Genomic DNA, 71,888 nt, shown 5'->3' with positions numbered 1-71,888 from the left:
ATGAGAGAAGGAAGAACAGAATACGTAGATTGAGAGAGAGAGAGAGAGAGAGAGAGAGAGAGAGGCACAAAGAATATGTCTATATTCATAAAAGGGCAACCGTTACAACAATGAACAACCAACCTTTACAAAAGGTTACAAGGTCACTTTATATAGTGACTCACTTAGGGCAACTGCCCTTTATGTTATTTACAGAAATAGCCCGAACTTGGGCTCTCTAAGAGGATAGTGTGAATACGTCCATTATACATTTGTATTCGACATGTGTGTGTGTCAACAGATGAGAGAGAGAGAGAGAGAGAGAGAGAGAGAGAGAGAGCTTAAGACAGAGATAATCAAACTATATATTACATAAGACTTCCAACACTCACTAAGTTACAATGAGTTGGTTTATATACCAACTAAGCTAGGGCAAGCGCCCTTTCTGCTATTTACAAAACTAGCCTAGTATGTCCATGGGCTAGTGTGAACCTATTCCTATGGGAAGTTGAGTTCGATTCTCAACAGCCTTAAATAGGATTTTGTACTTTGAACTTAAGTGGGATACATTCTAGATCCCTCACTACCAAGTTCATTTAATATAGGACTTTCACCCTTGTACCTATATTCTCTCCTCACATGTGCACCCTTGCACATGAGATGTATATATACCTCATTATAGGCATTTTTGTAACTTGATGCTTTTTAATATAAGTAAGAGTTCTTTAAGCTACACTTTTGTTAATCATTCCCCAATTTTCTCTTATTGTTCATAAGTGTATTTCCTCTCTATCTCTCATTCAACTTCCTCTTTCACACACACACACACACACATCACATAGTCTTCCGTTGCTTAATCACATACGTGATTAACTACTCACATAATTAGACACTAATTAACCCATAGTTACCTAATTAATAATAAATGGCTACAACCAAAAGTGCCTAGATTCGTAAGTTAATCTCTCGATTTACAAAATTCGATGTACCTACAATCATAGAGAGCATTTCAAATTGATTATACAGGTTTATGACACCCTCAACAATGTTCCGAGAGTAGTTTCTTTTGGGCGCACTCTCGAAGACCAAGGTGAAGTCTAGTTTTGGATCCTCCTAGAAGAAGCATTAAACAATTTTGAGTACATGCAATATGAGTTTCTAACCAACTTCCCCAACCTAATGTGAACCTTCCACCCTATCTACATAAATAGGTAATCTAGGGTTTGGAGGGGGAATTGTACAATTCGTGTATTATACAATTGTAATTGTGAATATAAGATTACACTTCGTTGCCACTTTTGATGTTTGTTTTGACCAATGTTTCTCTTGTCTCTATTTTGTTTTGATTTGTCCATCTATCTAGTTTTTAATATATGGCTAAAGGCCCTTTTATTCCCATCAAGTATTATTGTAATGTCATTGCATTACCATACACATGTTGTTGTACATGAGATTGAACTCCAATAATAAGAGGATCAATTTGGCACAATAAAGTAGTCCACATTGTGAATGAAGGTCATATGTCAAGGAACATCAAAGCCTTAAAATAGCAAGCCATATGATTTTAACAAGTGTCATAACAATCCTAACAAATTTCGCGTTACATTAAGACATTTTATTTTTTACCATTGTGTACATATGCCTTAATAATCCACCCTCCATGTTTAGGATTGGAAGTTATAGGTATCTCGCTCAAGTTAATTGTGAACAAAGGAAGCATCAAAACCTTGAGGGATGAAGGGATTTCTAGTATCCAACATCCAAACATACCTAACATGCCTAGGAATGAGGACCCAAAAGCATCATATTATACCAACCTTCCTAATTGAGAGAGGAAATCCTAGGAGGTTTCATGATGCAATTTCCACCATTTGTACAATAGATCTAGTTAAAATATAATATGCAATGTTTATATTCGATTCTTCTTAACAAAAGGAAACGTAGAGATAGTCTTATAAGTTATTTGGATAATTACCATCAATATATCACTCAGTAGTTGGGAACCAATGGTTCCTTGTAATGATGTAACTTAATCATTACCATGTTACAATGTTGTCCCCATCTTGCGATCATTATAAGAACTAAAACTAAATTTAAGTATTATGAAATTAATAGTAAAAATTGCTTTGATAACTCAATATGAATTTATATAAATTGGTAGATGTTGGATACCGATTTTGTGTTTGAACAAGAAACCTATGTTCAAATGTTCATATTAAAAATATGTGAATATACGTTGTTTCACTTTTCGAGAGGGATTAATTAGTTCACACTCTTCTATATGTATACATATATTTACACACTAGTTGTTCTTTGGGGGATGGGTTTTGGGGCTACTATAATCCGCATTGAAATTAACATTACTTGATATGCCATTATCGTGTGCAATCCTCCACTTATATTGACGAGTTTGATAGAGGTTTGTATTTCTATCCTTGTGGCTAATATTTAGAACCTTTCGACCTTGTTCTGTTGCCTTTTCTAGCATGTTTTTCTGGCTTCTCAATATCCTCTGATGCCCTTGTGCATGATCAGTATATTCACTATTGATGATCAGAAACCTCCGCAATAGTCTTTTAAGAAGTTTGCCAGTTCCATTATTTGCACACGATAGAGATTTGAGAAAGTAATTGTGAGGATTAAGGAGAAATGATCCTCCTTGTTTACGTTGAAGAGTTATACTTGAATATTGAGCCTAAGGTAATAGAAAAAAAAAGAAGTTAGTATCATTAGAGCACCACAAGAATGATAATATTCCCTTGTAATACATGAAACTTAAACGAAGAAAGGTCTTTGGTGACAAACTTAGGTTACATCTAGTTTTCTAGAAGATGTGTAAAAGTTGCTTTCTCCTCATGTTAAACGAGTTCATTAACTCGTGCATCTTATTCTTGTTGCTATAGACATACCTTGTCATCGACATTGGACTCTTGTGTTATGTCTTCAGAAGTAATGTAACTTGATGTCCTCATGATGCCTATGAATGAAATATTGAGAAATCATAAGTACAATTGCCAATTATTTTAATATCCAATAGCTCTAGATAACTATTTTTTTATTTATCAAAAATTAGATGGAATTTCTTGAACAACCATCTAAAATCTAATTAGAATCGTTTGTTATATTTTGTAGTTGAAACTTGTTTCTTTTTGGATTATGTAATCATAATGGTTCTAATTGTCAAAGCATGAAAATATGAAAGATGACAATGTGGAGAAACAATATGCATAAGTTATAACTTATAACCATGGATGTATGAGAATATCATAGATAAGTTGGGTTTGACCAATATTCAGTGCATTAATGTCATATACATATAGATCTACTCAGGTTTATTATATAATATAGTATCATGTAAATTATGCACCTTATATAACCAAATGTCTAGACATAGATATTAATGCATTGTCATTGATTTACATGTATCATTGTGCCTCTCTTTCATTAAAATATACAAGGGAGTCACTTGAGTAACTTGGAGCATGTCTGTGAACAAAATGGCCCTAGCATCATAGGCTTTGTAGGTATAAGTTTGTGGCACATACAATAAATTAATAAAGTTAATATTGAGATATGTTTGTTTTAAAAACATCTATAGTATTTCAAGTAGCCTGAAAGAAACACAACGCACGCATCATCGGATAGGTTTACAAGTTATGAAATTGTCAAATTATCACGAAGCTAAAATTATAACTTTCCTTTGTGCTTAACTTTGTGGGATGGGTGTAATATTGCTAATAAATGTTAAGTAAAGGAAAAGGGGAATTGGGGGGGGGGGGGGGGGGGGGGGAGAGATTTTATAGTAACCTATAGACATCATGCATACTAAATTGTGGTGTACATCAATAGACATTTCGTTTGTATACAATGTAATGTACACAATATTATCAAAATTGGTTCATTATCAATCTCTTAAGGTTAATACCTTCTTCATTCCGATACAATTTTGCATTAGTACTCTTGACCATTGGAAGAATCTCAAATACCAAAATGCTTAGGTTAATGTAATATAGAAATAGGAACATTAATGGATAAGGACGAGCAGGGTTAAGATTCATGGCTAATATATAGTTGAAAACGGATATTAATGCCTAAGAGAAAACCTATGATTAAATATAAGACACTTATATTAAGATACAAGATATAAAGAAGTTAGAATCCAAATTAACCAGGAATTATTGGAAGAAGATTGAAAGATGAGTTTGTTATAGTAAGTGTGTTTTTGTCTGTCTTAGAGAGAGACTATATTCAAGTAACTGCGGAAAGCTTAAGAAAGAAGGCAAATATAGGTGCCACTACACTTTGGGATAATGAGTCTAGAGAAAGGAGTTATCAAGCTATATGTAGAAAAAGATGACTAGCTTGATTATAGATAGATGAATAGATTGATTGATCGATTGATTGATAGATGGCTTATCAATGGAGACACACACACACCCAGAGAGAGAGAGAATGTGTGTATTTATGTGTTACATATATATTACCAATGAACCATAGTGACATCTTAGCAAGCAAGCAAAAGCGCGTACCTTTTAAAACTTCCCTCAAACCCTCATTAATTTTTCCAATGATTCCTTAAGGAGAATTTCTTTAGTCAAACTCTAATCTTCAAAAAACTCAAAAAGGTGAATTTGGTTGATCCCATGACCAACAACCCTCCACACAAATCCCACCTCCATGTATTTCTTTTGTCTTTGCCATATGTTCACACCCTAGCTCCTCCATGTGTCTCCAATTATTCACATCGTAGGCCCCATGTGTCCCCATGTATTCACACAAACCCCAACCTTGTGTGCCACCTTATCTTTATCTCCATTTGTATTCAAACCATGGTCCCCGTGTCCCCACTTGTATTCACAACATAGCCCCATTTGTGTCTATCTCTATTTGTATCACACCTTGCCCCCACCCCCGGCATAGACACATCACAAGACAATTCCTTCCTTGATCAATTATTCAACATCCTTTTGACATTCTTACTTGCATCACTTTTTAATTGTCATGCCCTTTTTTGGGCTAACTTGAAGAGTCAAGGTTGCATACCTTACAAAACATGTCACTTCTTACATCATTACTTTCTTTCAATGAAAGCTGAGGATGTTTGTACCCACAATCTAGATTCAATTACCAATGCTCATAACAACAAGAGAGTCAAGTAGCTAGCAATAGTATTGTTTTTTATATGATTTGTGCATGTTCTTATCTAGTTAAAACTCTGCGTATTTAATTCAACAAACTATCCAAATAGATCACCTTAAAATAACTTGACATTCTCTTAATCATGGATGCTCAAGTTTGGCCTCTTAGACATCAAGTAACCTTGTGTTAGTACTTTTTTATGATGCCGAAACATAGCCATGTACATATTATACAATTCTCTTACCATTTTAATCTATAACTTGCAATGCTCTTTCATGCATCCTTATCACACATGTCAATCTATCACGTCTATATTATACATCTCATGATGCAACGCATGTGACCAACAATTACAAAATATTTACTTTGTTATACAAGTTTTGTTTTATCATAGTACCCTAAAAAACTCAGAACTTCTCAATTTTCTTTCAAGTTGGGATTGCTAGAGTTCAGCTCAATTCTCAAATTTAGGGTTTGGAATATATAAATGTATAACTATGTATGTATGTATGTATGTATGTATGTATGTATGTATGTATGTATGTATGTATGTATGTATGTATGTATGTATGTATGTATGTATGTATGTATGTATGTATGTATGTATGTATGTATGCATGCATGCATGCATATGATTTCTTTCCTTCTTTATGCCATTATACATATTGAGTATCCATTACATTGATTTATAGATGCTTCCTCGTTGGGGTATCTTGATCCTTCAGTAAAACTTGGGAAATAATATATTCTATTTCCTTTCAATGTGTAGATCACAACAAGCAACAATTTAATCAATATTTTGTTTCAATATTATGTGAAGCCATCACTTTCTATCCTTAGGGCCCAAAAGAGATTCATTTTCTATATGAAGTTTGCCACTTAATGGTTTTGTATCTATGGTGACTTATTTGTGTGATTGATAAGCTAGTAACATGTTGAACTATCCATGCAGACACAAATGGTTACTATGTGTGCTCATTACTAACCATAAGTTAGCACCTACATGTCTTTTGAAGCTATGTAGAAAGCATAATGACATGGATACATGTATCCATGTTAGGTGAAGCAATATCACTCCATGTGCAATTATTCAATATCATACAGTTATTTATAGACTCAAGGCACACTAAAAAGGTAATATGTTCATGGGAATGAGCCTTACAAGCCTCTACTTTATATGCTAGAGACTATTGTCATCCTCATAAACTTGAGGCTCAAAGCAAAGAAAGAAAGTAATTTTTTCATGAGAATGAGCCTATAAACTCAACTATTTGTGCTAGAGACCATTGTCACACTCATAGGTTTTTGTTTAAAGTAATCATATAGGTTGACACATTCTTCGTATAAGCTTATTTGCCTACATTTTGTAATGTTTCTTTTTTCTAACATCGATGTTTGAAGTTCGAAACAAATTTAATTATCATAAAATTGGTGTACATGAAGGCATAGATTACATGTATTTAGTGGTCGAACTATGTTTCTTTTTAACACTAATGTTTGACGGTCTAAACAAATTTAATTATCATAAAATTGGTGTACATGAAGGCATAGATTACATGTATTTAGTGGTCGAACTATGTTTCTTTTTAACACTAATGTTTGACGGTCTAAACAAATTTAATTATCATAAAATTAGTGTATATGAAGACATACATTACATATACATATGTAGTGGTTGAACTGAGAAAAGATGTCATTCATGATTCAACAACTATCTTGAATAAACATGTGACGACACATGATAACAATGGTGTATCTTTCCACTATCAACAATTCCACGTCCAAGCCTACAGCTTGATAGCACTAGTATGTATGTATAACTACCAAAAAGGTTTTGGACCAAACTAGCATTTGTAAATAGTGATAGTAGTTGTACTACTTAGAGGTACTTGAATATGCATACTACATCAAATGTTCTCCTATTTATTTTGTAACAATTGAATTATTGTTTTGATGAAAAGAGAAGTACCACCTACCCTGCAAAAGGAAAGTACTACATGACCTAGGTATGTGCTCAATCTACAAGTCTAGCAATTTATAAACTCTCTAATATTGCACAATGTTGCATATGTAATATAGTGACCAAATCAATCCAATGGTTTTGGAAACTTGGAAGGGTACCTACTACCTATGGTGCAAGGTACTAGAGACCTATGGAAATTTTAATGACAACACGATAGGCTTGAGAATTAAATATGAGAATGGTAATCATAAGCATCTCTTTTGTACTTTGGAATTGATTTCGGTCTCATAAACTAGGCATGGAAATTCGTAGAAATAATGAGTGAAAATTTACCAACCCCAAACCTATGTTTGTAATCCCTTACCCCTCAACTATCTCCCATGGGGGGTGCACAAGTGTGACCAATAGTTGGAGCTCTCTAGGAGGCCAACCTCATGCATCCAGGTTCTAGATATGTAAATATAGTAAAACGAATTATAATATAATAGATTGGTATATTTGCTTGGATCTGTGAGTGTATATGCACACATGTTTTGCATCTTTACAAGTACGGTATATAAAGGTAACCATTGAATTGTGTGTGTACATGTTGTAGGGTGAATGTATCTTGGCGGAATTTTCAAAAGCGTGCTTTCAATCTTCTTCAAAAAGTAAAACCTAGGAGATATATGCTCCAATTGTTATTCTCTATACTAATAGGCACCACTAAAGCTCAATATGCATATAAGATCTAACGTTTCATCATGATAAAGGTTTATAGGATTTTAATTACATTGTTTACATGTATGATTTCTCTAATTGCTTCATCCTGTATAATATCGTTACTTATCCATTTGCATCATCTTTACAATCGTTTTAAGGGTTTTCTTGGATTGCTAATGCTGCACAATTTCTCTAGTGGCCATTAGTGAATTATGGAGAAGCAATAAAAAAGATTCATTGTGTTGTGAAGATTAATTTATCCTAGGATACTAGTCCATATAAGCAATTTACGATAATAAAAAGGTTATTACTCATATTTTTTGAACAAAGTAATTATTGTGAAGATACTTCTCAAGTTTAATTTCTTATAATATTACATGTGCAAAATGAAGTAAGTTTTTCTCTCAATCAATGTACAAGTAGGACCATCATGACAAGACATGGAGATCCAACATCTCCAATGTACTATTTCAACAGAGGACATGGTGTGATCTAACAACCCTAATGTTGATTTTGACAAGCGACAGACATTGGTGTCTTCGATTATAACATCCTCGAAGAGATAGTCATGGGGCTCTCCCATAGATTTGTCTATAATTAAATAGAAAGGGGCAAGACAAGTTTAGCCTTCTCCATACACATCTACATTTACTTTTATCAACTTTTAGACTTTTGTCCAAAATTGTAGAATGAAATTCTAATACAGACATTTGCACTTTGAGTTCTAGTTTGTTAATATTTATTCTTTCGACGTCCTTGTTAACTTTATCAACTTTTAGATCTTTGCCCACCTGATCAGAAAATGAAAATTTAATGTCAATACTTCTTCGACTTGGTTTGCACCTTGAGTTCTAGTTCATTACTACTTATTCGTTCAATGTACTTGATGAACCAAGTGTTTTTACCCTGCTACAAAGTAGTAAGTACTTCATGGTTACATTTTTTAGGATTCTTTGAGTTTTGTGATTTAGTCCTTGAGCCTTGAGTTCTAGCTCATTAATACTTATTCTTTCAATATACTTGATCAACCAAGTGTTTTTTCCCTGCTACAACGCAGTAAGTACTTCATGGTTATATTTTCCAAGATTCTTTGAGTTTTGTGATTTAGTCCTTGAATTTCAGAACATTTTAACGTGTAGAACTCATTTAGAGTATACAACACATCCATGCGATATTGGAAATCAAAATGTTCAAATCACACGTGTCAAGTAAATAAAACTTCTTTCCATAAGTAGCCCAACATCGACTCCAAATTAATTCTTGAGTCCCATCTATGATGATGGGTGATTGTCCTGAGCTTTGTACGTTTGTCATGTTCTCAATTAATTTAGAGTCTATGTTACATGTATGTCTATGACTCTATACTAATACTAATTACTAATAGTTACAATATAATTGCATACAAGAGATATCTCCTCGTTGGAAACTTACAATGAATAATCGAAACACCTAAATTTCCAATCTAGCTTCAACATATACATATGTACACGTACACACAATATGGTTTCTCACCCCATCCAACATCATTCTAAATCTCTATAACATAAACATAATCAAAATAGTTGTCAAAGTGCAACCAATAGGTGGAATTTACTTTCACCACCATTGTTGACTTTAAAACATTTTGGGAATTACAATAAATTTGACTTTTACAAATTAGACCTTGAACCATAACTCTCGAAGTACACAAGATAGATCTTTATGTATGTGTGTGTACGTTACGACATAAAACTCCTTTACGATAAACAATTGCCCCATTGATGTATGATCTACTCCCCCATTGTTTTTTCAATCATGTATTTAAAAGTAAGAAAGCAAAGGTGGGGACTCCCTCAATTTAGTCTCAAGTTTGCACGTATGTTCACTTTATTAACATGTTCTCGAAGTTCTGACAAAAATCATAGTAAATTTATGTAATACAAATTTAATATCCAAGAGAATTTGCGATGAATAATCTAACCCCTAATCTAGCTTGGATGCTTGTGCGCATGCGTTCACAATGTGGTTTATTTTATGTCCCATTGCTACTCTCGTGGACCAATTCCGTTTGATCTAAAATAAACCAAAACTAATGACCATTATGGGTGTGACCGACACCATAGGCATTCACACACCCAACACGAGCAATTTTCATACCACACGCTTCTTTGCTAGTAGTAGGAACATGTATAAAATTTATGAAAATGGTATGATAAACAATTAACAAGTCAATATCGATTTTCAATCGAGTTGTCAGCTCGAAAGTGTTGAACCAATTAAGATATTTATCAAAAGTATATGTCGTGACAAAGTCATGATTCATTTTCATCAATTTTGTAGGCATCAAAGTATCAAAGCCAACCAAGATATTGTCATCAAACGTAGACTTGCATCCTTCATCAAGCATTCAAGTATATGCATACACGCTCAAGAAAAGTTGTTATATGTGTGATAGAATTCTAATTGATAGAAATCATATGTCATGGATAAATTGTTAATCACAAGCCTTGAGTGTCATATTGCAAGTTCTGCTACCAAATTGTTGTACATCCAAATCAATCATGTTACTACAAACACTAGAAATAGTCTAGCTACACAAGTGAAATGGATAGATTTCCATATAAGAACCAACCAAGTAATTAAACGAAGATTATTTCGTACATATATCCTAACATTTTTTCTGCTAAAGTTCTCACAACTTATATGGCTTTGCTACATAGCGATCCTTCTAAACATTCGACGAGAATAATGACCACATTTTACAAGTTTGACATAAGTCATGCATGGCTAGGGTCAACATTGGTGGTGAATGTGGTAGAGTGAGGAAGACATGGTTAACCAAGATCTGCCATTGCTCAGTTAGGAGCAATAACATCAACAAGTGAACATCAAAGTGAAACTCTTACCATTAATGTTGGAGAGTAAGACCTTCATTAGATTGACACAAGATGGGAAGGCAAATAGTTTCCTTTATCACAAGGATATTAAAGATGGATGTTAAGCTAGCATAGAAATGAATCCATGATAGCATGTGAAGTGTAATGGCTTCCTTCCAAGACTAACCACTCACATAAGAAATCTTTCACTCTCCCTTGAAAAGTTTTAAGCATTATTAGTTCAAGGGGAAGAGATGTAGATGAGACACATCATTGCATTTGTATGTGTGCGCATGTACACTAGGGAGTGGATCAAGGGGAAGAGATGTAGATGAGACACATCATTGCATTTATATGTGTGTGCATGTACACTAGGGAGTGGAACCACGGGATCATGGACCAAGAGAGATGGCATGTTACATCGTGATGAATACAATGACAACGATGATGGTAAAGATGGAGATATGGATGGGGATAATGATAATGATTATCACGATCATGATCATGATAGAGATGATAAGGACAATGATTTGAGCCTTCCATAGTTCTTTTCTCTCTCTTAAAGGATTAGTGCTAAGTTGTTCACTCTAAGCCTTGCACCAATCTTTTATATTACCTTAATTTCCTTGATTAATGGACGTGTGCTTGTTCTTAAGTATATGTCTTGCTTAGTTAACTTGTTTACATTTTATTAACTTAATCACTAACTTAGTGGAGCGGGGTTCATCTTGAGCGTTTAATTGAATTGTAGTCGCTTAGAAGTGATTGAGAACCTACCTATGTCACTAATGAGAGGGTTGAAAAGTGTTAGATCTCGCACATTACCTCATTGTGAAAGTACAACTCTAACCAAGATTCATATATGTGTTCTCAAAGCTACTCAATGTGACTTGGAAAATCTAATTTGGCACCATTTCTAAAGAGAAGGTTGTCACTCAAAGCTTTTTATAACCTCTCACGGGAACAACTTAGTCATCATATAGTAATGAATAGCAAGAAAGAGAAGACTAAAGATTACTCAACAACACTAGCGAGAGGTTAAATTGTAGAGTTTCTATTCGTCAAACTCTAGTTTATTTCCAAACCAATGTTCATCTATGACTTTTGTTTGATCATTTATTTTTTACATGGCTATTAAATGCTAATCACCTTTTAATTCATTTAGATTTTGCATTTTTGCCATTGTCTGTCTTACCTATCTTTTGTTTTTGTTTTTGTTTTTTATTTAGTTTTTGTTTTCAATTACACTAATCACAATATTTATGAGAGCAATCATGAAAAATATTGCAAATACAAGTGATTTAAGGAATCTACCATATTCTTTACAATCTCTTATTGATGGTGGTCAAAAGTACAACAATCATGCAATTGATCCCCATGATTATTGCGAAGTATTTGAGGGTCAATCACATAGGATCAAACTCACTAATGAATTCATGAAGGAGTGGAATCTCATCATAGAACTAATCCACAATAGGAAACCCAAAGTGATCTATGCAATGTACAAAATAGAGTATGCTTCCGGATTCATGTGCAATCTACACCATTGGATCAATGTATACCTATAAAAGTGCAAATTGTAGGTGTGCTATTTCTAACCTTATTAATATATTCTAATTTGGTGTACCCCATTCAAACCTTGGACATGGAGAAATTATGCCAAGGTGTGGTTTTTAAATACTTCAAAGTTCATACAAGGAAACACATGATTGGGTCGAAAAGTTCAAACAAATGATTTAGACCTATGAACTATCTCTAATGTAACAAGAGTAGTGGTTTGTAGGCTAACCCTTTATGACCAAGTGAGGAAATATTGTCACACATCCTCAAAGAAAATTTTAACAATTTTAACTTTGTAAAGGAGGGTCTGTTAATGAATGTTTTCTACAAGGAATCAAATGGAACCCTATTGACCTATTTTCTCATTCAATAAGTAGGCAAGGGAGATGATGGATATTTTCATAGGAGGTGATTTGTTGATCAAATGGTACATAACTTCTCATTATTGAGAAGTGTAAGTCATTCACACAAGCATGTGACCAAACTACGGGTATGGAAGTTTTTTTTTGCCCACCATAGTTCTCACATCTCAAAGAAGATGATGATTGGTAGCACCTCTTCTTGAAGCACAATCAAGGAACGTTAAGAAACGTATAGGATTCATCGTGTTTGACAATGTTTGATGTTCAACTTGTCAAGGACCCCACATATCACTGAGTATCCTTAGCTTCACCAGAGGCAAATGGAATATTGTAAGTGGTGTCATGCTTTTGTCATGCATTACCTAGATAATTGTTGGATGGCTCCTATAGGGCGCTTTGGCCAAGCTAACTAGGCAATTATCCAAAGTCCCCACCATGTACGTTTAGGAAACTTCTTCAACTTTCCAATCCCCTTTAATCAACACAAGAATGAGTTCACCAACTTGCCTCATATTGGAGGGGAGGGGGGTGATCCTACACCTGGGGGGTGATCCTACACCTTACCAATTAAAAAAAGTCCAAGATGTGAGGTAATGGGGAATCAAAGGATGAGGTGCCCTTTCATTACATCCACAATTATTAACGTCAATACAATAGAAAACATAACCATGCACCTTGCTAGGAATGACAACACAATCAATGGTGATACATGCACTTTCGATGGTGAATAGGATGTATTCTGTAGCCATTTAGTGTTATAATGACAATGGCATGAAGAAGGTGTGAGTTGTTCCATAGTCACATCCAAGCTTAGTCAAGAGTAAAGATGACCTTGCCCTTAAAACATATTACATCTATGTTGTAAGGATGCTTGAAAGCACAACCAAATAGTCGCAAGGAAAAAAGTAAATGAAAAGAGGAAGAACCAATCACAAGCACCGAAGACATTGACGTTCTTGAGCACTTTATACCATACAAATAACATCCACACAATGTTACATACCTCCACCCCACCCACATGGCCACGAATAACATTTGATTGTCCTACACAGGTCAAAGAAATCAGAAAAAAATATAGACACATTAATTACGCTCCTTTGAGAGTTCAAGGAACTATTCTCTTAGAATTATGTAGACACGAACGGTATGTTGCTAGAAGTAGTAATGTATATTATCCCTATTTGTGTTTATGTTAAACCGATCAGACACCTAATGTTTGAAGCCTCTCTACACACCACAAGTTAGAGATAAGATGAAGATGTTCAATGTTGGCATAGTTTACCGAGATGTGTGTACATTTTCAAAGAATAAATGATGCTACAATTTGTGACAACTACCTAGTGCCATACATCAAACAGTTTCTTGAACTATATTCTACAAGGAATCCTAGAGTTTTATAAACAATTTCTAGTTTTTTGTCCAAAAGAACCAATGCAAGAAACATTCCATCATTGAATTCACTATTTGATCACAAGTAAATGATTTTTGGACTCAAAGGTGCATTAAGTACATAACAAGAAGGGGCAAACACAAATTCACTTTATATCTAAATAATAGAGTAGATTTATCCGTAGATTATTTATACTCAACTCTATTTGGGTACAACATCTCATCCTCCTACATATCATTATTTCAAAAGGGTAAGGAGTATCAACTATTTTTGAACCCACTACAATGACCATCTTTGGGTTAAGAATGGGTTGATACTTGGGTGTTTCATGTCTGAAGTGAAACATGGCTAAGGACAAACTCATTTTCGAAAACACTACAATATCATTGATCGCCTTGTCAATCTTCGACCATTAATGGAAATTATTCTTTTGAAAGGTTTGCATATCATTGATTTGCATAGTATAGGAAAGCTTTTGATATAGTGTCCCGTGAACATCTTTAGAAACAAATTGAAGAAGTGAAGATACTTGATGAATATATTCTTGCAAAGTCTCAAAATTGTGAGAGGGTGATATGCAATGTGTTTGGGAGATGGAATTTCATATCTTTTCACTAGCACCATTCAGATTAAACAAGGAGGCCACTTCCACCCACTCTCTTTGATTTATGCATTGATGAATTGGAATAAATGGTCAACGAGTTTTAAAACATTAAGGCAATGAAGAAGTTACCATTACGAATGTAGTTACTATCTTTGTTATATGCAAATGATGTGGTGCTTTTTGCAAGTACTGTAGAAGATGTGTAACAGCTTTAGAATATATTGGAATCATTTTGTATGCATAGTAATTTGAGTGACAACATTTCCAATACATGGTTACACTCATTAATAATCAAAATAAGGATTAACCATGCATTATATCACAATAATGGGCCACGTCAAATTGTAGAGTTTCAAATATCTTGGGGTTGAGATTGCCTCTAATCATAGATGGAATAAGTGTGCGACTACCACTTAGAAGCAGGAAAAAGGGCGAACTATGCATTGGAGAACATATGCAATTATGGAGAAATTAAATGTTGGATTCTTCAAAAATACCTCTTTGACACATTTATAACATCAGTGCTTCTTTGTGAGAGTTGACATATAGCATCCCTAAATCTACCAGGAAAGAGTTTTAAAATGTCAAAAAATGTTTTCTTATGAAGTTTCTTGAAGTCAAACAACAAAAGTCATACATCCTACTTCTTGAAATTGCATTGCTTACCATTTGGGTCATGGGCCATGGAAATGGTGATTAAGTACATGCTTAACTTTTGTTTTTAAAGTTACACACGTGGTCATACCTCCATAATCATTATTTGGCAATACTATTGCAAAGGCATATAATCAGCTTTCACATTATTCCTACTTTGTGGTCAGGTACGATTGTCGTCATTTACCCAAAACCTATTTTACAACTATATTATTAGTTGCAATGTCCAATATATAGCATCCCTATTCGTACCTTGACTCCTTCATAGGTATAGGTGGTTCGTTCACTATGATAATTATAATGTCCATCAAACAAACAAGAACCACTAATGAGGAACAAATCCAAGGGTTCATGGTGTATATCAGATCTATTAGTGATTCATTAATATGTATGTCAAGAAGCATGCGCATCTCTATCAATAACATCCCATTTATTGCAATCATCAACAATACAAGGAATGGATTCCCTTTAATACAAACATTGGCACCTTTTGAAGTCAACCCACAAGAAATAGCTAGCCCAATTTGAGATATTTCGTGATAATCCTACAAAACAAAGCTAGAATTATTATTAGGACAATGTTTTACTCAATCTTCAGGCTTTTGAATTGAGCATATTCTACATTATTCTTTCATTTACTAACTTTTGGAGTTACCATGAAGAAAGACCATAACAATCCAAATAAAGCCCACCATCAAGCCAATTGAATTCCTAACTGCCCATTAAGAAGAAATAGTGCATCATAATATGGCAGAACATTCACAAACAAAAAATGAATCAAAAATAAATGTTTTCACCAAAGTCAATGATTTCACTAACGCGTGTAGAAATAATAGATCTTTAATTTATAATCACGTACAGAAGTATATTGTGTTCCCTTGCATATAACAGGGACAGAACCAAAAATACCTTACAATTCTAAACAAAAGAAGTTATGTACATAGATAGTGATTGTCCCACCTTTACATTCGCAGTTCCCTTGAATTCAAAGGGAACTTCCTGATGATTTACACTTTGCTAAATCTATCAAGCCATCAAATATGATGTTCGGTTTAGTACAATAATAATGACGTGACATTATTCGAGAGGTTTATGTGCATTATGACATCAGGTTCTCAAATCTTTTACAAAGGGCCGGGGGTTTGCTGAGACAAAGCATGAAGAAGTGTACTACTATTAATCACATCATGATGCTCCCTCTCCTTCCAGCAAAGAATGTTCCGAATGTGAAGCTTGGATCATTGACATCCATAAGTCTGCCTGAAATGCCCACAAGTTATACTAATTATCCTATTTTTCAGGTTAAAATAAGTTTCTTCATTGATCAAATGCACACATTCAGCATTGACTAGGTATAACCGTATGATTCAGTCAGTCGAATGGGGAGGGGGGGGGGGGGGGGGTGTCAGGAAACCAAAACTAAATGATATTCAAAAGGTGAAACCAAAACAAAATGAGATATCTACGAGAACACACTTACATTTTGAGAATTACCAGAACACCCCTTTCTTCACTCCAAAACCCTTATTCCTCTCTAAAAACAAACTATTTTCCACTCTCTAAAACATTTCCTCTCATGCTAAAATATTTTTCCTACTGCCTAGCAGTTCTGGCAATATTCGGAAACACCAGGGTGATTCTCGTATTTTAACCACGAATTTTCGCAAAAGAAAAGGAATTGATTCTGTTTTTTGCAAAAGAAAACCTGAAGCTTTATAGGAGTGGCACATTCGAGCCGTAGTCCCTCTGATGTTGTGACATGGAATCCAAACCAAGTTATATCCTCCTCATCATGTTGTATTTTTCCTGATATCAATCCAACTTCCACAACCTCGGTGAAGAGAATAGCTCCTTCTGGCCTTAAATCTAAGATATAGCATAAAAAAATTTGTTATTTATAAATGGCTATGTGGCTACAAGTTTGATTTGACATTTTGCCTAACACGAATATAAAATATGTCTTCTTCTTCTTCTTCTTTAATCAAGAACCAACCTGCCGCTTGAGGAAAGAAAAACAGTGTTGAACCTTCTAAAACAAGAAATCTTTGTAACCAATCATCAACGTCAGAATCGTCGACCGGCAATTCACCAGGCAAAGGCGTCCATCGCTGTCAAGTCGAAACTGTTTTCAGTTTCAATTTCTTGGAAGTACATACACACATATATGTATGTGCACATGAAAGCACGCGTGCTTGATATCTGCAGATGTACACAAAATATACATATATGCAAATATATACAGGTATGTTGGATATGCATGTCCACATATATTGCATGCCTGTATATACATGTATATTACACACAGACATAAAAATATACATAAATGCAAATATATGCATGTATGTTGGATATGCATGTGCACATATATTGCACATTTGTACATGTATGTATAGACAAACACATATATAGATAAATATATCTTGAATGGATATAAATAGAATTATCATTCAGGATCAACATACTCAAAAGAAAACAAAAACTAGAGCCCACAAAACCCCACCATTCTGGTGTACAAATAACTGGCCAATTGAGCTGTCCTCAATATCTCATCTAAATGCTGCATCCTGGGAAAAATGCATTACATTAAACAAATTAATGTCTAAACTTCAAAAACAATCACAATATAAGATCCAACATTCAACCGAGTATGATAACATTTGCAGATAGTCTTAATACTTACTTAGCTTTTAGAATTGCTTCACGCTCCTCAGCACTGAGAATCTCTTCCTGAAGAGCATAAAGTTCTGTTGCCACAGGATCCTTCTAGAAAACAAGTGATTAGAAAAGTCAATCTAGTGTTACGCAATGGCATGATAAATCATACCATTAATTTATATTCCATGTGGAAATGAAACCATCGCCTCACTTGTTCATATTTGGTTGAGCCACTTGAGCTCCACCAATTTGTCCTTGAAGAGAGAGAGAGAAACCTCAATGATGACCTTAGGAATCCTGACTTATGAGAAGGTCTAAGTGACAAGCTCTTACTTGTATGTAACCTGAAAATACAATATATGATTGTACACAATTAGTTTGCACAATATCCTATTGTGATAGAAAATCATATATGTATGATGCAGACTTTAAGCTCTGAGATTCGTTCACATAGCTACCTCAAAGGAACATGTGAGGACAGAAACGAATCTTCTTGATTCACCCCCTTCGGTGTCTTAGGAGATGAATTGGATGGGCTGCTTGGAATGCTTTCAGCAGATAACATGGACCTATTTCCACTTCGAGATAGCAAGCTCTCTCTAGCACCCTGATATACAATGCATAAAACAAAACAGCATCAATGAAACAGATGCATAAAAATAAAAGAAACATTTGTTGATATAGATTATATTATTACATATAAAAGAAGCCATTCTGAATCTGTCATGCCTGAACATGCATGATTATTTCTTTGTAACGCTAGAAATCTCAAGCCATCAATGCCCTCTTTTACAAATGCTTGGCAACAATCTGTAATCAAAGAATCAGATAAGCATAAGATGGACATAGAATTCCTTCTAGTTCTGCATTCAAATTTGTTTGGGTGACTACTATTCAGACCTTCTAATGCAAAGAATTTTTCTAATGTATTACATGAGCTTAATGATTTTCTCAAATGACACTTACAAATGACATTCTGTTAACATGATTTCATGTATTTATTAAGGCATTATGTACTTGGCTTCAGGCAACAATGAGCATTGATTTAATAATAAAAACTACGACACTACAAAATGAAGTATCAAATAGACAACCAAAAATGCAACAAAACTCTTATAAATGGAGAGCACTTGACTTTTGATTCTCGTTCACTCTATAATTTATTGAACACAAAGTTCACATTGTATTCTCTTAAACCCTCGAATTACCTTTACGATCCAAGAAATTAACTTCAAAATTAGATTCAAGATGGAGCCTACAATGGAATGCACACGCAATCACACCCATCTGAGTGCACTGCTAGCTGGACCATCCACACGACCATCCACACGACCATCCAAAATCTTAGATCCTCTTGCCTAGGAAACATTGCTTTAACACTGGCCACCTGTGTAGTCTTGCCAAATTCAAGAGTCTCAGAGAGGCGAGAGTACTGAGAAGTTTTCTTTCATCTCTTACTTTTGTTGCTTTTGTTGATAGTTAAACAGTTGTAATCTTTGCAAAATCTCATGTGACTTAATGGTCTTTTAGAGACTTTAATATTTCTTTGTTAACTTTGACTTTTCAAAAAAGTGCCCAATAACCAGGTGCAAACAAGGGTTCACAACAATGACGATCTGCAAGGGCAAAGCGTCTCTTATGTTTCATCAGCAGCTGAGAATATTTGTCTACCTCAAAATTATTATCTTACTCTTTCTATGAAAATTGGATAGGGCATCTGCTCACTCTTTAAGAAGTCTTCTCAGTTTATGTATGCATAGTATTATTGCAGGCATATTAAACTAAAGGGTAAATAGAGTTCCTTAAGTTGCTTTGGGGTCTGAAACATATTATTTAAGTTAAGTTAAATAATAGAATAGGCTCAATTTAACTGTCCATCAATTTGTGGATAAAAAGAAGATCAAAGACTCTTTCAAGCAGTACCCAGGCAGTCAGATACAACTCTTCAAAGTAGACTTCTCATCCTCGAGCCTTGGTTATTGACTATAGACAACAACATACAGTACTAAGCATATCATCCCAAGGGTTTTTCATGTGATAAAATAATGCAATATTTGATTTTGTGTTTGCACATAAAAATCAGCACTAATGATATAACTGCAAAACATCATGAACAGTTTCCGATTGATGCCTCTACTTTGGCAGCACCTTTTTGTAACCCTGTTTTGTGACAACGTGTCCAAGGATATGCATATTTCCCAAGAAGCATTCACTTTTCTTTGCATTAATAAGCATCTATTCTGATTTCCCGGCGAAATGAACCTGGTGCTTTTGTTCATTCCTAGTATACACTATCATGTCAACAACAAGTGTGCCCACAAGTATGGCCTTGTCTGGATTAAAAAAACAATCCATCATCCTATTGAGAATGGCAGAAGTATTTGTAGATCCAAACAGAATCACCAGAAATTACAGAGGCTAAAAGTAGTTCGAGAGGAAACCAAAGCCAATGATAACAACTCTTTAAAATAATCCTTCTAAACATTGCCTGGTAATCCATCAAGAATATCATCAATCCTTGGTATGTGAAATCTGTTTCAGATTGTTCAACGTATGATAGCCAACACATGTGTAACAAGTACCATCTTCCTTTTGCACAATAAGTATGGAGTATAGTAAGGAGACAAACTGGCATGAATCCATCACTTCTCTAATTAAAGCTCATTATTTTGACTGACTCTCACTGAACTAAGCACAAAATCAAATGTATCATTCTTGGGCCTTCTAGGGAGCGATTCTCTTTGTAGAAAATTGGTATTCGCCTAATGCAAACGAAATATATTCACTTTCATGTGCATTAACATCCTTAGCAAAGACCAAATACATAAAAGTTTGATCCTTCAATACATTAGAAATAACAAAGACAGACTCCCCTTTGAACTTCAGTTCTAAGGAATGAGTCTTTCCTTTATGTAGAAGGGTAATCTTTTTGTTATAGGTGTCTACAATGCATGAATCCTATGAAGTCAAAGCATACCCAGAAAGTCATCTTCATCTTCCGAAAGCATAACATAGGAAATAACACTTGTTTATATAGTTTTGCCTTTGATTATGAACCTGAGGGTTTCTATGTACAACAGTAACAGACACTTGAGTGACAAAAAAAGAACAATAATTGTGACAAGAATACCTTCCAAACGTTCACTTTGAATTGGAACATTCTCCAGAACCCAAGACACAACATCATCCACAGACCAGCAGTGCACGGGATCTTCTTTCCCGAACTTATTAAAAGCTGGGACATGGCAGAAATCTTCAGCATTAGATTCTTCCCGAAAAGTACCATCTAGAGGCACTTGACAGGCCTTTAAGTTCCCCATCTCAGTCTGTTGAACCATTTCGGTATGGTCAAAATGTAAAGGATTGTACATCTTGAAACAAAAACACAAGAAAAAGAATAGGGTTTAATAAGGGAACACAGTTTCCTTGTAAACTCAACAAATCTTATGATTAAGCTCGAAAAATAAAGGAAAACTAGGCAAAATGCGGCATGAATTCAGAAAACTCAATTGCAAGGTAGTTTCAGCTAATCTGTGTATTAAATTCAAGATAATGGTCAATATTGAGTATATCAGGCAATATAAATGAAATAAATCAAATACCGTGGATTTTGAACCAGAGATCTTATATGCTAGTTAATTTAATTAGGTCCACAAAAACAAGCAAAAAAGGTTGCTTGAATCATACGGGATCTTGACCCAGAGAACCTAATTACTAGTTAATCTCATTAACAAGCAAAAGGAGGGGGATCAAATCATAGAAAACGATTTCTAGTTTCAAAATCAGAGGATTAAATTGAAAATGAAGCCTAGCTTTAACTAATCGCAAATTTGAAGTGGAAAAAAAATCCTAAAAAGCTAAGCGAATCTAGTGTTTAAAAGAGGAGGACTGAGTCAAAGAACCCGATTTCTAAATAGTTGATTAAGTTTACAAATACTGGGATTAAGTTCAAATTTTAAGATTAATGTCTGATAATAATTAATCGAATGAAGCAAAATTAATTTACTCAGAAGAACCCGATTTCTAGTTGACTTCTTTCACTTAATCTGAGAATTAAGTTAAAATTTAAACGTAAATAATATGATTAATCAGAGAAATGAACAGACAAAAAGCCAACAAATTTTTTAAGTTAAATCTAATAGAACGATGAACTAGGACAACCCAATTTCTCGCTACTTTCATTGGACCATTTGATTAAAGGATTAACCTCACGCTCTGAATACTGATCTCTGCATGGAGATTCTAAACAAATACAAAAAGGTGATTTGGACAATAGGTGTATGCATACCTGAATTACAGGAGCAGATTTAGAGAAAAGGAAGGCCATGGGATCGGAAGCTTTAGAATCATGAATCCGACTGAAGTTTGGGTGGATCTACACCGTTGATTTCCTGCGATGAAAGGTGTGAGAGAAGATGGGGAAGGAGGAGACACCACAGGCAGCGACAGAGACGGAGACCCAGCAGGGGATGTGCAGAAATGGGGGACATGAAAAAGCTTTTTTCCCGCTCTGATGAAGAAGATAAGAGATAAGACTTCGTTCGAGAAAAAGGAGGAAGGGTAAAAAACAGAGGAAGGAAAGAAAGAAGGAAGGAAGGAAGGAAGGAGAAGGAGGAGGAGGTTCACGTGTTGTTTGGGGGGGGCTCCATTTCTGTAGTCTTTCTTCATTGTGAACTGGAATCAAGCTATTAGGTCAGGTCTCCACTGAATGGAGTGTCTCTTCAGGTCAGGTCAGGTCAGGTCAGGCCCTGGCCCTGGCCCTGGCCCTGGCCCTGGCCCTGGCCCTGGCCTGGTCTGCTATGAAGTCTCTCTTGAAACCACCACAATGAAATGTTGGACCCTCACGCATGTTCTCCGCTTGCCTGCCTGCCTGCCTAGGTCTTGGCAAACAGAAGAAAAGCTTCTTGGTATAATTTTATTAGCAAACTGAAGGAAAGCGTGTCGTATGTACGTAGAAGATCGGATGTTGAATGCAAGATGAAGGAAGCACCAGCGATGGACGACTGTTATGGAAACGTGAAGCTCGAGAGGACACTACTACTACTACTACATTATTCAAGAACTTTGAAGATCCTAATAGGGAAAATCTTGTCGTTTTTGCAATTGGCAATGAATCTACTTCATCGTATCTACACTGCATGTCTCGGAAAGCAACGACTTCTTTGGCAATGATAGATCGGTTGATCATTGCATTATGCCAGTCATTTGAGCCAATATATCTATGGCCAAGATGAACATTTTATTGAATTCTAGTTATTTTCCTACCTAATGCCGAATTTTAACTTGTTTGACCACCCACCATATATTCAGAATGTCGTTGATGAAGGTTGTGTCCAACTGGAGTTTACCACTAACCCACTCAACCTAGGGCATCATGGCATTTGCAGACTGATTCCCGTTCACTCAATATGCAAAGCATCATCATACTTTGTCACCCTCATTGATGATGCCACAAGGAAAGTGTGGATGTGTCCTTTGAAAAGTAAGGATAAGTACCTTCCCAAATAGCTTATGGTCAAACACCATATGGGAATTCAATTACCACAAAGTTCCCTTCTGTGTGATATATGAGGAATCCATTGAAACGTTATAACCCTACAGTTTTTTATTTAGAATAAATTACAAGTAGAAAGGTGAATCCAAGCATTCAAGAACATAGTATAAACCATATGTGCATTCGCATTCCAGTGAGTCTCAATCATTCAAGTATGGTAAATACCGATTCATTATTTATTATATGGTAAAACTTTTTTTTAAAGTAAGAAAGTTAAGGTGAAGAACATAAAAAAAAAACACACACACAAGTATGTTTTCATAACACACACATTCGTTTTGCAAACGCATGAAAAAGAATGTTTTCAAATGCATTCGAGTACATATGTTATGTGCTACGTTCAAGAACATGTGGTCAAGATGCTCCAATACAATAATCCGAACCACAAGTTAAAGGGTGCAAATAATGTTCATTTTTTTCTGCATCATTTGTAAACCGGGTGTAGCTTGTCATCCAAATGCATCCCAATAGATATCCAATGAATGTCGCTCATATTAACTAAAGCTGAAAAGCGAAGGTGGCAGTTAAATCATCTATGTTTATATTGTGGTGCCCTAGGACACATAATGATAAATTTTCCTCATCCACATAAGCAAGTTAATCAAGAAAATGCTAAAGTGGATCTTGATTCTCTAGTTACATCTAGTCATCCTAGTACTTGTTAGGTTTTTTGGCCACTGTTTTGGTGTGTGGATGGGCCATGGACGCCCAAAACCTTTTTCTTTTAAATATCATGTGAACAGGGGTCACACTTAGATGTATTCACACATATATACTCACTTTGGAATGTGAGATAAAGGGGGGGAAACGAGCATTTTTCTGTTGTAGAAAGAAAATTAGATTTTGGAGAGCTTATGCTCTCCTTCCATCACCGCATCCTGTCACCAGCCATGTGTTGTGACTTCTTGGTAGTTGTTTTTGTGTCTTTTTAGTTGGGTTTAGTTGTTAGAGGAAAATTGACATTCTGTTTTACATAATACTCTAACTTGTTCAAAGTAGAACTTTGGTGTACAAGTTTTACGTTGATAGTAAATTATTTCTGGACTAGGTCCCATGGTTTTTACCTCCTTGAGTGTCTTCCATGTTCAATTTTTGTGGTGTATCGTGCATAGTTTTTGTTGTTTTCTTTGAATAATTTTACACAACATAATCTTTGTCTCATATGTAATAAAGTGTTATCCAAGATTCAGATCAGTACCCTTGAGCCTTGCACAATCAAATAGGTTTGACGTCATTAGCTAGATAGATGAACTGTTAAACAAGTCAGTCTACCCAAAATAGGAACCATTTGATTGGACAATCAAAAGTAATGGTTCCGTTGCTCAAATCAAGTTAGTCGAGTTTTTGTAGCACAAGTTGAAATTAGCACTTCTCTCTTAAATTCAAGAGCTAACTCTTGCTTCATCGACCAATAATTAACCTTAGCATGAAAAGTCCTCTTGAAAAAATTGCCTTGTCCATCATTTGTCACTATCATAGATAGCCGGTCGGCCAATTGCCTCTAGAGACATAACCGAAGAGTCTAAGTTTATGTGGTTCTTGGCAATCTAGCCCGTGTGATTTCATTCAATATAATCCATTGTCTTGAGCATCCCATCGTTCTTGTTCCACCTTAGTTCGAGCTTCATAATACAAAGATTGATTGAAGAAATTGAGCAATCCTCGAATCCCAACAAAACTACACATCAACTTCCATATAGTCACAATTTGAAATCAATATGCCTTGCATCTAATCTCAACCTTTTTGGAACATTTGAATGGAGCTAAATACATCACAAAAGCTTGACATTCACGGTGCTTATAATCTCATTCAAATTTGTCTAGGCGATGAATGAAAAATGTGTTTCGTAGTTGTTGTGGACATTTTGAATATACAATTAAGCCTTTTGGTCTCACGAATGCGCCAATGTTTTTTCAACATATGGACAATGATATTATTTGAGACATCTTGGGCATATTCAACATTGTTTATCGAGATAACATTCCAATTTACTCCAAGACTTACGAGGAGCTAGATGTGCATGTTCGCCAAGTCCTATGACGATTACAATAATAAGGTTTCTACAACAAACTTGAAAAGTGTAGATCTGGTTGCAACAAAGTGGAATTCCTTTGATACATAATACCATCGGAAGGTATCTCAATGGATCCAACAAAGGTGCAAACAATTCTAGATTGGCAAACACCATGATCTATATGCGACGTCCAATGTTTCTTGGGATTTGCAGTTTGTACCACAAATTCATTATGAAATACTCAAATATGGTTTTGCCTCTTATGATTTTTTACACAAAAGAATCGACCATTCACATGGACTTTAGATACAATTGAGGCATTTGAAAGCTTAAAGCATGCATTTACATCTTACCTTTTTTTGATCCATGATGACCCAACTAAGCCCTTTGCCTTATTAGCTAATATGTCAAATTTTGTATTTGGACGTATCATATTAACAACTAGATCCAATCACTTTCCATTCATGGAAAATCGAAGTTGTTGAAATCGAATACTAGATTCGTGCCAAGGAGCTCTTGGTCATTGTAGATTCTTTTGAGCATTAGTGGCACTACCTAGAAGGTTCTCCCCACCATATTTTTTGTCTACAACGATCATACACATCTAACATATTTCCAAAATTTACTGACTCTTTAGTGCACGACAAGTTTGTTGCTGCAATTTTCAATTTCATAGAAATTGCAGCTGAATTCCATCATCAATATCCCAATGAGCTAACGCCTAGATCATGCATTGTTGTACAAAATAGCTCATATATATTACACATTACCAATCATCACAAAGAAGATCATATGGGAACTCGAACCCATGACCTTCGCCAAATGGTAATCATGCATGGATGTGAGGTGGTGAGCATGCATTGGTCCAACCATGATATATAAGCAAGTGCTTTAGTCAATAATAAACCATTTTGGTTTAATTCAATCTTGGGAATATTCTTGTAAACTTGTACTTTTGGCTTAATTTTCTCTTCTTTTCTTATTCTCTTCTATCACTTTATCTTGTTCTCTATTACGACCTTAACAAGGGATACTAGTTATTTCTCAAGTCATGTCATCATCAAAATTCCACCCTTGGAGTATTCGTTGGACTACATTTCCACTTATCTTTCAATAACCTTGACCTCCTAAAGGGTGTCTTGGCATTCACATTCTAAGGTGATTAGGTAAAGTGTTGTGTTGTCATGTACGATTGTATGTGCAAGGGAGATAGATGCTCAGTTGTTAACCTATATTTCGGTCTAGCTATAGCATTAATCCGAATGTTGGCCTTAGATTTTGGGAGCTTTGTAAGCAAAATGAAAGTAAACTAGAAAAATAAATCGCATGGATAGCAAAGTAATCATTAAGAGATTGATAATGAGATGATCGCAAAAAAATGTCACTTGAATGTAAAGAAAGATAAAGAAAATAAAAACAATAGATGTTAATTAAAAGAACACCGACGAAAACTAATTACTAATTACTCTTAGGATACCTAAACCCCTTGGTTTAACATCTACACCATCTCCTGATGATGCCCATCAACATCCTCCTTCTTGACAATATTTCTTTCTTCCCAAGGTAACCGAACTTAGTTGGAGAGCTTCTCAAGACCTCACTAACAACTTCAAGTGTCAGCCTCAGATCCCTCTCCTCGACCTTGTCGTCATTACAACACGTGTATTTTATTTGTACAAGATGTTTTATAATTTAGGTGTTTGATATATTTTAGCTTTAGAATGTCTATTGTACGTATTTTAAATAACAAGGTAGACTACTTTTTGAATCTCATGAGCATCTAAAGGCTTAAGCGTTAACAAATTAAGATAAATACGGCAATGCAAATGGATTGCTAGATCACCTTACTTACAATGGGGGGAGTCATTAGTGCTTGGATTAAAAGCCCTAACCACTAATCACTCACAAATATGAGAAGAAGAGGGAGAGCTCTTTGCTTAGGTTACAAAGGGGCTCAAGATCAAAAGACTGAAGTAGCACTGAAAAAGCACAAAAGTAGCATTTATAGCTCACATATAAAAAGGTTGTCCCCTTTCACATTAGAATGGTCATTAGGCCTAATGCTTCTGTACTTAATTCTAGAGTATTCACAATAAGAATGAAGCATTTGAGTGTCTCCATTCTACCGATCAACAACAAGTAGATGCATACAACCAACTTATCGACGCGTATTCGAGGGTTTAGTTAGGGTTTTACAATTCTCATGATTTCCTTAGTTAGGGTTTTAACACTCTAATGATTTCATATAGTTAGGCACAATTACCAAAAGCCACAGAAAAGCAAAGACACAAAATTAACTAGATTGAGAGAAGAGAAAGATAGAATTGACACAGAGAAGAAGAAGAACAGAACATAAAATTCTATATGTATATAGAGAGAGAAAGAGAGTCTTCTTCTTCCATTCCTTTCTGCTCTGTTTCTTGTAGAGATGGCAAAAGACAGACACACAAACAGATTAATCAGATCTATCTATCTATCTATCAATCTTCCTTATCTATATCTATATCTATACTTATAGTTATAGTTAGTGGTAGTTTTAGATCATCAGTTCAGTTACACAGAGAAACTGCCTTTCTTTCTTCTCTCTTCCCCACAGACAGTTTTGTGGCGATGGCGAACTGTCTGTCTGTTTGTTGTTATGTGAACCCTTCTTCGCAAGGACTGAACCCCAAAAACAAAAACAGAAAGAATAAAACCCTAAAAAAAACCTTCACTTTTGTGGGAGGTGAGGGAAGGAGGGAGGGAGGGAGAGAGAGATTGTTTGCAGGAGAGAAATCTCCCATTCATGAATTCTCACTGCAGGGATTCCCATGTCGGAATCCCATGGACAGACACCTGTCTAAACCCTAAAAAATAAACCCTAAAAATTCTTGCTCCCTCCTACACAGGGAGTGTCATCTCTACAAAGACTTGAAGGCGTCTTTGAAAATCATCATCGTCTTCATCTTCTTCTTCTGCTCGATCTTCTCGGTTGTCTTCCCTGTCTGCAGCTTCATCCTGTTCTTCTTCTGCTTGTGCAGCAGGTGCTTGCAAGGGAGACATGGCGGTGACGGAGCTTAAAGAACTCGTCGATCGTTTGCGCAGGACTGTGGCTATGGTGCAGAGAGGGCTGCTCGAATCAGCCTGAATAAACCCTAAACTCGACCATGCATCATCACCGTTATTGCTATGATTATTAGCATTATTATTACTATTGCTGCCATGGGCATCCATCAAGAAGCTCAGAGATTTGCAGCAGCTCTTCTTCGCATGCTCAGGTGTGGCGCCTCGATCAGGCAACACGAGGCTCTGCAGAGATGGAGACCTCAAATGAGAGGAAGATGTCTTCCTACTGCCTGATGCCATCGTCTTCTTCTTCTCCTGATTCTCCGACGAAGAGAATTTGCAGGTATTAGGGCACGAGGATGCTCCAAAACCTGATGATCTTGGGGCAGCCACAAAAGGAAGGGCTGCACTGTTGAGCAAGCTCCCATTGCTCTCTCCCAACAATGTCTGCGTGCCCCAATTCATGGACGAAGAAGGAGAGGAATTCATCAATGGTGTCCCTGAAGAGGAGCTGTTACTTCTCTTCATCTGAATTCCATGGCCTGATGCAGCAGTAGTTTTCCTGCTAGGAACTGCTGCATTATTATTATTACCATTGCTGCTGCTGACCATAACTTTCTCTAGCTTCACACGCAGAGATTCGGCATGCCAATTGATGGATTGGCGAGGGAGGAGACCATGGCTATGGTGAGGAGGAGGAGGAGGATCACTCTTATTCTCGTCTCCGAATCCGTGCTCTGCATCCTCCTCCTCCCACTTGCCATTCGTCGCAGGCACAGCAGAAGCCAGTAATGGTAAGCTCTGATTCTGGTTGTGATTAAGAAACGCCATAGCCATAGCCATGGTTTCGCCTTGCGCAGCCGATGCCTGCTGGGCCTGCAGAATCGCCATAGCCTCACCTTTAGAAGAGACGATGGAAGGAGGAGGGAGAGGAGGTCTTTGGGCTGAAGAAACAATAGCTCCTCCTCCTGCAGCTGAGGATGAAGAAGGTCCAAACCCTGATGTGGCGAACAGAGCCCCTGAGAGGTCAGATGTATCGTTGCTAGGGTTCTGATTAGCATTCCATTTGCACGAGAATGTGGATAGAGCTTCTGCAGAGATGGCAGGGAACTGATCTTCATCAGAAATGTTGGTGATGGTGATGGAAGAAGCCATAGCCATCTCTCTTCCTCCTCCTCCTCCCTCCATCTCCTGCAGCATCTGCTGAGCTCGATCGAAGGATTTTAGATGAGAATCTGAGCCCCATGGACTGTCGCCGCAAGCAGGCTTCACGCTCTTGAGCATGTCCTTGGCTTCCTTGAGCCTGCCTTGCTTCATCAGACATATCCCAAGGTTGCAGACCTTGTTGTTGTCCGGTTCGATCGATAGAGCTTTCCTGCGCACAATTAAAGAAAAGGATCAGAATCTCAACGACTAACCTCTGCACCCTAAACCCTAACCCTTCCTCTGTGCACACCTAAACCCTAAGCAGAAGCAGATAGGACACACATGGCCATAGCTAGAAACGAATCAAATCTGAAAATCAAGATGTGAAGGAAGCCGAATTTGACCTGTACACAGCTTCTGCCGCTATAAAGTTCGATTGCTGCATGTATGCCCATCCGAGATTTCCCTGTAAGAAGAAACATGAATTCTCTCTGTCAAAATTTAGCTAAAACATTTACATACATACATACAGAAATACAGATTCAACCATGCCGATTAAAACAGATAGATTCACAGCCCTAGGGCAATCAAGAAGACGCAGTAAAAAATAACAGTGATTTAAAAAACTTAAGGATCTAATTAAGAATTTATTACCAGTAGCCTCGTTGCTTCTTGCTCAATGGACACTTGGAATTTCTTCCCTTGCGATCGAGCTGTCTTTGTCCTCCTTCCATTGAAGGCGAGACCCTGATGGATCAAGTGAAGTTTATGCTTCAACAGAGCGATCTGATCATCTAAACGTCCACACCTCTGCAATGTACAGACGACGATTGAGTTTTAGTCACTGATCAAAAGAATACATTTTTTTTAAAGCTCAAATCAAATACAAAATTGCAGAGTTTGAATGAATGTGTCTTTCTACTGTACACGTTAGTAACCCAAACATAGACTCTGCCGAAACCAAACGATTTGTAGGGTTTCTGGTAATGTGTTTGGTTACGATAGATTTCAGTTAAGGAAATAAGTGAAGAACGTGTAGAGCTTCCATGGAAGCTTTATTTAGCAGCCTGCCTAGTGCAGATTGTTCGTAGAATAAAAAAGAGAGTGTCCAATACGGGCGATGGATGACAACAACCTCTGAGGACACAGCGAGATTAATGGTTTCCATGAAGCATGGCACAGTAGTTATGGAAATCTGATTTATCATTGTCGCAACTAAAGAGACAGGTCCACCATTAAAGCTTGGGGAAGGAATACAGAGAATTTGACGAACGCAGTGCAGTGCAGGCAAAAAGGAATCCATCACTCATATACATACATACCTTATACAAGTCCAGTAACACATTGTCGAGGCTTTCTTGAGCATGGTCTGAGCATCGGTAGCGAAGCGATTTGATGGCCTCAATCGCTTCTTCCGGCCTGTTCTGCTGCTTCATCACGATCGCCATGTCCTTCAAGGCGCTGTCCACTCTGTCGCCTGCGTTAATGGCGGCCCAGAACAAGGCGATGGCTCGGTTGGGGTCCTTGTCGACGAGCTGAAGCAGCAAATTCACATGGAAAAACCATTTCAGCAGGAAAGAGGAAGACAAACACAAACAAAAAAAAAAAAAGAAACTCAGAAAGAGATGCACAGGGCAGAGACAGGCACAACAATAATAATCAAAAGCGAGAAGGAGAAGGAGAAGGAACCTGGACGTGTTTGGCTTTGACATAAGGAGTGTCTCCGACAGGGACCTTGTGGATGACATGGAAGGAATCGGAGCGAGCGGGAGGGGTGGGGCGCTTGGAGAGCAAGGGCTTGAGAGGGGAGCAAGGAGCCGATTTGGAGAGTCGAGGTTGGCCATGGCTATGGCTATGGCTCTGTAGGCTCTGTAGGTTCTGTAGGTTCTGGTTCTGGGGGATCTGCGGGAACAGGGGAGGCCCATTCGTGGTGGATGTGGTGTTGGTGGTGATGGAGGTGTGGGCATGATGATGATGGTGATTGTGACTCTGCTGCTCGTTCCACATGGCGATTGATTGATTGATTGATTGATTGATTTATTGAATAACGGATTGATGGACGGATGGACGGATGAGAGCAGGTGTTTAGGTATATATATATATATATATATATATAGCCCGATGGAAGGGATGGCGATGGCGAGAAGCAAATGAACAGGGAGCAGAGTAGAGCAGAGCAGAAGCAGGGGAGCAGAAGAAGAAGAAGAAGAAGAAGAAGAAGAAGAAGAAACAGAGGAGGAGGAGGAGAATCAAAGAGCAAGTAAAAGTATAAAACTTCGCTCCTCTCTCTCTCTCTCTCTCTCTCCATAGTAGCCGTTTGATAAAAATCCAACGGTTTTTTTTTTGTGTGTGTGTGTGTGTGTGTGTGTCCCTCCTCCCTCCTCCTCCACCGTTGGATCTCTGGGCCCCTTCCCAATCTCAGCCGTCCATCCATCACCTAGCCGTTATTCCTCCTCCCTCCCCTCCCCCCCCCCCTTTTTTCATACATACACCCAATTCAATACCCATACATATACGTATGTTTTTGGGTGTGTATACGTACTGTATACGTATTTTTATGTGTGTGTGTGTGTGTGTGTGTACATACTGCATACTGTAGCCTTTTTTTGGCAACACACAGAACAAATCCAAGAAATACAACAATTTAAAGCGTATTGTGATGTGTTGTGTCTGTGCGTGTTTGTGTTTGTACCCATCGGGTGCTTCACATTGTCCGTGTCCACTCTCAAACAACAACCTACACCCACCGACCAAATGATAAGGCAACTCGCTTCTCAACCCGCGGTAGCAAATTGAATCAGAGGCCCACCTACTCAAATATGGGTTGAGAAAAACATGATTAACCTCACTAATAAACCCCGACATGACAAGATGATAAAGAGCGTGACCCACCCCAACACGGACCCTAATCACATTACGCAAATTTGGGTCCCAAGAGCAAAAAACTATTCCCAAGTCCCGACAAAGATGAGTGCCCAAACACTATATATAATCCTTATGCTCTTTCCATTGCTCCTCGATGTAGAAGCTCTTAATGTCATCGCTCTTCTTCTCTATTGTCGTGTTGCTCCCATTGCTTGCATAGAGTCGTTGTTGTTGCATAGCTTGCTATCATTGCTCATTGCTACATTGTCATTGCCTTACCTATTGCATGTTGCAACGCTTTCTCAACACTTGCTCCATCGTCAATTTGTGTTGCAAACAAACTTTGCACAACACCCACAACACATGATCCACACCATCACCATGCCTTGATGCACACCATGAAAGCCAAGCATAGAACACCCAAACATTGTTGCCCCACTCGCACACCCAACCCACAACTCCCCAAAACCCCTGATTCCACCCAACCCACGATTCGCTGAAGCCATTGACTCCCCACACCTTAATTAGACCACAACCTCATACAACCCTACATTCCAATTTAGTCCAAAAAAATAAGATAAAGGTGAAGGTTAAGCAATGGAAGAAACCAAATTTGTCAAGCTTCTCCATGCTTCTTTCCCAGACCAAGGTAGTGGGATACAAAACCAACATTTGTGACTTGGAGTGTACATACCAAGTGTAAAGAATCAAGAGATGGATTCTGTGCAGCGGAATAGATATGAATTGTGTGTGTGTATGAGAGAGGGAGAGAGAGTGAGAGAGACAAGGAGTAAGACACAGAGAATACGCAAGGTAAAGTATATTAACAAAGGAGAAAGACTTAACATAATACAAGGTGGGAGGAGGGTGCTTTATATAGTCACCCTCTCTCTTCATTAACTACAAGACTCATGGAGCATGGGGAATGTGAAAGCTCATAAGTTATGTGTCATAGAATATGATTCTATGACTCATACTAAATGCTAAAATACAAAGTGGTGACATAATGGTGACTCTTGACCGTTGGAGTGTCTATTCACTCTCAAGGTGAGTTGACACACTAGACCAAGTTGAGCTTGATTCTCAACACGCCCCCTCAAGCTCAAGTCGGGTTGGTTTCAAACGGTATCCGAAATCTGCTTCGACTTGCGTTCCAGAGTCCATGTCGACTGGCATTTATGCGGAGTTGCGGAATCCGTGCTCCAGCTTGCGTTGTGCGTAGTTGCGAAGTCTGTGCTTCAGCTTGCGTCTTTCTTCACGGCTTCGTTGCGCGGTTGCGGAATCCACACGTTATTGCGTAGTGTCTTTAGTACTCCCCCTCAAGCTTGGTAGGTCAGGGATCGTCATTCGAGATTGGTCATGAATTGCCATAACTTGTCAGCTCCTGAGGCTTTAGTGAAGATGTCGGATTTGTGCCGCTCCTAAGGCTTGCCGTTTGAAGATTTGTGCTAATGTGTTGTAGGTCAACATCGCTAGCTACAACATGCTCTCGGATGAAGTGATAGTGCACTTTGATGTGCTTTGTCGGCGCGTGGAACATCGGGTTCTGAGCCAGATAGATACTGCTCATGTTGTCGCAGTAAAGGGAAGTCGGATCCTTGATGGGTACACCCAAATCCTTGAGTATCCTTTTGAGCCATACGGCTTCACATGCGGCCACTACCGCACTCCTGTAATCCACCTTTGTGCTCGAAAGAGCGACGATTGATTGCTTTTTGCTGCTCCAGGATATTGCTCTACTTCCGAGGGAAAAAACAAATCCGGACGTTGATCTTCTATCGGCTTTGTAGCTGGCCCAGTCGGTGTCTGTGTACCCCTCGAGTCGTATTGGCATCACGGTCTTGTAGAGGATGTCGCAATCCATTGTGCCGCTCACGTATCGTAGAACTCACTTAACGCAATCCAAGTGAGTATCACACGGTGTTTGCATGAATTGGCTAAGGAAACCGATTGGATAACTGAGATCGGGTCGAGTGATCGTGAGGTAGATGAGACTCCCGATGAGTTGCCGATACTGAGTCGACTCACACACTTTGGTGCTGGAGTTCGCATCTAGTTTGAGATTGCGATCGAGCGGGGTTGCCGCGGATTTGCACTCAGCCATACCGAACTTGTATAACAAGTTGAGGATATAGTGCCGTTGAGAGATCATGATTCCGGCCGGAGTCCGAATTACCTCGATGCCGAGGAAGTAGTGAAGCTCCTTCATATTCGTCATCTCGAACTTGTTAGAAAGGAGGGATTTGACTTCATTGATTTCGACGAGATGCTCATCTCCAATGACTAGGTCATCCACATATAAGATGATGACGATCGGACTTGCGGAATCGCTTCGTATGTAGAGGGAGTTGTCTGATTTTGACATACAGAAGCTGATTTGATGAAGATATTGCGTTATCTTCGAATGCCAAGCACGCGGTGCTTGCTTGAGGCCATAGAGTGGCTTCTTGAGTCGGCATACAACTTTCGGATGGGTGCTCGAGTTGAAGCTGGGTGGTTGTATCATGTACACCTCCTCTTCTAATTCGCCTTGTAGAAAGGCGTTCTTGACGTCCATTTGATGGAGGTGCCACCCTTTCGCCGTGGCAAGCGCAATTACGGTCCGTACCGTTGTCATCTTTGCCACCAGGGCAAAGGTCTCTTCGTAGTCAACTCCGTGCATTTGTGCGTAGCCTTTCGCTACGAGTCGCACTTTGTAGCGGTTGACAGAACCGTCGACGTTGTACTTCACTTTGTAAATCCATCTACATCCGATCGCCTTTTTCCTGGATGGATATGACCCAAACATTGTTGAAGTGATGATGTTTGTATTCAACAATGAAGACCCGATGTCATTTAAATTTATGCTGGATGATATTTGCATGAGATTGCACTTCCGGACCAACAACGCACCATTCCTCATGAAGGAGGCGCCTAAACTCATGCTCGAGATAATCTCGATTGTGCTTGTCATATCATGACACCAACACGAATCATGCAAATGTTTTGAGAGGTCTAGGAGTTGCCACCATTCGTTGCCCTAGATAGAAAAATCTTCTTACAAGGCATCACGTCCTCCTTGGTTTAGGTCCCTCTTGAGTAGCACACATATGTGGATTTACGTGATACCAGTGAAATGCACCCGACACAACCGATCATTGAACATGAAGAGGAACACCTCACAACACTGACGAGACCACAAAATCACATACACAATTGGAGCTGATACTCCTGGCTCAGACAATGATGGAAGTTGAGAACAATGACAACCTGATAGCCCACCAACACCATGTGGGTCATTATAACAAGATGGTACACCAACTCCATTTTGGTCCCCCCCCCCCCCCCCCCATCGTGAAATGTACTAATGCGTCTAGCCCAAGGACAAGATGACACAAGCAACTCGTTGGAGGAGGAACTAGTAAGGAAACATTGAAAGTTCCACGACATTGGAGCCCCACTTTGGACACGACTATGACCAAGCTTCCCCCCACTATTGGTGAATGGGACGATGACAAGCCTAAGCCCACCAATCCACACCATTTTCAATCTCCAGGTTAACTAGACCACCTTCCAGGAGGTATTCAAGATATCAACATTGTTTATCGCCGCCTAGTTGTGCTTTCCCGAGCTAACTTGGAGGATCAAAGCCAGGTTCAACAACTAATACAACATAATGTTGACTTAACTAAAAAATTAAGCATCACCCACAAATACTATACCAGATGAAAGCGAGTATAGAGAAAAGATAGAGAAGAGAAGAGAAGAGAAAGAGATAAGAATACTATTGTATTCTATTATGGAGACAATACAAACGGGATAAACTCCAAATACAACCACAAAACTAAAGAACTACTTGATTTCCAATCCCCCAAACTCACATCTTTCATGCATCATTTTTCCATCATCTCTTTGTTTCTTCTACTATTCTTCTTCTCACCTCTTCCAACTTTGTCTCCTCCCTTCTTCTCTCCAGCCTCTTCTCACATATTATAATCTTCTTATTCTTCATCCTCTCTTTTACACGCTCTTTTAGAAGTTTTTCATCTCCTACTTTTAGCTATGACACAATGACTTTATCATCGTCATATCTCCCACACCAGAGCCCCAAATTTAGAGATTTAAAATTTTACAGATAGCTCTCTTCATGAGTTTTCCAACCCATATTTGAACATGACATTTGGGTTTCAAACGAAAGAGCTATGACCGTTCTTTTCAAATTATTTTTAGGTGGCTCGCTTTTTCTCCTTTTACTTTTCTCCGTGTCTCTTGCTTTTCATTTGACTTCTCCTTAAGTTCTTCATTTGTGTTCTTGCCCTCCAAATGTGGATGCTCCATACCTTATATTCTTCTAGTGTTCAATAGCTTGAATTCTAAAAACACTTTCACACCATACACACTAAGGCTTAAAATACCCAACGTCAAATCTGTGAAACCCTCAATGCATGTCTAGCCAAAGTCGAAAATGTAATCAAGAGGAGCGGTGGTGCAACATCAATTGGAGGCAACCCTCCAACACACTAAGGAGCAATGGCAAATAGAGATAGAACAACAAGCCCTACTTCACAATGAACCCTTAGTCGAGTTTTTCCAGCTAAAGAAAGATTCCCAACAAGCACAACAACAACATGTCAAGGAGATAATGTGAATTAAGGTACGATTGGATGATGCCACCTAAGATATCACAAGCAAATCATGCAACCTGATTTCGGCATGAGTCAAAGCTAACGCGCTACGAGATGAGATACGTCATCTCCAGGGAGAATAGGTCATATTAAGGGAAAAGGTAGCTGTGAAGACAAACTGCACCCAACACAATCCCACATATTGGGAAAATGAAGAAACTAGAAAGGAAACCCACATCCTAAGCATGGTTAAACCAACACTTGAGAAACACCAAACAAAGGCGAGTGTCAACTTCCCAAACAATACAAGTGGCACAATCCCACTCGACCACATGAAGAGAGAGCCAAAGAACCCCATTGACATCCAAGTGACTGGCATGCCACCCATATGGCTTGAGCATAACCGTGTACATGAACTTGACTTCCCAATTAATGGAGCTATTCATAGCCCCTTGTACAACTCGAGTCATCTTGGACGAAATGAAGTTAACTCTCAGTGGAAGAGCCGTAAGGCCGAATGACCAAAAAGCAGGATGGAGTCGAAGTGGGAAGTAATATATGAAGCTGAAATAACTATAATTGCCGAAATATTTAGTAGAATGTAAAATAGTAGATCCAAAACAATGCATTATAATTTAGATCCGAAAAGGTATATACGACTATATGACATTGTAACTTGTAGATTTGAAAGGTGGGCGAATGGCATTGTAACTCCCATGTCTTTCCTATATAAAGGGGGCATGTGTATTGTATAAGGGATGCGTAATAGAGAGATATCATCGGTGATACATTGTCAATGTCTATGTCTATGTTATATTTTAATTTTATAAATTTTGTGTTGTGTTGTGCGTTGCCGATTCGACCATCGAGTAGTTTGGTTCATTACCATTTCTCCGACCACGATCTTTGTTGATGGATATTTTGTGATAAGATATCCAACCCATGTTATTGAGAGGGTTACATGGGTTAGATGCAAATATCCACATTAGAAGATATGATTGGGTTAGAAATTATTAACCATGTTAGAAATTTTTAGTTAGATTAGAAATTATGTGCCAAGTTAGAGTGTATGACCGGGTTAGGTCAAATTAGAATGTTCGGTGGGTTAGAAAATATGGGTCAAGTTAGAAAATAGTATAAAAAATTGGCAGTAGCCAAGTTAGAAAATGAGTTGGATTAGAAATAATAGGGCTCAATTCGCGTGTTTTCACACAAATCTTCAAGCATTCCTTACATCGTCTATTGTCATGATTCCCTCAATTCCCCTATTTAAAATTTGGTTGCAAATAGGAATTGCCTCATAGAGACACAAGAAAAAGATAAAAGTAGTTAGAGGAGAGGGCCCATACAAAGTGATGAACAGAAGGGAAATAAGGCAATGGCGACCTTTATTTCCTTCAAAATGTAGGTTGTACTCAAACGTTCACACCTTCTAAACTACGACGATACCTTCCAAGGGTTCAAGCGTATACCAATGTACTATCTAGGGTAATTTTTTGTCCCACATGGCCCGAATTTTATGATGTGGCATGTGTGAAGGGAGAAAGACGCTAGAATGTCAAGTGTATGTTGTATCAAGATTCCTGTCCAAAAGGCATTTGAAAGTAACAATATTGAAATGAAGATTAAAACAATAAGAAGTAAGAGCTAATAACTTGAACAATGATTTCAAAGGATCCATCTGTCTAGAGGTGATGGAGGGATGAAGGTGAGCTATAATGTGAAGGTGACAACAATGAAGTGAGTAGTAAATGTGGATATGAGACTCCAAAGAAAACATTTTGCTAGCATTAGGCAACCATGCAAGGATATAAAGATCGAGTGCATTCAAAAGAAAGGGCACGCTAAAGGACGCACCCCTGGATTTGGGAAAATTTGGTGCCCTGGTGATTGGGTGCCACTCGTGAGTGACCAAGGAGAGACAAGGATTCACTTCGAGGAATCCAATTCTGTGAAGAACAAAACCTTCGTGGAATACAAATCCATGAAAGAGAGAAGATTGAAGAAAAACCGAGTGCTTCTTTGCTACTTGTCGAGGATCAATAGAGAAGGAAAAGGAGGAGCATGGAGCAACCCCTCAACCACTCACAATAGACGTTGTCGGTGTAGGTCAACATCAACAACCAATGCCCAACCCATAAACTACAACCTCACATGTTATAGGAACCTAGGTTTCATAGTTATGGAACCCTTTTTCCCCATCTTTTTTTATCTATTCACTCCCCCTCGAAACTAACTTAACAGAAAAAAAGGACGGGGAGCTTTATGTTCAACACTATCTTTGGGCCTCATGCCTCAATTTCCAGCAAATTATGCTTACAAATGCAAACCTAGAGTACACCCCCCCCCCCCCCCCCCCCCCCTTCCACCAACAAAAATTACACAAACACTTTCACCATTATTTGAAGCATACAATTGCACATAAACACCTAAAAACATGCACACATGATTTGTTTCACACACACAAACATAATTACTCAATAACTCATAAGCAAACACGATTACACACACAATTACAAATGTATTCAAATTCACATCATAGGCACATAAATACACAAATGCACACATACAGACGCTAATGTAAACATATAAAAACAATTTAACGTCACATCCATACGTGCACACTTGTGTAATCGTATGAGCTCATATCACAAAGAAATGCACATAGGCACATTGAAACATTTCCACATTCTTGCATGCACAAGCAAGTTACAACTTCATAAACACTCACATATTCCAATGCAAGTATTTGCCGAACTACATTATAACTTGATGAGGACTTAAGAGATTCATTCACAATGCCATTGACAAAATCATATTCGTTGGTTTACATTCCCAATCGCCCCGCTCAATTTTTACTTACATGGAAGTATGTTCGCAACATCAATAGATTTAAGCATATAAAATCTTAAGCATTTAATTGACAATATCCACGACAAATAATTTGTAAATTATTCTAAGTAGAACCTTTTCTAGACCCATTGTCAATAAAGGTGGAAAAGAGTGGGAGTTATGTCTTGGGTGAAGTGGCATGGAAGCTATCACATCTATGTCTTGTGAATGATTCGATTATTCAAGTTCACCAATAAAAATGATATAAATTGGTCAATTTACTTTATTTGTTTGGTTGAATGTTAAGCTTTTGAAGTCATCAAAGATTTTTGTACTTTTCTACTTCAACATCATGTTACAAAGACTTTCAAGACCAAAATTGCAAAATATAGTGTAGTGGCAATAATTGAGTAGTAAAAAGGTTTCTCTTGAGTATGAGTGCTAACGGATTTGTGAGTTAGATTATGATTTTCCACCACATGAATAAGCTTGTTTGGATATGGAAGACGTGTTGATTATCATTTAGAATTGTTTCCTTAAAAATCATGGAGTTTTGATCTTTTCTAGAAGGGTACACAATGTCAACATTTGAAAATGGTGAAGTTGGGAAAAATGTTAAGGAGGACACATGCGAATGAACTACTTATTTCGATAATGCTTTGAATTTGAAATTTAAGAAGACAAGTTACATAAGATCATCTCTTGTTGATAATGTTGTGGTGATTCCCACATAATAATAACTCAACATGTTCCATAACACATAGGCAATTTATCCACAATAGTTAGACCAACAAAATTATATTCCGTTTACTGTTGGTTGGATACCCTTTATGAAATTGCGGAGATATTTGGGATTCGACATTAACCATTTTCTTGGAACTTTGAGACCAATATTGCACAAGAAAGTGCAATATTGATATGATTACATTGAATCTCCATCTCATAAATTCCTGAGTCCTATCTATCACATCCATGCATCATGGGATGGATGGTCATTGCATGTCCTTTCTTATCAATAAGTTGTGCAATGTTGACATACTCAATAGCATGACATGATGAACTTTTTGTAGGTGAAACCAATAACATGACCATTATTAGGCTATATCACATGCAAAATGATAGACACTAAGGCATTACTGATAACTAGTTAGCTTTGATTTGCATACGAAATGCAATTAGGAAAGAGAAAGAAGGGGGGAGATAACAAAGGTAATGTATGATTGTTTTGTCCTTGGACTAATTGACACAATAATTTACCTCGAGGTGTACATGTGATAGTGCATGCGATAGGTGTTAACAGGAACTGGGATGATATATAACATTGCTGATCAACATTGGAGGGAGAAATGACACATTGCATGCATGAACCCAAGGAACTTATGCAAAAAAAAAAAGTGGCGTAAAAATTACTTCCACTTAGTTCACAAACGGGAGATGTATGTGGCGCGTGTGACAAACTGTTGTCTGGCTTTCACGTTGCGTCCCTACTATACAAGTTTACAAGCGAAAACGCAAGTAAAAGTCAAGCAAAAACAAAGGGAAAAAAAAGGTATGAGCACAAGGAGAGAGCTTATCAGGGCAAGAGATGCATGCAATAGGCTGTCTGTTCGTCCTCCTCATTCATGATGGTCCACGGAGCAGAAACATCTGCGTTGATGCGGACAGATCAAGGCATCTATCGAGGTGAGAGAATGCGGGTCACGGGAAGTGATAACACGAACGTGATTCGGCATCTGGTCACATGACTCACATCATCACAATCTCAGACTTTCCTTGACTTGTGAACCTCTCTCTCATTTGCTTTGCTACTTGCAACACATACATACATACATAACATGTTTGTCATTAGTCATCATGACTCATCAGTTTTAACATTATTAGCCTTATTATTATTATTATTATTATTATTATCATTATTATTATTATTAATCAAATTATGAGTAGCCTTCATCTCCATCATTCACTTAAGACTCTTTCTCTTTCTCTCTCTCTCTCTCTCTCTCTCTCTCTCTCTCTCTCAAAATATACAATAGAGAAGAGAGGAAACAGAGCAGTCTATGGTGAAACCAGAGGCAGCTATGGAGACCTCCAATGGTGTTCCCCTGATTATGCAGGACTCAGGAGAACGTCGCCTTATCGAACTGGGTTACAAACAAGAGCTTAGAAGAGAAATGGTAATGCGCCCCAAATCCCCTGTTTCACTCCGTCTTCTTCTTTCCTCTTGTCATGGTTTCGTAATAACACTCTCTTTTTTCCTCTTATCTTTTCTTCATCTGTCTTTATTCTTCTAATTTTCATTGATGGTGATGATAGTGTACATGTTTCTGAGCTATTACCCTCTTATCTGTTTTTCTTCCCTGCTTCCTCTAGCCATAATCCTCAACATCGTTCTTCGTTTCGTTTGATGATGATGATTATGATGATGATCTATGTATACATACATTTTCAGGACTTTGGCTATTCGTTTCTCAATAATGACCTATTTTTTCTGATCTCCTTTGTTTAATACTTGCTTCATCTAGTCTTTGATGCTATTTATTTTTATGATGATGATTTAAGTAATTAATTTGCATATATTTATAATAAAATTTCAGACATTGTTCAAGACATTGGCTATCAGTTTCTCAACAATGACCCTTTTTACTGGAATCACACCACTTTATGGATCTAGCTTTGCATATGCTGGCCCTGTGGGTGTGGTATGGGGTTGGGTTATCGTCACTTTCTTCACATGGTTCGTAGGATTTGCAATGGCTGAGATTTGCTCGTCTTTTCCGGTAAGAACAGAAAAGAAACATTTAATTCACATTCAAAAGTTATTAGAGATGGATTTTTTTGTTTCTAGATGTGTTTCTCAATCAATAAATATGTATGTACATATAAAACTTGTGTACCCAGGACAAGGCATAGCTACATGCAATGGAAGATATATTGGCTGTGTCATAACGTATCTCTCTTATACTAGGACACTCAAGGAGAACAATGCTAATAAGCTAGTTGTTTTTTTCCCTGATCTGGATACTCCATGCATGCTAGATTAAGTGCTGTAGTGTGTATTTATCGAAAATTAATTAAGCATGCATACGCATCATTCATGCAAATTAACTTGGTTTAAGATGTTGATGTGTGCTTGATAGTCTTGTTATTAGCCTATGTCACATTTCATGCTAGATTTTAGTGTTTTGGTGTATATTTTTGAGCAATTTATTAAGCACACATGCATCATTAGTGCAAATTAGTTTTTTTATGTGTGTATTCTTTTTATGTTAAGCTTGCTAGCTTAGTGCTTAGTGTGCTTAATTGAGCATGTAAAAACATTATTGATGCAAACCTGTTTACTGCTATGTCATATTATGTGCTTAAGTTTGTGGCTAAATATGAAATTAATTAAACACACATGCATCAATAATACAAATTGATCTGGGTTAGATTTGTGAATAAAATAAAATTGTTGGACTTCTGTAGACAACTGGGTCTCTATACTTTTGGGCGGCTCATTTGGCTGGACCAAAATGGGGTCCTTTTGCATCATGGTGTTGTGCATGGCTGGAAACAATAGGCCTGATTGCCGGTGTTGGGACCCAGGTACTAACCAACTTCTAATTCATTATTGAATTGGTTTTACTTTGATCAAAATCGTGGTTAAAAGATCTTTCCTGCTTTCTTGGAACAAGGGTATGACATTGATTATAATACCGAGGGTATAGATGATATTAGGCCATGGAGTGTTTCTAGTTCTATCCCTTCAGTTTTAATATTCTGTAGTTCAAATTTGATTCCTTTTTCGTTGTGTAAAAGTGAGTTGAACTCTCAAATATTTCCAATTTTGTTAATTTCTAGTATGTGTTGAGATCTTTTATGATTATCATACACTTAGTTGAGACTTTTGTTTCTGATATTGCATTTATGGATTTCTTTTGCTTTTGCTATGCAAAAAGACAATATAATGTAATGATAAAATTGCGCTTCCATTGATAATGTGTTCTTTCTATTACTCCAATGATTCTTGGATCATTGCCAAGGCTTATGCAGGATCTCAAGTTCTCCAAAACATAATTCTCTTGAGCACTGGGACGAATACGGACAATGGTTACTTCGCACCTCGTGGCATTTTCTTGGCCATGTATCTTGGTCTAACTTTCATATGGGCAGTCTTAAACACGTTTGCTTTGGATGTGATCGCTTACATCGATATCATTTCGATCTGGTGGCAAGTATGTGGATCTTGATATTTTTACTATTATCATATTCTAGGATTGAGATGCAAGTATGTGTCTTGATTTTATTATCATTATCATATTCTAGGATTTTGCACACTTAAAATCCTGTGTAAATGACCTTGCATTTAACGAGTTTTTGCAATTCTACTACAGGTATAGATAAGCTATAACATGTGGATTTTATTGTGTGTGTGTATATATATATATAAACATATATGTGGTTGTGTGTAGGTGATCGGAGGGGCAGTTATCGTGGTCTTGCTTCCATTGGTTGCACCTTCAACTCAAACAGCATCTTATGTCTTCTCAGGGTTTCACCTATCATATGATATCACCGGCATTCAGAGTAAACCGTACGCTGTTGTTCTTTCGTTTCTTGTAAGCCAGTACTCCCTCTATGGCTATGATGCGGCTGCCCATTTGACGGAGGAAACAAAAGGAGCTGATAAGAATGGTCCCATTGCCATCCTCTCTAGTATTGGAATCATTTCAATATTTGGGTGGGCTTACATTTTGGCTCTCACATTCAGTATTCAGGTGAGCAAACCAATTCTCTCTTCCCCCCCCTCCCTCCATTTTATTTTATGACATTTCTTTTATGGATATCCAGCACAAGTGTAACATATCCTTTCATTTTATATCAGATTTTGTTCAAATAGGAAGATTTTAGGTGTCCATTTTATGATGTCTAGTTTCTCTTTTATGCACATATATATATATATATATATAAAGAGTAACCAAACATCATAAAAATATATATATCCAGCTTTGAATTCAGTTTAGTTGGCATTTGATTGAATATGATCTTATTTCAGGATCCGGCCTATCTATATGATCCCAACAATGAGACAGCTGGGAGCTTTGTGATTGCTCAAATTCTCTATGATGCCTTCTACGGGCGCTACAAAAGCGGGGCAGGAGCAATAGTGATACTTTGTGTGATATGGGGATCCTTTTTCTTCGGCGGGCTCTCGATTTTGACAAGTGCTGCAAGAGTGGTGGGCTGTTTTTTGCCCTAAAAAACACTGTTATTTTTGTGGATCCCCCAATGGATGCGGGGCTGATAATGATAATTAACTAAAATTGGGCTCCACATTGTGCAGGTATATGCATTATCGAGGGACGGTGGCATTCCAGGGTCCAAGATATGGAGAAAGATTCATCCCAAGTATAAGGTCCCGGCGAATGCAGTGTGGTTATGTGCTTTCCTTTGTGCTATCTTGGGGCTACCCATACTGGCCGTGAATGTGGTGTTCACGGCAATAACATCGATTTGTACAATTGGATGGGTGGGCGGTTACGCCGTGCCAATCTTTGCAAGAATGATAATGGAGCCGTCAAAGTTCAAACCGGGGCCATTTTTCTTGGGCCGATTTAGTCGCCCCATTTGCTTGGTTGCATTCCTATGGATATGTTACACTTGTGCTGTCTTCTTGTTGCCCACTCAATATCCCATCGAGCTTACAACCTTCAACTATGCCCCTATTGCTTTGGGCATTGTGCTCTCCCTTATTCTCCTTTGGTGGATCGTCGATGCTCGCAAGTGGTTCAAAGGCCCTGTCCGCAACATTGAACCCAACTCCAAATTGTAAAATATAATTGTAGGGGAAACACACTATATTCTTTCTTCCAAAATAAGCATTGGGAGGCAAAGTTTAGCCTTGCTTCCTTCACTATCTACTAATAACTACTCACATCCCAACATGAGGGTATGGCAACCCTTTTTTTTTCTTACTTAAACTTGCCAACTTGTTGCATTAACATTTGAAAAACAAAGTCAATTTAAACCGAAGCTAAATTTAGTTACACATCATTAGCCCAAGAATATATAATATCTCTGATTCTTAAACCTCATCATATTGATAAGCAGTCTTTTTTATCAACCATACATCAGGGTTCTAATCTTATTCACTTATCAGATGATTGCCTTGATAGAACATGCCTATAGGGCCAAATCAACATACTGTCTTGTATGTGTGATCCTGTCTTAAGAAGGGGATTACTACTATGTCTATGTGAAAGTAATCCATGCACATGTGTTCACCTCTCTTGGTGGAAATTTGTGTTTGCGCTTAAATTATCTTCTGCATTGAACAAGTTGTCATACTTCTCTTGGATTATCTTATATGTTGAGCATTCAAGAAATGGTATTCATCCTCCACGAGGTTTTCATGGCAGACCTTCATCTTTGGGTGATGATGCATGGATACTACCCCAACACCTAACTTATGTGAGTGAGTTCTACAAAGTTTACAACTCTTAGAGGAGCCAAGGTTCATAGAGGTAGCAAGATGTTTTGGCATTTTTACCTTCTATTGGCCCCACCATTGAGGGTTAACATTTGCAATGTAATATGCCAAATTTGACAATTTAGCTTCTTGCCAAGTAGTCTATTCTCAATGGTCACATTTTTTATGGCATCACTTGGGAGCTCCGATAGACCTTTTACTCCCCATTTATTAAACCATTTCATTATGTCAACAACCTATCCACATAAGAGAATTTGCTCTTATCCATTTGTGATTGAGCATATTCTTCACCTTTTTGTGGAATCTTTGTATTCTCTTTGCAAGGCTACAAATCCTTGGGTTGAGCACCCATTCTAAGTGAGATAGTGCAATCCCGCACTTCCACTCCAAAAAGCAACACTTGGACCACCATAACATTGAATTAGATCAATCCCAATTCACATCACTTTGGTTGCATTGATTACCAAAAATATGATATCCACATAAGAGAATTTGCTCTTATCCATTTGTGATTGAGCATATTCTTCACCTTTTTGTGGAATCTTTGTAAACTCTTTGCAAGGCTAACAAATCCTCATGTTGAGCACCTAATGCTAAGTGAGATAGTGCAATCCCGCACTTCCACTCCAAAAAGCAACACTTGACCACCATAACATTGAATTAGATCAATCTCAATTCGCATCACTTTGGTTGCATTGATTACCAAAAATATGATATTTCAACCAACTTGAAGTCTAGACCCATCATATACATTCCACCTTTTGTTGATGGGACATTAATATCAAGATATTTGAAGCTTTGTGCCACTCTATGTCAGTTCTCCTTGTATGTAAAAATGGGCTAGTGTGTTGGTTCATATGCCTTCGTTACCATGATTTTTATTATGTTCATGTTAACAATTAGCTTGTTGATAGAATGTTTTCAATACATCAAGTGTTGTCTATCATCCATTGTATATGAGAAGAACACATCATCAATATGTATATAAGAGTATAAAAATAATCATTTGCATGAGTTTTGGGCCATCTATTTAATATTTCTTCTACTTCATCGATGCATAGATCAAAGAGTGGAAGAGAGTGAACACCGCCTTTTGTCTACAAAGTATTTATTGAAATCACCCATTTTCATTGCTCAATATTCCAATGATATTTGGATTTCTATCATTCTTTTCCAAAGCTCACTTTTTGGTACACTATCCAAGGCTTTCTTTAAGTCCACAAAACAAGAATATAGTGTCTTCCTTGAAATCACCTTTCTTTCATAATTTATCTTATTGTAACCAAATAATTGATTGTGAAATATTTTGGTCCAGTGCTCGTTTACGATGATGTCTAATGCATGAGCTAATCTTTTGTTCCATCATAGTGCTATATAACTTAGCCATAGGAGAGGTAACCATGATAGTTCAATAGTTGGACCAAACCATGCAAAAAAACTTGTTTGATAGTGTGATTAATGATATTACTATTGATTGGTAGGTTTGTTGGTCTTGTCCATTTCAAGAGTTCACTTGTTATTAAGTTTGCATTGAATGATTTGCAATTGGACATATTTTTTCCCAATCTATTAGCATTTTCAATTGATAGAAGTATACTACGTGGTGTTTCTATACCGAATCTCATAGGCATTATCTTATCATTCATATAAAGCTTTACATATTGTCCCATCTCTTCATAGGTGCATTCGGTAACTATAACTACCTATTTTTTCCCATCGGTTGTATCCACGATCACTTTTGGTGGGAGTTAAAACATTTTCACTTTCTTCCTTTCTTGCATTTGATAATATAGCCTCTTCTTTTTCCTCACCATTCTTCAATATTGATATAATGTTAGGTTTTTCATTTTTATCTTTTCTAAGCTTGAAGTTTCAACAATTCAAGATGAACCCCTTGCATTCTTAATCGAACTAAACATTACATGGGAAACTAAGCATTCAATGTCCAACTACACATGCACTTAGACATTGATACCCTACATTGGTAATGACATCTTTCAATTGCTTCCAATTGTTTTTCACAAGGGAAATGGTCATGCCACGATTCTCAAACTCATTTGCATATAGATTTAACTTTTTGATAGCAAGATCACATAATTTACCCTTTTTACTTATATAATCCAATGATTGATCAATACATACATGGGTTTGTGGACAAAGTTTGATGATAATGGGCCAATTCTTGATGTATTCACCATAGATATATGATCCATTGTGCCTCAATTCTAGTTTAGCTTGTTTTACGCATATCTTTTACCTCATATGTTCAATTGAGCTTACAAATGCTAAAAACGATAACCTCAACTTCTAGTTTTAGAATAAACAAAAATAGACACACTATCATGTTGTTGTAACGAATTATTCCTTCAACAATACAAACACAAAGAGATAGGGATAGAGAATGTTCGTGGCCTTGAAGAAACAATGCTCATGTGATGATGATGCTTGATGCTCAATGAGAGAGAGAGAGAGAGAGAGAGAGAGAGAGAGAGAGAGAGAGAGAGATTATATTATCGTCTTCGGAGGTCAAATATGACCTATGAGACCAAAAATATTACATTTCACGTGTTACATGTGAAAGCGAGTAACGACTCTCGATGTTCAAGAACTTTACCAATGAATGTTGCAATCGAGAGAGTACATTGTGGTTGTGAGAGAAATTTGTGCAAGGATTGGGCTCGGTCGAAGAGATGTGGAAAGCATGGTCGAATATGATCAAAGGCAGAGCATTGTATCAAAGTGTGATACTCATACTCTTGAACTTGTTTAGGGCAAAGTGTGCATAGCCGGCCACTCTCATCACTTGTGCCCCAATGCCCCGTCCGCGATGCATGTGAGCTAAGTCGCATGGAAGCAATGGTTCGAATGGTAGATAACAAGATGGGGTCTAACATGTATCAATGTGTACGGTTTCCCCGTTCTGCGAAGAATATGGTTTTGTATTTAGGTGCAACATGTGTAGTATGAGAGAGAGAGAGAGAGATGTACTCGATGAAAACAAAATTATATTAATAAATGTGTGTGAAAACACTACAATCATACCACAAATATGGGTAGTGGGGCATGTTGAATTGCCAACAAGCAAAACCAACACTCCATTGAGTAAAGAGTTTTAACTAGCACCAATAAACAAAACTATCACATCAATACTCCCTTCAATTATCGTAGATACACTCTAACTTCATGCCTACCATCAAATATAAAAGAGTTTAGCATATCCTAAATATGACACAATCCCTAATATCTTAGAAAGAGGAAACTAATTTCCACCTCTTATCTCAAGTTGAGCTGTGTAAATTGCACAAACACCCATTATCTTGGTGTTAAATAACATGAAAAAGCTTGCCATATGACAAGGAACCCAGCATCATATAAAACTATGAGTACTATCTTCACTTGAACAATACAAAAGAAGAACAATATCTTGTCAATATACATCTCTTTAGAGCTAATTCCAAAGGTAAGCTCCCAATCAATACACTCCAAATGAAAACCTTTGCTAGAAGTGGCCATTTAGAATCCGACCTACCTACTTTCCATTCTTATTCAAATTTAGAAGATATCCATAACAGTATTCAATGGAGCAATGATGTAGGAGAGTAACAGTCGCTTATAAAAACAAAGTCTTATGACCACAAAAACCCATTACTTTGTAGTTTGATTTAGGGTTTAGGGTTTAGGGTTCTATTTTGTATAGGTAAAGGGCTCCATATCAATATTATACTTTGTAAGTGTTGCCAAATAAACCCATAATTAGATGGGATTTATTAACATAATAATTGAGAAGAGTTGAGTAACTCTTTTTGCAAATGAATTATAGTGCTCTCTACTAGATGATCGTGTGACGTCCATTCATGCAAATACAGTGAGCACTTTGTGCCATGAGACAACCAAGTGTTGAGCACATGAAGGACTAGGAATTTTAAATGAAATACTTCCATTAAATATTAGCCACCAAGGATGCCTTAATCATTGTCTTCTCATTTGTTACAACCTCTTCAATAAAATACTTGACAATAGGTATCTATGGTTGTGAATGCAAACAAATATCTTGCAATTACAAAATCTATGAGCCATCATATACATGATTGCTTCCCCCAAGCATTTCGGGGTTGCTATATGGTTCCACGCAACCCATGTAATCCCTATCTTATCCCTCCCTCCCTCTCACACACACAAGTGCTACACATAACACCATGCAAATAAATTCAACCACAAGTTACACATTAGATATTTCTTGAATGATACTTGAGTAGGAAAGATTAACGTCTTAAAAGTCTTACTCGTGACGTCTTGCTTTCTCCTATTTAGGCCAAGCACGGGTCAAATCACTCATTGGTCACTCTACATCTTATGTATCTTCTTAGATTTTCATTAGGTTGTTACCAAATAAATCTAAAGGGGACAAGTAGGAAGTACAAGACAATCTTTCAAAAGTCTTGAAGTGAGGCTAATTTGTGCTTTTTTCAAATTGCACGATATGTATTGGATTGATGTGATATTGCTTTGAAAAGTATATTATAATTTATTTCAAGCCAATGTCTAATGATTTCAAGTCAAATCATTATACAATTACAAAACAAATCAATATAATTACATAAATGAATGCTTCTCATCTAGAACACAAATCCAAGGCGCTCATCTCTAAAGGGAAGTGTAGTTTGATTTTCTTTGTAGAAGGGGCTTCCCCCTTCTTTTCTATACTAGATTAAATCAATCTCTTGATTCTCCAAAGACCATGGCATGCGTCAACTTTTATTACATTTTGAAAGTGAAACATATACTCTACAACAACAAAACCTATATTGGATCTTTATGTAATAGGCTAGTAGAAAACAAATTGTAATGTAGTTATAGATTACCTAGAGGATATTATTTTCTAAGATATTATATATTTAACATTTTCCCAAGATACTTCTTTCTTATGTGAAAAAGCCCAATGCCACCATAGCTTGAAGTCATCAATTCTTACACGCTTAGACCCAAAGTATATGCACAAAAAGTAAAACATTAAGCATCATAGACATTTTCTTTTGAGATTTTATAATTATTAATATATTATGTATACATGCATTTTATTTTTGGAGCATCAACATAGAGATCCAACCCTTTTGCATTGAAGTGCATGATCTACAGAAAACGAAGCAACAAGTGTGCATAGGCATATGAGGGTCACCCATTCCCCAATGCTATGTTGGATAGGCAAGTTTGGGATGACCACAAGGCTGCATAGGTGGTAGAATAGTTCCTATCAAAGAAGAGGATTCTAATGTGCAAAGAGAGATCCTTCCCTTTCAATCACATGGACATAAATTACTGTTGGAAGACTATGATATTGACAAAGGTATTTTTCCATATTCAACTACTTTGCCCGATCCCATGAGGTGGAATTCTAGTGTAAAGCAAGAGGAACTTTATTGCCCTTAATGTTTGAATGCTTTTGAATTACTATTATACATATAAGTATGTGTATCTCTCCACCCTCTAGGCTCTAGCTTCATATAACATATAGGCAAGATCCAAGTATTGAAAAATTAAAAACATAGTTTACAACACCAATCCAAAATGAAGGTGATAGAAGTTGCAATAAGTATGACCATGGGAATTGGGAAATGCAAAAGGAACTATGGCTTGATAAAAGTTTGTCACATAAATGTATCTACACTTTTGTTTACTATAGCCAAAGATCCGATACCAAATTTCCTCACACCATTGTTAACTATAATTCTTAGTTACCAACCATGTAATTACGGAATAATGTATTAGCCAAAATATGTTCATTGAGAGAGTACAATGGTATGATAGAAGTCATAGAAAACCCTACAAGTTGTAATGTGTGTGTGTGTGTGTGTGTGTGTGTAGACAGAGAGGGGGGGGTGGAGAACTTAGGTCAGTTTTGGTGTCCAAATAAAGATATAAGTCTTAATTTTCTATGCGAAATCTTTACGTCTTCATGTAGTTTCAATGTATGTATACGAATTTAGGCCAAATGTCTCAGTAGACGATATGAAGTATGGTGAGGGCAAGATGTTGATAACGATCATTGTTGGAAGGATGGATGTATACATATAAGAATGTGTCGTGAGGTTTAATGGAATTGTGTGAAATAACATCTACTCTATTGTGGGCATTTTGATCTATTTGTCATTAGTTATGATCCTTGAGGTTTCTAAATGCATTGTAGGAAACAAATATTTTGGCAAAAATATGACAAAAGCAAGATGTACTCATAAGGTTCAAAGGTAGAAAAGTTTGAAGTGATGAAGTTGTCAAAACATTTTTCTTGGCATTTGAGAACTTAATATTTGACCAATAAAGCATTTAGAGGGATGAGAAAGGCAAGTTATGAGTCAAATTGTGGCACAACCAATATCTTTGCATAGAACATATGAGGAGAATGGGACAACTCATAAGGATCATGAATCTTTTGATCATATATTGATGATCAAGCTTTCACCTAATCTAGCATGGCATTGCTTCATTCATATACATATCTCCTTGTGATGTATATAAAAATGGACCTTAATTAGGAGATGCTATTGGAAATTATGGCAACTGAAAATGTGCCAATTCAAAATTCTCATAAGAAACTTGGCTCAATCAACACTTTGTTCATTATACTTGTTCATTCTTTCTCAAGCCGAAATTCATTTCTGTGCACGAGTTGATATTGCTTAACTACAACACTCAAAAAGCACACTTTGAGACAAGAACAACGATATCTTAACATATCATCATACAGGAAAGTTGTTCACGAGCTTAAATATGATTCATGTGCTTAATTCCTCCGGACATTTTTACTTTATTGTTGAGCTACGTTTATGGCAATATTGAAGCCGCAAGAGTTTTTGGTAATATCATTGTTGCTATTTTCTCTTATGGTGTCGAAGTGTATCAGAGTGTTGCCCTAGATGAGAAGCCACATTTCACCATCTTATTTATCTATCTATCCTCGAAGCTCCACATGTTCGTAAGGGCCATTGGGGAGATTATGAAACCTTAGGTTCCTAGGTTACAACCCCAAGGTTACAACCTGAAGGAGAACATGTCCACTTTTTGGTACGATAATTTTTTCTTCTTTATTATTGGAGGGGGTGGGTGTCATATGCATTGTGCTTCTACGGCAAGACTCTTGCTTTGTTGTGGGCATGGATTCCCTCCAAACATGAAAGACGAAACGATGACACTACACCTTTTACGGCCAAGACACCTCTGCCAAACCAAACCAAACCAATACATAAATATAAGATCAAAATTTTATGCACCTGAGGGATGAATGAATCAAGACATATTTTACCTTTTCTAAGATCTCTAGGGATTGTGGAGCATGACAAAGCCCTCGTCGGAAGTTCCCACATTGACCGGTCGGAGTCCCAAAACTAGCAAACTTCAAGGACGCGATGCTTTGACCTTTTCCGCATTCCAAGCTCAAAAGTGGAGAACTTATGTTTGCCAACTCCGATGACCATCCACTAAGAGGTGGAGGATAATTCTCCCCGATGTAGCTACATATGGTATCAACAACCCTAACCACTTGTGATGTCAACGTTGGATCACCACCGGTTTCCTCGAAAAGAACCACAAGATTATCCTTTGGCTTTAACCACGACCGTGGAACATGATACCTACATGAAACATCGCAAACCCCGCTTAGGATAATCCTTTTTTAAGTATAGTACAAGAAAGACACTCCATATGCATAGCACAACATGATACATTATCGCCTTACTACTAAGTAGGAATTGATATGATATACGAAACATGTGTTCCTCTCTTATTATAAGCAAGAGCACACAAAAAAAAAGGTTGGGGTTATTTGTATTATTTAAGATATCCAAATAACCTCACCATCTTTGGGAAGGTTCCCCACAATTGGTCACACATTTGGTTGAGTTGAATGTTCCTCTATAATCACAACCACTCGAGCAACTATTGGAAGGAACCACATATGATGGCCAAAACCGGCCGATGCTTTCTCCATTAACCCACACTTGCCCCTTTCCCATGCTACTTAAGTCTAGCGCCACGGGATCATCACCAGTTGGCTCATCAAAGTAAGCCTATTGCAATGGAACACACCAACCATCAACCATCAACGTAAAACAAAGCATTCTTTAGGCTTCATTTATGTATTTCCACATTTAATTTAAACAAAGATGACGCACACCTTATACCACGTTAACGGCCGATTCTTTGGCATGTCAGATCCTGGAGACCACCGAATGTTGTTGATTCCATCGGGTGCGTAAATCTTCATAGTTTCCCCTTTAATTCCAACCTACATATATGCAAAAAAGAAGAAGAAGACTCCAAACACAGTCATACACAACAAACTATTCAACCATTACACTCAAGCATATGTTTATATAAAGGACATAAGAGAGAGAGAGAGAGAGGGCAATGTTTTCACTGCTTTAGCATGTAGTATCATGTTAATTTTGTTGTTCCTACCTGATGAATCCATCTTTGGGTCGATAAGTCCAAGGTACCATTTTGAAGACCATCGACATATATCGACCCTTGTATGCCAGTACCGGTCAAGTCGTAACCAGTCGCACCAGTCTAGAGACATCAAACTCCAAATTAATATATCAATGTATGAAAGACTGTCTGACCATTATTATTGCCTTCTCATATATAGATCAAGAAGAGAAGCATTTTCCAAACCTGTAATCCTATGGTCATACTCAAAATTGCGATTTCATTTTTCCCTGCACGGAGCATGATCGGTTGTACGATTTGCAAGGATGGACTCCCCCATTGCCCTTGACCACTGACTGATGAAAAAGCAAAGAAACCACTGCATCATTTTTAATTCCCTTGTTTCATTTGAGAAGCTCAGTTTGAATAGATATTGTAAAGATAATACTTCACAACAGTGAAACCAAATGGTTGTGCTTGAATCAAAGACTATGCAGTGACACATTATGTCTTGTCTTTTACATTGAGATTTGATCTCTTTTACTAAGAGTAATTGTCTCTAGACCTTTTGAATTTATTGTAAGATTATTTTTCATTTTTCACCATAGATTTATCAATTTATTTATCTTCACAGCTTAGATCTCCAAATAAAACTGACGAACTAGTAGAAAAATTTGAATGGAAGACTTGCCTATGAGTTCTCCATTTACGAAGACATGAACTGCATCTCTCATGGAATCAATCATCAGAATAGGCTTGGAGCCATTTTGAAGAAAGGGTTCATTTTCAGAAATCTGTAGACTGAACACATGTATAAAGACTTCTGTTAGCACCCAACACAAGAGTAAGGATAAAGATAAATTCTAAGAAGGAAAACTCAGTAATATACTCAATAGGTACACGCAAGGTGATACAATTTAATTGACAACAAAGAAAGAAAGAAATTAAAGGTCTGGGGTTTAGGTTTTTAGAGTTTAGGGTTTAGGGTTTAGTGGCACATGAGATGAACATTACATGATGATGTGAAAGAAAAAAGAAAGAGAAACCGATTATGATGAAAATGACGATGTATTCTCACCCTCAAGGTGGAGATTGCACATAGACAAAGAAAGAATACATTTACAACCAAAATCAACAATATATTGATTCTGGTTCCTGCGGTTGGAAATATCTCAAATAGAGTTCTCTTCAAATATCTAAGAGAAGTACAAAAGAGAGAAAAGAACAAATAGAACTGACCTAGCTTGAGGATGAATGGCGTTACCTGGTTGTATACCAAAGATAATCTGTTTCATCTTTGGCGATGCTGATCTGCTCAATACATCTCATATCAGTAGTAACATTCTCGCTCCATATCCCCGGAAATTCAGGATACCATTCCCATTTTGCCCCAGAGAAACTCTGCACAGCTTTCATGGCCATGATGGAAGTTTGAGAAGCAATCTTCGCTGAGTTAAATGCGACATTCTTGCAGTCTGGAAGCACACTAACAGACCACCCGGGAAGATCATATGAATGGCCATTGAACTCCACAGTTGCGTCGGCTGTATCACTGTTTGATATAAACGCGGCACATTGTTCTGTCTCATTGGTATAAGCATAGACCTGTTACCAATATGATGTGATTTATATCCAATATTGGATTTGAATTCTGCCGAAAAATCTTCAATTAAGAACTTCAATTGGTTCTATTGATTCACCTCTTGATTTGGCCCAAGTGACATGTAGATCGTTGCATCTCCAGAAGCCATGGCGGGTTCACATAGCTTAAGAGCTTGATGCATATCCTTGAGATGACCCCATTTGGGTTGCCTGATTAGGCCTGGACAATCAATACGTTATACATATATTTGGCATCAGAGTAAAGTGAACAAATCCGTAATCAACTGGAAATAGGGTTTTGTCCTCTTCACTACTGCAGAAGCAAAGAAGCAATGGAACAGGGAAAAACTTTAGAACACTTTATAGAATCTCATACCATATTCATCAAGTGGAGCATCGTAGTCATATGTCGTCGTTATAAACGGGCCACCAGCAGTCCGACCAAAATTTGTGCCGCCATGATACTAATAACATATGAAAAGAGCCTCTCTTCTGTCTGTCTGTCTGTCTGTCTCTCTTTCAAGAAGAACAAACATTTTTAATACAACAAAAATCCTTACCATATAATAATTTTGAAAACTTCCATTCTTCTGGAAAAATCTCAAGACTGAAAACGCCAAGTCTTCTGCAGGCCTGTATGGAGTGGGTTTCCCATATGACTGAAACCTATAGATATTACAAATGGTGTAAAGAGATAAGCCACACACCTACAACTCAGGAGGCAATTAAAACTCCAAAGTTTTTAAGGATGCCACAAAGAGACTTGTACAATCTTTCTCTACTCACCAACCAGTCCAATTCTCTGTCCACATTTTGGGCTTGTCATCTCCATTTGGATAGAAGTTATCAGCATAATAAGAGTTGAAAGTATTAATCTGTTAGATAAATATGATTAAGAGTTAGATCAAAACAGGAAAACCATGCCTTCATACTCAGTAAATATATAAATATATGCATCCAGATCATACTCAGTAAATATATGCATCCAGATCATACTCAGTAAACATATGTATACAGATAACTCCCTTACCACTGGATCAGGGGCATCAAACTGTAGGCACATGATCCATGGCACACCTGTATTCATTGAGGTAGCCATTTTAGCCGTCCACATTGCATAAGCATGCTCCGACGTCCCCAATGGCCACGTTCCAAACTCATTTTCTATCTGCAACACCATTATTTCTTGTGTGAGATTGGAGACAGAATTATTTCCTTATGCAATAGTCATCTTTTCCAACCCTTGGGGGTTTTTTACATTGTCCTTTACCATGCATTTTCTGAATAACTCTAGGTAATGCAGTTATATAATAACCATATTATATCAAAATCTCGATCATATACATTTTAATGGTCTTCGGACTAAGAGAATTCAACTTACTTGTGCCAAGATAATGGGACCCCCTTGCCATGCAAATAATCCCTCTTCTTTCATCATGTTGACAATTTTCCCCACAAAGTTTTGCATATGAGCCTGAGCCAAATACCAAGCACCATTGATATTTAAACTCTCTCACTGTGAGGAGGCATTGAGACATAATAAAACTTATTAAGAGATTGCTATGAACCTTGAATGGCACATTATCTGTCCTGAATACAACATGAGGCTCAAGGTGTAACCAGACAGGCAAGCCCCTGTTTCACATTATGTTTCTCATGAGTTCAAAACTAAATTAACGATTACACGTAAAGGCTTCAAAGCCTCAATGACATACATACATACATACATATATACATACATACATACATACATACATATACATACATACATATACATACATATACATACATACATATACATACATACATATACATACATATACATACATACATATACATACATACATATACATACATACATACATACATACATACATACATACATGTGTATGTGTATGTGTATGTGTATGTGTTTTAATTAGATATTCTTTCATCCATGTATTTGTATACCTATATGTAAGTATTCATGCTTCTGTGTGTGTATGTGTGTGGGGGTGTTTCATGCTCAGCTAAAGAAATGGTAGGAACAAACCCAAAGTTCCATTCTGCGGAGATGTAGGGACCGATCCGAAGGTTCATAAAGAGGCCTGCATTTTGTACCTCCTTCACGAATCGCACAAGGTCTCTCCTTCCTCCGAAGTCATACTGTAAACAAAGAAAATGGACAAGAAGATTTTCCGACAATAAGAGTTATTTTCTATGTTTCCATTACAATCTCTACGAATGCACTTAGGGAATAAAGGGAGATATGAATGGACCATATAATTGCTCGAATAGCTCGAACACTATATACAATTGTTAGGGGAGCGGTTTGATTGATGCCATTGAGAGAAATGACAAAAACATTGAAGTAGTTGGGAGTGATCATTTTGGGGGGGAGAATAAAAGAGAAATTAGGGAGTGTTTTGGAGATTATATTGGGTACAAAATTGAGCCTTCTCATAAAACTAATATGATTGTAAATTGACCTAACTGCATCATGAGCAAACTTGTAAAAAATGAGGTGATTTCACAAAATGTAGGGGTATTTTGGTAAATATGGCATAGGGTTGCTTTGATAATTAACATTTTGGTAATGTTACCTTGGCAAATGGTTATAAAATTTGGAGTATCATAGATTCTTCCTCTAAATAATACTTAGGATGGATAAAATGATCCAGAAATAGCATTTAAAAGTATGCTCTTTTCTAGATAAACTAATGAGCAAAGCTTACCTTTCCTTTGGCAGGTTCATGTTGGTCCCAGAAAACATAAGTTTCAATGACATCAATACCTCCTTCTTTTGCCTTTCCGATGAGATCTGGCCACATCTGCCCCCACCAAAATCACAAGACAACAGAAAGCCAGGAATAAGATAATGCAGTAGGTATCCATGTGATGTCTGGTACAAATATATGGAAATGCAAGTGCCAAGTGTATGTGTATGTGTAATAAGAGCTAAAATTAGAAGAGAGAATTAAATTTAGCGGCAAGATATCTTCTAAAAAATCAAAGTATTTTTACTAAAACTCATTCTCCCAAACCGCAGGGGTTTGGGGTTCTCCATATTTCTGCTTACATTACATGATAACTTAACCAATTTTCCCAGATTAATAAATAAATAAAAATAAGAGCTATCGACTCATCCTTCGGTTTCTATCTATGGGAGAACATTGGTTTCAGATGAAATGGTGGTGATGGTGAAGGTAATGGTAATGGTAATGGTAAAGGTAATGGTGGTGATATTAGTACCTGTGGGGTGCTTCTGGGGTAATGAATGGATCCAGAGAGAAGGATCCTGTGGTGCCCATTGATGATGAGAGAGCGATGGTCATAGCTCACATTGTATGCCTGAGCCAGAGAATCTGAAGAATGTGAATGCAAAGGAAAATGAAGAAGAGAAAGAAGAAGAAGAAGAAGAAGAAGAAAAAAAGAAGAGGAACAGGGGAGGAACAGGGGAGATGCCATATGTGTGTGTGTGTGAGTGTGAGTGTGTGTGTTTTGTATACAACTAATAATATCTAGACTGAGAAACAGAGAGCTTCTCAGTCTTTATGTATGTAATAATGTATGTATACATGGCCATGTGAAGAAGAAGAAGAATGGGAAATGCAGGTATATGTATAGTATATACACTTTTATCTCAGTCTCTCATTCTGGCTGTCTCTGTCATGAAGAGAGACAGAGAGATTTATGAAGGGAAGGAATGAAGAGAGAAAGAGAGAGATTCATGGATGGTGAAGATATGGTGAACATTATTATTATTAGTACATGACTGACTCTCTACTTCCCCACAATTATAGACTTAACCCCCACCTCTCATGACACTCCAAAGTAGCCGACTCTAGTAATAGTAGATTTTAGTAGTAGAGTAACAGTATGTATGTATGTATGTATGTATGTATGTATGTAGTAAAGTCGGTCTTGCGCCCACGCTCTACACCGGTGTTGGCTATGCTTTCGTCGTTTAATCATCCGAAGAGTCCCTTTGTTTCTCTCTGCTGGCATTGGACATTGATTTCCTGGGCTTGACAATTTGTTGTCCTCTTTACAGACATAGGCTATTGGCTGGGCTTGACAATTTGTCTAGTGTCCTCTGTACAGACCTTGGCTATTGCTGACATTTGTTTCTCTCTGCTGACATTGGACATTGATTTCCTGTGCTTGACAATTTGTTGTCCTCTTTACAGACATTGGCTATTGGCTGGGCTTGACAGTCTGTCTAGTGTCCTCTGTACAGACCTTGGCTATTGCTTTCCTAGTTTTAAAGGGTCCTTTTTTATCCTCTTTCTGGACATCTCCTAATGCTTCCCTGGTTAGTTAAAATAGACATTTTGTTCTCTTTGCAAACATTGGACATCGCTTTCCTTGCTTACACTACCCTTTTGTCTTCTTCTGCAGACACTGCATATTGCTTTCCTAGTTGAAACAATCCTTTTATCCTCTTTTGTAGACCTTGGCTATATATAGAGTTAAAGAAATCATGTGTCTCCTCCCTTCGGGCATTGGATACATATTGCTTTCCTAGTTAAAATTTGTTGTTTGCCCTCCGTGCCGACATTGGATGTTTCTTTCATGGTTGAAACAATCAATCATGTGGTGTGTTGTGCACCCATTGTGAGAGAATATGTGCTTTTCATGATGCTTCACGCTAATACATATCCATCCATCTTTTTTGTGACATTAAACTTTGTTGTTTATGTTAAACAATAATATAAATGGATACTACCATATAAAGAAGGAACATACTAGAGGTAATCAAGGTAACACGTGACTATTAAGTGAAATGTCTTAGCACCCAAATGATGAACCATAAATAGAATCTCTACATGTGATGGATCACAAGGAGCATCCCCCACATTCTCTCTTGATGATCTACCTTGGTTTCCTTTAGTGATAGGGGAACAATTGTTGCCTTGTTGACACTCCATCTTAAACATCATATTTACAACATGACACCCTTAATTTTGTTGATAAAACAATATGTTGTTATATTATTAAAAAATAGCCAAACATTAAGTGTGTAAGAAGTGTTGCACCTTCATGACTATTGGTAGAATGATAGTAATTGACAACCTCAAACTTTAGCGAGGAAATATTATGGTGCTATTTATTTGACCATAAGCGACCTTGCTTTAAGTGTCCCAAAATTAGAAAGAGATAAGTTGTACATACAATACCCTGTCTTCACATATATTGAGATTCAACAATGACACCAATCAATTTGGGGCCATATCTTTGCTAATCTATGAGACCGGACATTTAAAATGCATTACTAAGCCTTTCCTAAAACAAGGTTTTTCCTAGAGTAAATGGCAGTGCTAGAGAGGTGACGAAATCTCAACCATGAAGAGAGAGAACTCTACAAGGTCGGTCACATATAATCATATTCACCATTTGAATTGGTGTGTAGGGTGGCATTGAGTTTGGAGTCATAGTAGTCTTTAGATCCTATAGATAGAAGGGGTTCTATAATTTGTAGTAAGTTAGTCATGGTGGTGTTTTTTCTTATGTAATGAAAGCCATTATTTCCAAAAAGAGAGAGTAAATGTTCCTCAAGAACTACCTCCAATGACTCATTTCTTCATAAAGTACAAAAGAGAAAAAACATGAAATGAAATATATGAATTGTTGATGATCTATAAACATGATTGATTATAGTAAACGATGAAAACCTTGTAAACATATGGTTAGACAAACTTCTTACGGTGCATGCATGCAAAGGATGACATATGTTGATTTTTCATTGCAAGGAATGGATAAAGCCTAAAAGTAAGGAAGAAACATGTGCTCCAAACCAAATCTTGAAACAACACTACAATTATAAATACAAAGAATGACACTACATCCACCAAAGCCGGTAACAATGTTATTGTTGAGTGAATATTCTATGAATGAATAGAATTGTTGTTAAAATCTATGGCATCGATTATGCGGATGCACCAAAAATTTATGTTGCTACATATCTCACATGAATGTAGGTCTCTTATGAAAAAAGCTAGGGAACAATTGTGAAATCCAAGATGGACAACATTCATACGACATCAAATAGTTTAAACCTTAAGTTTCGGGAAAAGATAAACCAAGTAATGAATGATTGTCGTTTGCATATGCTGATGCTAATTTAGATTTACTATCCTCGCTTTTATAAAAAGAATTGTTTACCAATGCATTCCTTTCCACTTTACTAGATCTCATTGCTTTATGAATAAGGAGTCGTTCATCACAAAAGTGGTCAATCATATTGAAAACAATTTTCTTTTGTATAACAAGCGACAATACCGGGTAAGTAGCCATAAAGTGTTCATGGGAAGTGGTTAGTACGAGGAAATTAGCAATGTGGTCAAATTTGATTAATAAATTTCTAGTCCATTCAACAAGCAAAGGTATGTAATGCAATGCAAATGAAAAGCTCAGCAAACATGGCTCTTTATATTGGAGTGGTCAGTACACACACACACACACACACTCTCTCTCTCTCTCTCTCTCTCTCTCTCTTCGGAAAACCACACAAAAAATTTAACTGCATGTAAAACCGACCATTATAATATTGTTGCCCTCCCCTCCATGGAACATTCCCCAATGCCATCAATATAAGTTCAATGCTTGCATGACGTAACAATCCCCACACATGCTAGCATGAGCATTTGCCACATAAGTATGCCCCATGATAAGCATTATGCGTATGTCATGAAATTAACATTAAAATTGAGCTCTAGGTGAATACAATACTTCCATTAGTGAAATAAGAAGGATTAAGAGTTCTCCTTTAACATGCTCCTTGGAGGTGTTTCAAATGACCTAACATAAGTTACTAATGTATTAAAGTTCATTTTCCAGAGTTACTACTATGATATAGTTCATTCTCATTAGTTAATTTTTTTAACTTGGGATAAAGCTTAGGTCTTTTGCTCTTGTGGACTTCTTGATGAATACAATACATCAACTAGTGTAGTGAAAATATATAGGTTTTTTGGGGAAAAAAATAGACATATAGGGGATCTCATTTAATACAGTGGATGGAGGTGTTTAGAATGTTGTAGCATTGATTACTAATTTAATATTGTTCATTGTGCAGAGTTACACTAGTAATATAGTTACATTGTTCATTGCTTACAAAATTGACTTTGGATAAGGTCTCTCTCTCAAATATGTGAATTTCTTGGTGAATATGGTACTTCAATTAGCGTATTAGGAAGAGAGATTTAGAGTACCTCATTTCGAGTATCCTAGCATAATATTGTTCATTGTGTGGAGTTACGGCCGTAATATAGTTACATTATTCATCACTTGCAAAATTGACTTGGGGCAAAGTTGAACTCCTTTTTATGCATGTGAACTTCCTCATAAATATGGTAATACTTCAATGTGTATTAGGAAGAGAGATTTCGACTACCTCATTTCGAGTATCCTTGAATAAGCTACTATAGGTAATTTTTCATGTGCATCATATGCTTTCAAATGCTAAAAAAACGAGATTTTTTTTCATCCATCAAGTTCATCAAAATCCTCTTAATTAATTAATGAGAATGGTGTTTGCTAGATGATATATGGTGCCAAACCAGTGACTATCCACTAGATCTTATGATGCTCATACATTTTACCTTATGCATGCAAAAGCAATAGAAATGATATCATGTTTCTCATATAATAACTTTTGATGTTCACTTGATAGTGTTTAGGCTGGACCCACACGCATGCTAAAATATGTCATGGTGTCTTCATCATAACAATATATACAAACAAAACCTTTGAAATCTCCAATGACCATGTGATGATGCAAAAATTATATCACCGAAAAGGTTTGAAAGCATGGTATCTGAAGTTTCTCAATTGGCTACAATCTTCTTCAAGGTTTTGTCAACTTGCTTTTAAGAATAATCGCTGACAATTACACAAAGCTTCATTGGCAATACTTAACATATAGTGAGGTTACTAATTCTCATGCAACATAATGTTTCTTGTTCAAAGTAATTAAGTTAATTACAAATAGAAATAATGTTTTTTTGGTATGAATGCACCATCCCAACTCAGTTGTCTACTTGAGAATTGAGACTATAACCCACAAATGCCACACCTTGTTTATCTAATTTCACTCGGGAAAAAGTATGACATAAGTTCATGCGAATCCAAAATCAATCATTAGACTAAATCAAACTAATGGAAGCATATGCAAAAAGACAATTTAAAAGCAAATTTCAGGATGACCAATGTATTAGCGTTATTTAAACATTATGAAAAGATAGTAGACACACTACAATTTCATGGCCAATCTAAATGCAAATTTCAGGATGACCAATGTATTAGTGTTATTTAAACATTATGATACGATAGTATACACACTACAATTCATGGTGCTCACTCAATTACCTTTTCAAATCAATAAGGCTTAGCCATTAGACTTGTACGTAAAGAAAGATTAGTTTGCTAAAAAAACATAAGAATCAAGTTTGCTAATATGTTACCTAAGGAAAGAGCTCTAGAGACTAGCGAGAGGGGCCACCCTAAAGCCATCAACAAAAAGTTAGGATTAAAATTAAAACATATTGGTATTGAAAACATAATACATTAAATTATTATTATATTTTGAGAAATGAACTAATCAAGAGCACTAAGTATACGTCAGATGAAATCACCATCAATAAGTTTTTGTCAATTAAACAAAGGTGTCTAATAATGTTGGTTATACGTGTAAACCTTTCTTTTGTATAAAGTTGCAAACATAATATACAAGTCCATAAATAGTAGTTATAATACACTAAGTAAACAATGGGATGTGTGTAAATCTTAAACATATTCGATGGCATCTTTACGACTTCAAACACATTGGATGATAGCCTGCTGCCTTACAAACTAAAAACACATTCTGTGATTTTCATACATAATTTGCCTTTAATACAATTAGCATGGAGCTAATTTCTACTTTGTTATTCCATCAATGGATGGCTTATCACAAAATAATTCACATGTTTGCATGACATTCAGTTTATATATCCATGGGAAAATGCACATGTCCAATTATGAAGTTTCTTTTTGTGCTTCCTCTTCCTCAGCTCAAAACTAAATGTGTACGTGCGTGTCTACATGCATACATACATAATGGACACAGCTACCTACATACATACATATATATATATCATCATTTATGATGTATGTATATGTATCTATGCACTTACATTCTATGTCGAAATGGTTTGACGAGAATATTGTAACAACATATACGATAACATTACTCATGAAGATGTGCATAGGTTCAAGAATCCCATGTATTCACCAGTATGCAGCTTATTGAGACTATCATGAATTCCATAGCCACCTGAAACTCCAGCAAAAATCAAGGATTATATGCCACAATATACATACATATATGTATTAAGTAGAAAGAAATCTTAAGAGTGCATACAATCTTAAGTAGACAAAAATCACTAAATTGCAGTACATTTACTTCACAATTTTCAGTAATGTTAATAAACATATGGATCACATTTTCGATTATATTCAATTGTTTACCTAAGCATATGGCGCTAACAAAAATGACGAAGGATAAAACGAATATTATGATTGATGCCCGTCCGAAAACACCAATAATTCGCCGCAACACCATTTGAGCCCAAAATCCAGCAGCCATATTTATCGCAAAGAGATAGAATGCTGCAGCAAAGCATGTTTTTGTTTTTTGGGTCCGTGCACCCAATTAGCATCATGAATGAATCCAAGGATAAAAGTCATATTTATCTGATTTCATACATAAAAAAGACCATCCCATTCAGATTTTTTAATTAGCCTAATGATCAAGTGTTTCAAATTCTCTGGCCTCAAATACCACAGGTTTGGGAATGTATATAATTAGCTAAATACAAAGAAAAATGCATCACAATGGAAAGACCCAAAGGTTTTAAGAATTTAGTAGCCTTTATTAGAAGAGAGCAGAAGAGAAGAAAAAAGCAGAAAGTGTGATGGTTATGTTGCTATGCTGCTTAATTGATTACAAAGAGGGTAGCATAAAGTCATAAAAAAGGAAAGAGATTGTTACCTGTTGGAACAGGAAACCTGTGAAGCAAATGGTACTCAATGACGGACATCGATGAAGAGAAAAGCATGACGAAGCTTGCAGTTGCACCCCCGACCTAAATTCAAAATAGATCTATTTTTAAATGTAACAGTAAAATTCCACAAAACATGAAAAAAGTGAAAGAAGGGAGGGATTGATTGGCCTAGCTCACTCGGAAGTGAAGGCATCCATCCATTCTATCTACAAGGGGAAACTATTCAATGCTTCTCAAAAACTTCAGGGAAAATGTGATTATAGGTCCTAAGCATTGAAACCTCAGGTGGCATGCCCATCTCTAGAAAAACGGGTCCGAGGATGAAACCACCGCCAAGTCCAAGCAAACCTCCGACAGTACCAGCTAGAAGTCCAACTAAAGCACATCCACACAGCATCGGCATTGTCCAGTGGAGCTCTGCTACTGAAATTAAGGTTCCTTCCACATCTGGCACCATCTTTTTGTTTCTAATATACAATTGGATTGCTTTGCCAAAGAAAACTGAAGCTGCTACTGGAACCTTACCAAAATAATTCAATACAAGAAAATTTGGGTTATCCAATATCTTTACCAGTAAGGCTACTTAGTAGCATTCATTGTATTAAGCTGATTTTAAGTTTAAATGATGATGGCACTTAGAAAGATGGAAGTGCATACTTGTAGTATATTAAAGACCCAGAAGTGTGTGCTGCATGTTCGAGTATAGTTCTGTATGAATAAAGATTGATTTATATTGCAAGCATAGTCTCAGGTTATGAAATATATATATATATTGGTGGTTTAAAAAATGTTTAAACTACTCACCTTGAGAATTTGTAAAACCAAAAATGAAATCCAGACATAACTTAATGCCAAAAGACTCTTCCAATTCCTCCTAACGTGCCTCTGGTGCAAGAAAACCATTACAGTTCAAAGTGTTACCTATATAAATAAGTGTTGAAGTTAAACTCAACTAGCATCAGAATACTACTTTTTTTTATCCTTCATCTATTGGAAAGGTAAGAATGCAAATGGTTCAATGACATCTTTTTGGTTGTTTTTAATTGTTGGACATAAAATTTAATCTTGAATAATAATAATAATAACTTCAGACGAGGAAAGAAGGATACATACACACTTATTGAGGCGAGGGGACTCTAAATCTAAATAGACTCTATCTTCGAAACCTGAAGTGTTAATTTCACTGAAAGTTAGTATGATCTACATAAATAATTTCCAATGTATGAATATATAAATATGTATGTATGCATGCATACAGATTGAATATATATTATATGTATGCATTCATGCATACAGATTACATATATATTATGCGTATCATGTATGTATGCATCCGTATTATCTATCATCAATTTTCATTCTGCCAAACCTTCTTCAAAGGATGACGATGCAGGTAGGTTTCCTTCTTTATCAAGCTGCCATTAATATATACAATTGCAACTTATTAAGAAGGGAAAAAAGGTTTTATTTGATTGAACACCAGCAGTAACTATTTTTTGTCAAGAACTAACAGTTTTCTGGGTTGTCTCTTTCCTATAAAGAGTTATCGCTTTGAAAAAACTCTTGGCAGATGTCCCTGCAAAAAAATGAATAAAAGCCCTTAAAATTGACCAGTCTCTGCATTTGTAAAGAGAAAGATTTTTTATCGATAGAATATAGATCAAATTTTCCACATAAAAAGAATCACTACCTACAAAAAGCACTAGGAGCAAAATAGTGACAACCCAATTGGGGAAAATCACATTGAAAATCACTCCAATGCTAATCCCAAGCATCAACATAGGCTGGAAAATTAATGCAAGATCATAGTCGACAATCGGAGACTTGAGTCGGAAGTTGTACCAGACAGACGCAAGTGATGATCCCATGATCATGCCTAAATTTAAAGAAATTGAACCAAAGAAATCTATGTCTTGTTATAATGATTTCCCGCGACACATGCATAAAAAATCAGAGTGATATTATTTAAGAGAGAGAAAATCATCGGAATCATACTAACATTTTGAAAGAGCTGTCGCGGATTTCTGATCAAATCCGATAATAAGCACGAGCATAGGAACAAAAATGCCACCTCCACCAATACCACCTACACACCCCAAGGATCCACCAACAAATGCGACTATTGTTCCGATAGCAAAAGGCCAACTCAACTCCAAATTCTACAACAACACAACTTTTTTTACATCCACATTTATATGGACAACAGGTTTTGTGGTATACACATTGATCTTGTATGATTATTTCAAGCTATATATATATATATATATACATACACACACACACACACACACACAGAAGCATATGACACTTTCCTTCTAGCATAATGATTTGCGATGCACCTCTTAGAATAAAGATTAAATTTGAGGTAGAATATGCATTGATTTCCATGAGTATGGAAATATATGTAGTGCTGGATTTTCCATGTGATCAGGCCATACAACCAACCAAGTCATACAATACTGTTAACTTTATATATCCTACATGCACAATATATATATTTTAAAAGAAAGTTATACTAGAGTATTGGAAAATCTTACTGGCCATGTTCGCTCCAAAGGCAATGGTCGAGAATCCAATGAATGTAGTGTAAGACTCTCTATGCCATCTGACACCGATATATTTCCACTCACAATAATATTTGGAAAAAAAGGAGCTTTTGACAAGATATATTCAGACATCTTTGCATGGGAGGCATCACCGGTTACACATATCATCAAGATCATAAAATGAAAGATACAAGCCAATACTAATAGTATTGCCTTCATTTTAATGTCATGAATGTTGTTTCCTTAACTTCTAAATTCCAATCTTTTGCTATATTTAATGGTTCTTAATATATCTATTTGCAAAAATGTCCGTCCCAGGTTCGATCTAGCCTCATCAGGTTCACGAGGTGTGAACCTACTCAAACACTGTGAAAGTAGTCCTCAGTTATAATTTATAATATAAATATGGTCTCTGCAAGTGTACCTGATAAAGAAAGAAATAAGAGATTTTATAATAGTTTGATTGTCTTCCAAAATCAATCATTTACTCATATTTAGCAAATTGTATTTTTTAATACCCCTAATTTTCCAAGCAACTAAATAAGCTTAACAAAAAGCGCAACAGGATCAACACCCCTTCTTTACACACAATATACCATGCTTGATTGTATCAAATCTTATGATTATTCTTTTGTTTTTAACACAATTGAAGTTGGTTCATTGCATGGTTTTTTAATATGATTAATGCCATCAAATAGCAATATTATTCATAATAATGCCACAATAAGTGTCCAAATTTTCAGGCACGTGCTGATTAAAGTTTTGGCAGAACGTTAATGCAAATACTGATTGAATTTCGGGCAGTTTATGAGTAGTACGAGTTTTCCTCAGTTTTCTGGCTGCAGATACAAGAAAGTCCCAGAATCGGCTGATTCTGTAGTAATGTTTGAACTAAAGATGACAGGATGAGATGATTACCATGATTATTTTTTGTACAAAAACACAGATTGAAATATAGTAAAAATGGAGCTCTGGGCTTATTCTTTTTGAAATCATCCTTAAAAATGGCATCAACTATTCATATCAAAATCAATGGGAATCGAACTCAGTCTTATATATAAACAAAGAAATAAATGGATTACTACAGAATCATCCAATCCAATTCCACAAAAATATGAACAAAACAACGATAGTTATGCATGTATAATCATTTGGCTGTATATGGACATAGCTATATCTATACATATTTATCTGTAATTTAAAGCTAAAAGATGAATATATTACCTTAGGCTAAGGAGAAAACATGATGAAAAAACTGGATATAGTTTTACGTTATCCTCTGTTTGAATCTGATTTGAATAGAAGATAATAAAGAATGTGCCTCACCTTAAGAAGAATTCAAGGGAAAACAAAAAAAGAATAAGCTTTCCTTGGCATAAATAAGTAATATACAAATGTATCACTAGACTCTTCTCACACACAAACACACACAATCTGACGATCCTACCTTCTCTACTACTGCATGCAATCAATATAAAGCTCTGAATACAGAGATGGACCTGTCTAAGATCCTAGAGGGGAGACATACCTGAATCCTTTTCTTGATCAAGAAGATATGGACATAGCATATTGATGCTTATTTTGCTTTGTATTTGTTTAACCATGAGCAGAAGAAGAAGAAGAAGCAGGGGTAGATAGAAAATACCAAGCATTTTCCATAATTGTGATTATACCCCTGTCCCCTGCCTCCCCACCAACAACAAAAATGCTTTATTCAGTTTTGTATTTGTTTAACCATGAGAAGAAGAAGAAGAAGAAGAAGAAGAAGAAGAAGAAGGGGTAGATAGAAAACACAAGGATTTCCATAATTGTGATTATACCCCCCTACCCCTTCCCTCCCCACCAATGACAAAATGCCTCATTTTTTTTTACCATTTGTTAACCATGAACAGAAGAAGAAGAAGAAGAAGCAGGGGTAGATACAAATCACAAGATTTTCCATAATTGTGATTATACCCCTCTCCCCTTGTCTCCCCGCCAACAACAAAACACCAATTCCTTGAATTTTCACACATACACACACAAGCACGCACGTGCAGACACATGCACACACACACACACACACACACACACTCACACAAGGACCATGTGTGGGCGGTGACGTCCATCGCCTGCTTGTATTTGTACACACCATCCGTTTGTTCGATTTCTCGCATGATTTATTATTGATTTTTCATTAATGGATTTAAATAAATAACTTTATATTAAGTTTGTGTGTGTGTGAGTCTCTCTCTCTCTCTCTCTCTCTCTCTCTCTCTCTCTCTATATATATATATATATATATAGTGTTGAGGTTTTGGTTGGTCAGTTGGTAGTTGGTTCCTGAAGTCAGGTTGCTTGGTGTTTCCCACTATATTTTGATTGTGCATATTTATTAGTATACGGACAAATTCGATGTTTTTGTGAAGGCTTTGCAATATACTATTTTTGCATTCTAGACGCCCATTCCTCTCACCTAAAAGCATCAGATGCTCTAATCCTGGAATTGGAGAAAAGCCCATACTCGGAATGCGAACGCTTTTTCACATGTGTGCATAACAACAATATACCATGTTCTAAGTCACCTCCAAGCTTGCCATGTGTTTTCTGTTGTGGTTTACGCCTCCATTAACATAGATTGTTGACTAATATTTATTTATGGAGATTCTCACGCAGACGTGACATATCCCATCCATTGTAGACCCTATAATTAGTGTACATCACATTATCCAATCTAACTTTTGTCATTGTCCCATAGTATTGCCACATTGGTCACTAGAATAGCACATTGCTCTCTTCAACTCTCTTTAGCTTCCTATACACTCCCTTCTTATGATTTCGCATTCCCTAATATAAATAATCAAAATCTAATGCCCCTCTCACCATAAAGGTTTCTTACCCACCTATATCAACAAACACCAA

The 71,888-nt window shown here is 36.8% G+C and overlaps 6 protein-coding genes across 7 annotated transcripts; 1 reads left to right on the top strand and 5 right to left on the bottom strand.

The window, feature by feature from the left end:
* Positions 1-2,085: 2,085 nt before the first annotated feature.
* LOC147860063 (uncharacterized) lies at positions 2,086-4,447 on the bottom strand. Its single transcript, XM_087324702.1, has 3 exons — positions 3,905-4,447; positions 2,889-2,956; positions 2,086-2,674 (listed from the first exon to the last, which is right to left on the bottom strand). The coding sequence occupies exons 1-3, from the start codon at positions 4,035-4,037 to the stop codon at positions 2,282-2,284; spliced, it is 594 nt and encodes a 197-aa protein (XP_087180828.1). The 5' UTR covers positions 4,038-4,447; the 3' UTR covers positions 2,086-2,281.
* Positions 4,448-16,030: 11,583 nt separating this feature from the next.
* LOC147860062 (uncharacterized) lies at positions 16,031-22,290 on the bottom strand. Of its 2 annotated transcripts, none has more exons than XM_087324793.1 (10): positions 22,152-22,290; positions 20,994-21,234; positions 18,561-18,673; positions 18,322-18,470; positions 18,075-18,207; positions 17,889-17,971; positions 17,709-17,772; positions 17,202-17,316; positions 16,914-17,074; positions 16,031-16,468 (listed from the first exon to the last, which is right to left on the bottom strand). In XM_087324793.1, the coding sequence occupies exons 1-10, from the start codon at positions 22,188-22,190 to the stop codon at positions 16,394-16,396; spliced, it is 1,173 nt and encodes a 390-aa protein (XP_087180919.1). In that variant the 5' UTR covers positions 22,191-22,290; the 3' UTR covers positions 16,031-16,393. The 2 variants fall into 2 exon arrangements, with proteins under 2 accessions (XP_087180919.1, XP_087180920.1); XM_087324794.1 differs by having other exon boundaries at positions 17,889-17,968.
* Positions 22,291-28,271: 5,981 nt separating this feature from the next.
* Positions 28,272-31,708, bottom strand: LOC147860061 (uncharacterized). Its single transcript, XM_087324677.1, has 5 exons — positions 31,313-31,708; positions 30,946-31,158; positions 30,278-30,433; positions 30,028-30,089; positions 28,272-29,852 (listed from the first exon to the last, which is right to left on the bottom strand). Exons 1-5 carry the CDS (start codon positions 31,628-31,630, stop codon positions 28,313-28,315), a joined length of 2,289 nt encoding a protein of 762 aa, XP_087180803.1. The 5' UTR covers positions 31,631-31,708; the 3' UTR covers positions 28,272-28,312.
* Positions 31,709-41,933: 10,225 nt separating this feature from the next.
* Positions 41,934-45,813, top strand: LOC147860060 (amino-acid permease BAT1-like). The gene is made up of 7 exons (XM_087324921.1): positions 41,934-42,098; positions 42,519-42,701; positions 43,390-43,509; positions 43,947-44,138; positions 44,376-44,681; positions 44,960-45,142; positions 45,248-45,813. Exons 1-7 carry the CDS (start codon positions 41,982-41,984, stop codon positions 45,734-45,736), a joined length of 1,590 nt encoding a protein of 529 aa, XP_087181047.1. The 5' UTR covers positions 41,934-41,981; the 3' UTR covers positions 45,737-45,813.
* A 7,126-nt stretch (positions 45,814-52,939) lies between these two features.
* Positions 52,940-59,881, bottom strand: LOC147860059 (beta-galactosidase-like). The gene is made up of 18 exons (XM_087324676.1): positions 59,648-59,881; positions 59,131-59,226; positions 58,449-58,561; positions 57,985-58,051; positions 57,798-57,890; positions 57,447-57,584; positions 57,203-57,291; positions 56,977-57,082; positions 56,793-56,880; positions 56,515-56,636; positions 56,079-56,419; positions 55,502-55,615; positions 55,061-55,166; positions 54,845-54,955; positions 54,561-54,671; positions 54,242-54,453; positions 53,691-54,018; positions 52,940-53,605 (listed from the first exon to the last, which is right to left on the bottom strand). Exons 1-18 carry the CDS (start codon positions 59,861-59,863, stop codon positions 53,495-53,497), a joined length of 2,562 nt encoding a protein of 853 aa, XP_087180802.1. The 5' UTR covers positions 59,864-59,881; the 3' UTR covers positions 52,940-53,494.
* Positions 59,882-65,452: 5,571 nt separating this feature from the next.
* LOC147860058 (sulfite exporter TauE/SafE family protein 4-like) lies at positions 65,453-70,582 on the bottom strand. The gene is made up of 13 exons (XM_087324592.1): positions 70,516-70,582; positions 68,979-69,411; positions 68,441-68,600; positions 68,132-68,317; positions 67,953-68,017; positions 67,811-67,856; positions 67,555-67,607; positions 67,246-67,326; positions 67,099-67,149; positions 66,722-66,961; positions 66,429-66,522; positions 65,906-66,046; positions 65,453-65,711 (listed from the first exon to the last, which is right to left on the bottom strand). Exons 2-13 carry the CDS (start codon positions 69,204-69,206, stop codon positions 65,629-65,631), a joined length of 1,428 nt encoding a protein of 475 aa, XP_087180718.1. The 5' UTR covers positions 69,207-69,411; positions 70,516-70,582; the 3' UTR covers positions 65,453-65,628.
* Between the last annotated feature and the right edge of the window lie 1,306 nt (positions 70,583-71,888).

The sequence above is a fragment of the Azolla caroliniana genome, unplaced genomic scaffold, assembly GCF_043228905.1.
Source record: "Azolla caroliniana isolate FFs.n. ecotype wild unplaced genomic scaffold, voAzoCaro1.0.p SCAF_9, whole genome shotgun sequence".
Lineage (NCBI taxonomy): Eukaryota > Viridiplantae > Streptophyta > Polypodiopsida > Salviniales > Salviniaceae > Azolla > Azolla caroliniana.
Note: the sequence above shows the minus strand (reverse complement) of the source record. Positions and strands in the feature narration are given on the sequence as shown.

What these genes read in the sequence shown, in the direction of transcription:
- LOC147860058 (XM_087324592.1), bottom strand. Translation starts at nt 69,206, where the DNA reads ATGAAGGCAATACTATTAGTATTGGCTTGTATCTTTCATTTTATGATC. An exon ending in CTTTGGAGCGAACATGGCCA is followed by an intron (nt 68,601 to 68,978) that starts GTAAGATTTTCC and finishes GTGTTGTTGTAG; the next exon opens with AATTTGGAGTTGAGTTGGCC. An exon ending in TGTTAGCGCCATATGCTTAG is followed by an intron (nt 65,712 to 65,905) that starts GTAAACAATTGA and finishes CTGGAGTTTCAG; the next exon opens with GTGGCTATGGAATTCATGAT.
- LOC147860063 (XM_087324702.1), bottom strand. Translation starts at nt 4,037, where the DNA reads ATGAATCTTAACCCTGCTCGTCCTTATCCATTAATGTTCCTATTTCTA. An exon ending in ATTGTATCGGAATGAAGAAG is followed by an intron (nt 2,957 to 3,904) that starts GTATTAACCTTA and finishes TTTCATTCATAG; the next exon opens with GCATCATGAGGACATCAAGT. An exon ending in AGTCCAATGTCGATGACAAG is followed by an intron (nt 2,675 to 2,888) that starts GTATGTCTATAG and finishes CTATTACCTTAG; the next exon opens with GCTCAATATTCAAGTATAAC.
- LOC147860061 (XM_087324677.1), bottom strand. Translation starts at nt 31,630, where the DNA reads ATGTGGAACGAGCAGCAGAGTCACAATCACCATCATCATCATGCCCAC. An exon ending in TGTTACTGGACTTGTATAAG is followed by an intron (nt 30,434 to 30,945) that starts GTATGTATGTAT and finishes TGTACATTGCAG; the next exon opens with AGGTGTGGACGTTTAGATGA. An exon ending in GCGGCAGAAGCTGTGTACAG is followed by an intron (nt 29,853 to 30,027) that starts GTCAAATTCGGC and finishes AATTGTGCGCAG; the next exon opens with GAAAGCTCTATCGATCGAAC.
- LOC147860060 (XM_087324921.1), top strand. Translation starts at nt 41,982, where the DNA reads ATGGTGAAACCAGAGGCAGCTATGGAGACCTCCAATGGTGTTCCCCTG. An exon ending in AAGAGCTTAGAAGAGAAATG is followed by an intron (nt 42,099 to 42,518) that starts GTAATGCGCCCC and finishes ATAAAATTTCAG; the next exon opens with ACATTGTTCAAGACATTGGC. An exon ending in TGACAAGTGCTGCAAGAGTG is followed by an intron (nt 45,143 to 45,247) that starts GTGGGCTGTTTT and finishes CACATTGTGCAG; the next exon opens with GTATATGCATTATCGAGGGA.
- LOC147860062 (XM_087324793.1), bottom strand. Translation starts at nt 22,190, where the DNA reads ATGGCCTTCCTTTTCTCTAAATCTGCTCCTGTAATTCAG. An exon ending in CAGAATGGCTTCTTTTATAT is followed by an intron (nt 18,471 to 18,560) that starts GTAATAATATAA and finishes ATTGTATATCAG; the next exon opens with GGTGCTAGAGAGAGCTTGCT. An exon ending in CCACTCCTATAAAGCTTCAG is followed by an intron (nt 16,469 to 16,913) that starts GTTTTCTTTTGC and finishes TGGGCATTTCAG; the next exon opens with GCAGACTTATGGATGTCAAT.
- LOC147860059 (XM_087324676.1), bottom strand. Translation starts at nt 59,863, where the DNA reads ATGGCATCTCCCCTGTTCCTCCCCTGTTCCTCTTCTTTTTTTCTTCTT. An exon ending in CAGATAATGTGCCATTCAAG is followed by an intron (nt 57,891 to 57,984) that starts GTTCATAGCAAT and finishes TATTTGGCTCAG; the next exon opens with GCTCATATGCAAAACTTTGT. An exon ending in AATGGAGAACTCATAGGCAA is followed by an intron (nt 55,167 to 55,501) that starts GTCTTCCATTCA and finishes TTCATCAGTCAG; the next exon opens with TGGTCAAGGGCAATGGGGGA.